Source organism: Capricornis sumatraensis, chromosome 9, assembly GCF_032405125.1.
Source record: "Capricornis sumatraensis isolate serow.1 chromosome 9, serow.2, whole genome shotgun sequence".
NCBI classification, from domain to species: domain Eukaryota; kingdom Metazoa; phylum Chordata; class Mammalia; order Artiodactyla; family Bovidae; genus Capricornis; species Capricornis sumatraensis.
In genome coordinates, this window is record NC_091077.1 from 49,468,633 (window position 1) to 49,540,721 (window position 72,089).

A 72,089-nucleotide genomic window follows, 5' to 3' on the forward strand; every position below is an offset into this window, starting at 1 on the left:
AAACCAGAGATGTTTGCCTAAAGAGCTGATTCTTTGTCCTGGGCTCTTCACTAACCCCAGGGTGAGCTTACCAAGCAGTGTGACTATACCCAAAACAGAGTTCTCAGACATGTTTGGAGTCGAGTGTCAAAGAGTATCCTGGAGATAAACTGTTTCCACATATACTTCTAGTGCCAGTTATCCTCAATAACTCTGGCACCCATTACTTCCACACCTCTTGGTCAGTCAGTTCCTGTGTCCCTGGGAGGCACAGTCCCATCCGGGTGGACTTGGCAGGTAGGCATCCCAGCAGGCACACACTCAAACTGGCAACAAGGGAGAAGCTGGCATGAAGCTTACATTCCATCTTGGCATTCAGCCCTGAATACACTATGTCTGTCTAGGAGCACCATGGCATGAGAACTGGAGCCAGGGAACAAAAGATGGCAAGTGCTGCAGGCCCAGACAGGCAAGCACAACAGCCCACATAACCGGCACTACTGTGCTGCCTTCTAACTTTTGACTTCAGACTGCAACTAGGGGTAGGAAAAACTACCTCTGCCATGCATGAGCATGTCTGCCTCTTCCCATAGGGTGACTGGGTTTCATCAAGGCTATCATCTAAATCAGATGAGAAACTGGACAAAATTATGCTGAAAAAGCAAAGTGACAGAAGAGGTTCCCTTACCGGTCAGTTTTGTTAATACTTCTTAAACCTGGACAAAATCACGTACCACCTTGGTACTTCAGCTAGGCTTCCTAAACTACTAAATAGGAGCTCCACTTTTGGGAAAAGAAACAAGAATCCTCTTTTGTTTTAACACATTCTAGAAGCCCTGTTCCATTGAGCCTGCCTCTGACTTGCCCTTGAATGAGGTTACTGCTCTTCCACAGGTACCAGGTATGCAAGATCAGAACAGGGGAGGCTTAGTTTGCACCTTTCCATCTGGATCCGCTGTTGACTCAAAGGCAACCAAATGTAGAAAGAGAATTTTGGAATTAAGCCTGGCATAAAATTTTTAGTTTTTTCTACCCCTAGTTGCAGTTTGAAGTCAAAAGTTAGAAGGCAGCACAGTAGTGCCGGTTATGTGGGCTGTTGTGCTCACCTGTCTGGGCCTGAGCCACTGAAGAGCTGCTACTTAACCTCTTTTGGTTAAGTATGCCACCTTCCTCCATAGAATGTTAACAAGGGTAACACCCTTTTTTTTTTTTTAAAGGCAAGTTTCCCTTTGGCTTGCATAGGGAAGAGAGTAAGGTACAAATTAATTTGGCCCAGGAACTGGAACCTCTTTCCTCTGCTGTTAACACTGGGATCATGGCCTTTTGCATATACCCTTCCATAGGCAAATGTAGCGTTAGACAACTAAATCTATGGCTGAAGAGTAACTAAGGAAATTGCACGCTTTGGAGAGCTCACTCACACGGTCTCCACGGCTCAGACCTTTCTTAGAACAGTCCTAAAAAATCTCAAGCACACGAAGTATATTCTTAAATATGGTTTAATACTCTTCTCCATTTCTGTACATCACAACACCAAGATTTTGCTGTTTAGGATCTCTCTGTAGAGGCTATAGAGAATGCAAAGGCTACGGTTTTCACCCCCTCTTATGTGTTTGTATTGTGTAAGTGTAATACATATCAGTATATATTGATACACACATCAATATATAATGCAATATATATCACTGAAGAGAACACATTGATTAAAGAAATACAAAAATTTGGCATCATTTCCAAACTTAAATAGTAAAAATAAAAACTACAAAAGGAGCTGCATACCCTAAATGTATCATGTGAAACAACAAGCATATTCAAAAATGTAAATTTACATCCAATTTCTCTGATCTTATCATATATCACATTAGACCCATTTACAATGGCAAAACCCTAAGGTACTGCTATGAAGAGAGCATGTTTGCTCGCTCTTGGGTGTTCTGCAAACAAACAGCAGAGCCCAAAGAAAAAGCCTGTTCTGGTGAAGCCTCCCGCATTGGTGAATACCAAAGATTTGACTCTTCATCCTGGGGGTTGAGACATCAGGTTATACATTGACAGACAGTCATTTGGACCTCAGAGTACAGTGTTGAGAACCAGAAGCTTTACATTTAAGACATACTCCCTTCATTCAAGTGAAACAGGATTACTGGAACGATAGGCAGGTCTGCAACCTGGGAACAAGGAGCTGGTTCAGACCAATAAAGCTACGAGTGACTGAGTCAAGTCAGTGAAGAACAGCAGTCAGGCACTAAAGTGTTAAAAGTACCCAATTTGAAAATCAAACGCACCCCACTATCCTAGCAGTGTGGAGTGATACCAATCGACTTTTGAAACCTTTGGTCCTTCAAAGTCCATTTGGTATACCTTCTTCCATTGCTACCACTGGGCACATCCTATACACTTTGTTCACTGTCACCACCTCAGGCACCCTGTCCGTGACCTTGCATGTTTGCTGGGGTCAAGTCTGCTTTACAACCCAGCTGCGAAGCCTAAGCTTCAGGTTTTCAGGCCCACTTTGGGGTCCAACATAGTTAAGTCCTTGGTGCCAGAAGTTGTGTCCCCATCCCTTCCCACCCCTGCCCTTCCCACCCTCCTCCCATAATTTCTCCTATGAGAGGTGCTTGTAAGTCCTATATTTGAAACAGATGCTCCAACCCCACCAGGAGGTCAGGGGTTTACAATTACATGCACAGTCATACATGTCTCATCTGTCGTTCCTGTGAAAAACCTTGCAGTTCATTTTTTAAAAATCAAAACATTCACATAATCTCATGCCATCCAACACAAGGAAAACACGACCACCTCCCTTTTGCAAGGACAGACCCAAGCAAAATAAAATATTTAAATGTCTTTGCTTCCACTTAAATTGCATGTTTTATTTCTCCCAATTCCAGCAATAGCATAGAAGTCCCATCATATCCATCCCAAACTGGTTTCTGGTATGCAAGATTATGTGAACCCTTGTCAAAAGCAGTTGATGCTAAGGGCTCCCAAACTCTGGGCGCAAATGCACCTGCAAAACAGATGGAAGGAAACAGAGCAGTGGCCCACATGCTTCATGTGTCAGTTTATCTTTGCAATGCAATCTGCATCCTTGAAACTGACAGCCTGGAGGGGACGGGTAGTGTGAGGGAGTGAAGTTGAAATTGCCTATTAGCTCACCCTTTCGACATTAAACAGAGACCGAGCGAGAAATGGTTCCAACATTTCACCACATATATTTCTTCTTATGCAGTCTAAGCTGAGAATGCCATGTAAATGGGTCACTGCGAAATGCAGCAATTTAATTTTTCTCCAATCAAAATAAACAAACCAGTATATCTCATTTCTATTAACTTTTGAAGGTTTACAGCAGTTAAAGTATTTTTGCTTCTATGTATGAAGGTTAAAAAAATCTTTTTTTCCCATAAAATACAAGAGCAACCAATTTCACCATCAAGTAAAAGTAAAAACTGGGATTCTTTTTTAAATTAGTCCAAAGTGGCATTTAGGAACTAGTTGTAGGCTGCTGCGCTGACACCATGACAAACCAAAGTGTAGGGTTGGGTCTGGTTTTGTTTCGGTTTTCTTTTCAATATCCAATGCTCATGGATTAAGTTCTGGAAATGTTCCAATTGTAAGGCAGGGATCTGTTTGGATTCCACCACGGGTATGCTTCCCACGGGTATGCTCCTTGGGTTGGATGCTGGAGGGTGAGGCACGTTTTGCCGGACCCATGTCGACTACCTAGTAGTCATCAAGGTCAAAAAATTCATCATCTCCTCCTTGGTATTCCATTCCCTGGAAATCTACTCGGTACCGCAAGATACCTACGGGAACAAATGAACAAACAATAAATAGCTGTGGCTGACAGAACTGGAGAGTGGGGAGCAATCCCCTTGCAGAATTACAGCACACCTCTCTGGAATAATGATATTTTGGGGATACACAGGAAAGGTGGCTGAGACCCTAGCTTTTAGTTTTCTGATTTGCTACTCACCTCCAATTCCACCAAATCCTTTGACAAACTGTGATCCTTCTTGTGACTTATCTGTGACAATTTCCAATGTAGCTCCAAATTTTTTATAGTTGTTGGCAAACCACTCCAGAAGGGGCATGCTCTCAATCAGCTCATGTTCTTGTCCTGTCTGCAGGGGCAGCCATGAGATACAAAAACAGTAGGATTAGGATATATCAAGACATGGATTTGCTAGACACTGCCTGCCAACATTCTCCCTCTTCCCCTCAGATCTATGGTGTGTTAAACTGTAAGCAAATTATGAGTTATGGCGACAAATGCAACAGCACAGAAATTCTGATTGCTTCAAACAACATTCCTCTCCAGGCTCTAGCATCAGTAATGAAATGTTAACACACCTTGGCAGTTTTTCAATTTATGGTTCCTCCCATTGTCTTGAGAAGTCAGGCTGTTACAAAGTGTAACAGTGTCTCTAGACAATATTCATTCAACAGCTAAGAGACAAGCCACAACTGCTTTTTGGAGGAGCCTTGTTAAAACCAGTTGTCCAACTCAGAATTTTAAGATGCTAACAATTAAAATATTCAAAACCAGAGACATTACTTTGCCGACTAAGGTCCGTCTAGTCAAGGCTATGGTTTTTCCTGTGGTCATGTATGGATGTGAGAGTTGGACTGTGAAGAAGGCTGAGCGCCGAAGAATTGATGCTTTTGAAGTGTGGTATTGGAGAAGACTCTTGAGAGTCCCTTAGACTGCATGGAGATCCAACCAGTCCATTCTGAAGGAGATCAGCCCTGAGATTTCTTTGGAAGTAATGATGCTAAAGCTGAAGCTCTAGTACTTTGGCCACGTCATGCGAAGAGTTGACTCGTTGGAAAAGACTGTGATGCTGGGAGGGATTGGGGGCAGGAGGAGAAGGGGACGACCGAGGATGAGATGGCTGGATGGCATCACTGACTCGATGGACGTGAGTCTGAGTGAATTCCGGGAGTTGGTGATGGACAGGGAGGCCTGGCGTGCTGCGATTCATGGGGTCACAAAGAGTCGGACATGACTCAGCGACTGAACTGAACTGAACTGAACAATTCAAGGGGACCTGTGTTGAGCAGGTAAACTTTTTTATACTTAAGAACCAGGGTAACCATCACCTAGCCTCCTTCCTTGGAATCAGACTATTATGTGGCATATGGGAGTGGACCACCTCCTGGTACTCCCACTGCCAACAAGTAGAGGTCTGGTTTCCTGAGGCTGATGCTACTCTATGCTGCCAGTGGTCTAACATACAGATTTATGTTTCCTTGCATGTATCATCAAAGCATATAAACAATCACATACCTCTTTGTCTGTAAAATGAGACTTATCCTTCTCTTGTTCTGGAGTTAGATAGAGAATTTTCTCCTCTGCAGTATTGGGAAAAAAAAAAGTGTTAAGCTGCTTCTCAGACACTAACAGGTTTAAGTTCCATGAGGTGAAAATTAGGTTAGATGAAAGGACTCCTGAACTGATTCTATCAACCTTCTTTTCATAAGCACATTAGTCAGTATGCAGTGCATGGATGTCTACCAGGTATACTGGTCCTATCATAAAGAAACATCAAAGACATTTAAGATACAGCCCTTGTCCTAAAAAATCTTAGGCAGACATTTATCAGTTCAATAGGGTACAGGCTGGGAATGGGGAAGAAGGTATACATCTGTCTTTTGATTGCTCCTGAAATCAGCCACCTTGTCCAGTATCCACCCCAGGCTTCTTGAATACACAGGTCAGTAACAAATGGAAAACTTATTTACTAATTATCATACCTTCTGTCCCTTGGCAATGAAGAACATATCTCATGATATCCAGATTTTCATAGACTATTAGAATCTCTACAGCTCCCATTTCTAAAGCCTTTAGTGTATCTTCAACTCCGAAACAGTACTTGCCCGTGTCCTGGCTTATTTCATCGAAGTATCGCCCTGTGGTTAGGGACAGGTCAATAAGAATGTATATTAATGTTTCTTTTTGTACATATACACCTGCTTACTCAAAATCAGAGAAAGAGAAAAGGTCAACTTAAAAATAACTGCCAAAAGTTAGTAAAAAATCACACCACTAGTTGAAGCTCCAGAAATTGAGTCTCAAGAGGTACCAGCTGGGCCAAGTACATAATCATTTGGAAATGCGTGTGTGTCAAATTGGAAACACAGCCAAACAATGGCCCTATTAATCTTTAATTTGAGCTTTTGAATTATTTATCACTCTAAAACAAAGGATAATATGGGAAATTTGACTGAAGTTTGGTTCCTACTGCCAAAGGGTAATAACAGTAAGAAAAACAAACAATATTAGACGTGACATCTAAAGGATGATTTAAAATAATGATTCCATTGAGGAGGATTTTAGTAAAAATGCTAAACCTTCCTCTTTTACCCTTCTCAGTGTCTTGTTTTGTACATACACAAATATAAAAACTTTTCACAGTAAAGAAGTTGTATTTCACTGATACCTATTAATTTCTTCTCTTGAATGAACTTCACGTTGGAGAGGACCTCAGTAGATAGTTCAATAGCTTGATTGAATCCATTTTCACCACCATAAGATATATCAACTAATTTTAAAACTTTTGATTGCAACCTCTGACACAAAACAAAATTATAAAAAGAAAAAGCACATCATTAGTACTTCAAAACACCCTTAACCAAGACCTGTTACCTCTTGATGGCATGCAAAACTAACCAGTGAAACCTCAAGAGGAAGGCTATAGGGGAAGGGGCCCACTTACTCACGAACAGGTCTCATGAAGATCGCCACCCCAGCCAACTGTATTGCACATCCTATTAGACTTACAAAACCAGCTCCTAGTTTCTTTGAAATCAAACTTCAATTTAAAGCCAATTATGGCAACCTACTAAAACCAGGGGCCAACATAGGGCCAAGAACGATTCCATCCCCAAATGGCTGATTGCAAAAGAAAGTAAGTCCAGATATGGGGGAATATCTCCTAATATTACTAATAATACACACAAAATTTTGCCAACACAGAGCGAGGTTTTTAACATGGAATTTATCACTGTAAAAGAAAGAAAATGTGCATGTCCCAGCACTCACAGAACTCAACTACTCCCACCTAGAAACTTACATAATGGAACATCTACTTCTCACTTACCTGATCAAACATATCAGATTGACTTAGTTCAGTTTTAAAGTCAGCTGATCCAGCTAAAACGAGACCAGCCACATTCACCTTGTCCCCAGAAATAAACAGCTGCACAGCAGTCTCAGCTACTTTTCGAACATAGTTATGTCGCTTTTCCATTCTTAAACGGGCAAAACGCAAGGCTGATTGACCTCCTCTACCTTTGACAAAAAGTGATGAGAGAAAAAGGCATTTATTAAGTACATGATACCTTGCTAATTAAAAAGTAATTATATAACCATGCTATTTCCCAAGGAAAGGAGAAAATCACTATTCCTTTCAGAATAAAATCGCTTTTAGTGAGTGAACCACTAATTCTGTAGTCAAAAGAGTCACAAGTAACAATGCTTCTCCCATCACCTGAGTTTACTTTCCCCTATTACACAATTTGCTTCCTTAATGCTGGACACAAAGCAAAAGTGTTCATGTTCTCTTCCTAGATTACCATGTTTCTTTGGGAGATCCACAGTGAATTTGTGCAGGACTTCTCTTGTATTTCCTTGGAGTGTGCCAAAAAGTGCACCACTACCATCTATTACAATGAAGCCAAACTTGCTATCATCTGAAAGTAGTGCTGTAAGAGCCTGCAAAGCAAACACAGGTACCACACCATAAATCTCAAGGCTTTGCAAAATTAAGACAAAATTCCAAAAGGTCATATACAAGCCCTTTCCATTCACTCAGAACGGTATGGAGTACTACAGAAAAACCATTTCACGGAGTAATTTAAAGGCTTCAGCTGTAAATATGTAACTCACAGACAAATCTGAACCTGATGCAGGAGAAAACCAACAATATCAACGTGAAGCCTTTTCACAAAGCTGACCTAGGCACAGGAACCCAAAACTAACAGAGTTATAGGGATCAAATTCTTCCTAGGTTGTTTTTAGACTGCCGGTGGTCTAGGGAACATAATATTCAAAGTCTAACCTCCAAAAGTTGACTTGCTGTTACCATTAATAACCCCAGCATTAATAAGCAGTATTCACTATGGCTAATAAGAATCTTTTGCAAATCAATTCTAGAATAGGAGTACTCACTGAGGACAAAACCCAGACACCATCTATAAAAAGATCTAGTTTTGAAATGTTTAATTATGTCTTGAGTAACATTAATGACATCAATATCTAAAATTCAATTTTAAAGGTATTATACATAATACTGAATTTTTATGAGAGAAAATCCTTCTGGGTTAGTATTGTATCATTGTATTTCTGCCTCCTGAAAGAGCAGATCTTTAAATAGATCTGGGACCCATATAGATGGGCAAGAGTTGGCGTCTATAGACATGGTAGATGACTAATTACTAGGTGGCAGCCTCTATAGAGCTAAGAAGTTATTACCCATACCATTTAACTGAGGAAGAAAACAGCTGTTCATGAACTGCCTGGAAAGCAGATTAAGCACTAAGAATCACTCTTTAACCAAAGCATACTTGATAATTAGCAGTAAGACATGAATACTGCATATATTAAAAAATTTGCCTTTAAGACTCTGTCTTCCAATGCAGGGAGGTACACGTTTGATTCCTGGTCAGGGAACTAAGATCCCACATGCCACAGAGTGGGGCCAGAATTTAAATAAATAACTTGTTTAAAAAAATTTTTGCCTTATCCCAATTACCTCTGTTATATAACTTGATTAATTTAGGTTCTCATCAGGGAATAGATTTATCTCTCATAATAAGAATATGTAAATATCCTGGTTAAACACAACTTCAGTTGTGTTGTTCAGTATGCCACATGTGTATGTAGTTTATAACAGTTAGAGCCAAAACAAACAAAGCTAGTTAAGATGAAATGGTATCTTGGAAAAAGAGTTAAGGTTTAGAAAAACCAGTGAAGCTAACTTAGGTAAGTAAAGTAAAACTAGATAACATGAGTATCATGTACTATTTAAATCAAGAAGACTCAAAATCTGCTTTTATCAAAGCAGATACAGTTAATTGGAAGAGGGTGGCAAACTGCCTCCCCAATGAAACTTTTGCCAGAAGGAGGCTGTGACAGCCAAGAGAAAAATCTCCATCTATGCAATCGCTCAAGATCTGACTGGAATTGAACTTCCCATCAAGTTAGCAGAATCATCCATTGTAAACTGTGTCGACAAATGTCAGTTCTAATTCCACTATAGAGGTTTTCCCCTATGTCGATGAAAGGCAAGAGACTGAACTAGAAGCCAGTTGTGAATTCCTGATTGTTCTACTATTGACTGATTTAGGTCACTCTAATGAGGTTTCCTTTCTACCCTTAATGTTCATCATATTATGATAGTTCTGTCACTCAAAAGTTGTTTTTTTCTTTTTAATGGATGGGGAAAAAAAGCTCTTATGGTCCTGACTACTGAAGATTTTTATAATTTGTGAGCTGAAACTAAGAATGCAAGAAATATATTCAAGTATCATGGATACATAGGGAGACCTAGAGATCAGGTAGTCATTTATTTCTTTGCTTCTAATTAGTTCTTCAAACCCAGCTTAGCACTTTCCTCAAATATACTGAATATTCATGTCATTCATTGTCATAATGTATCTTTTTTTTTTTTTTTTAAAGAGCCAGCCTTGTAATATAGAACAGTTATTTGGAAAACAGCCTGTCAATCGTTGAACTGGTTAAACATAATTACTATATGACCCAGAAATTCCACTTCTAGCTTGTATACCTGGCCCCCCAGTGAAAACATATGGACGTACAAAACCTTGTACACGTATGTTCAAAGCAGTATTATTCATAACAGCCAAACAGTGGAAATGACAGTTTCACCAAATGATGTTATTAAGTGAAATGTGGCATATCCATGAATAGATAAAATATGGAAAATAGTATTTGGTAATAAAAAAAGAATGATGGATAATACATACCACAAAATGGATGAACCTTGAAAACACGCTAAGTAAAAGAAACAAGCCACAAAAGGCACAGAAAAACAGATTAAGGGTAGCCTATAGCTGAGAGATCTTGGGGTATGGCGAAAGGGACAGAGGAAGGCCTGGGAGTGACTGCTAAGAGCTATGGTGGATTTCTTTTAGGGTAACGAAAACATTCTGTTTTAACTTCTTACCTCTGTATGGAATTTGTTGTCACACAAATACAATGACGTATTAATTGGTTTGAAAGGTTCAAAGTCAATGTTGACTTTCTTTTCCTTTCCTTCTTCCGTTACAATTGTACCACAGTAAACAACCAGGCCGTTTGGAGGTACTGCAAAGAACAAACAATTTCTCCACTTAAATACACACGTAATTTTCCTCAATTAATAGGAAATGTTCCCACAGCCCATTGTTCTTGCCCCTTTAAATCATAATTTACATGAAGTACAAATATCTGTAAATTTCTCAGGCAGATTTCTCTTCCTAATTTTGAAACTTGAGATGTTTTCAAAAGGATTTATTATTTTAAGTATAGCACATACTACTTAACTTTCAAAAAATAACTTAGGGAAAAAAAAAAGACCGAAGGAACACAGCTCATGGCTGGGTAAAGAAAGCACTTGTGACCAAAAGCATCACAGCAGAATAAGTGGAAATATAACCAAGACCAAGTAGAGGAGGTAAATGATCAAGCTCCAGATTACCTTTGTTATAAAGTTTGAGTCTTTGTTGTACAGATGTAATGGCTCCCAGGACTGAAAGGCGGTTTACTCGTGACTTAATGTTAGATGCAGTTCCAAACTCATCTGCTAACATTTTTGCCACTCGTGAAATCTGGTCTTTGGGAGGAATGATCAATGATATCATGCTTGTGCCATTGCTGTGGAAGAATAGCATTAGAGGTTTAAGTACTACATAAGTAAAGAATTATCATTAGTAAATGGAGTTAAAAGTGAGATGCCCCTAATATGGGAAAAATAAATCACTCTAAAAGTGACCATGAAGGTAGGGGCTATACCTCTGTAATTAAAGTGTACCCAGAGCTAGAAAAGTGTTCAGAATATGGTAGGTATATCAGTCTTCAACAAAGAGGCAAGACTATACAATGGAGAGAAGCCAGTCTCTTCAGCAAGTGGTATTGGGAAAGTTGGACATCACATGTAAATCAATGAAAACACACCCTCACACCATACACAAAAATAAACTCAAAAAGCTTTAAAGACTTTAAGACATGAAACCATAAAACTCCTAGAAGAGAACACAGGCAAAACCTTTTCAGATAACTCGTACCAATGTTTTCTTAGGTCTGTCTCCCAAGGCAACAGAAATGAAAGCAACAATAAACAAATTTATAAACTTTCACACAGCAAAGAAACCATAAACAAAATAAAAAGACAACATACTGAATGGGAGAAAATACCTGCAAATGATGCGACCAACAATGGCTTAATTTCCGAAACATAAAAAAACAAACACTATCAAAAAATAGGCAGAAGACATTTCATGAAAGGACACTCAACACTGCTAATCATCACAGAAATGCACATAAAAATTACAGCAAGGTATCACTTCCTGTCAGCCAGGATGGTCATCGTCAAAAAGTCTACAAATAACAAATGCTGGAGAGGTTGTGGAGAAAAGGGAACCCTTCTACACCATAGGTGGGAGGGTGTTGGTGCAGCCACTGTGGAACAGTATGAAGGTTGCTTAAAAGCTAAATACATACACACACACGCACAGCCATAAAAAGAAATGAGATAATTCCATTTGATGAAAGAGAAAGACATATCCCATCACTTAATGTAGAATCTAAAATATGACACAAATTTATTTACAAAACACTCAGGAAAAAAAACTTATGGTTACCAAAGGAGAAAGGGGTTGGGGGAAGGCATAAATTAGGAGTTTGAGATTAACAGACACAAACTACTATATATAAAGCATCCACAGATAAACAACAAGGTCCTACTGTACAGTACAGGCAACTATATTCAATATCCAGTAATAAACCACAATGCAAAATAATGTGAAGAAGAATGTATACATACACACACAACTATCACTGAACGTATATGCTGCTGCTGCTAAATCGCTTCAGTCATGTCTGACTGTGCAATCCCACAGACGGCAGCCCACCAGGCTCCTCCATCCACAGGACTCCCCAGGCAAGAATACTGGAGTGGGTTGCCATTTCCTTCTCCAGAATGTATATATATTGATTTACAACCAACTATACTTCAATTAAAAAAATATGACAGGTGTTTAATTCTTTGAATGAATACTAGCTTTAGCTATATGTAAAGACAAAAGGCACTTTAAGAGGTACTTGGGAAATGCCTCATTCACCAAGGAATGAAAGGAGAAGCTTTGATAAAGGTGTGACAAGACTGGAATTTAACCGAGTCCATGGCAGAGGCTTAGAATCTGGTGGTTCTTCAGAGGAAGATGCAATAATTAGATGGTGCAACAAGTCTAGATGAAATACCAGTTTAATATCCTGGACCCCTCCTTCAAAATTGCAGGCTCACCACACTAACTCAGAATCACTAATTCAGCACCCCAAGTATCCTGATAATGACAAACAAGAGTCTTGGATTCACATAAAATATCCCAGTTAGGAAATCTCTGTCACACACACACCTTTCTCTCTAAATAAATGTATTTTACATATTAATCACTTTTGAGTTTGATTAAAGAGAGAAATGCAGAGTCTCATTACCTCCGGGTACCCAAGCAAATTAAAATTTCTACAACTAAAAACCAGGACAAAACCCTAACTTACGGAGGATACATCCCCAAGGCTTTATTTATCCCATGAGAACTCCCTTTTGAACAGCTACTAAGCCCTCTAACCTCAATATTGATGCCAACAACATATCTTTTTAACCTAGACATTCTCAAGACTTGCTACTATTAAAAAAATGTTACCAAAAAAAAAAAAAAAAAAAAAGTGTTGGCAGGATGCAGAGATACGGAACCCATATGCATTGCTGGTGATAATGTTAGATGGTATATAGCCATTATGAATAACAACGTGGCAGTTCCTCAGAAGGTTAAACAGTTACCATGACTCAGCCATTCCACTCCTAGGTATATGCTCAAGAGAAGTAAAATTATATGTACACACAAAAACCTGTGTTCACCAAAGGCACTGTTCATAATAGTTAAAAAGTAGGAAAAAACCCCATGTCCAACTAATGAATGGATAAACAAAATGTGGTATATCCAAACAATGGAATTATTCAGTAATAAAAAAAATAGAGTGCCAGTACATTATTTACATTATACCAATAAAAAGCAGTAACAAAAGACCACACTTGCATGGTTCCATTTATATGTCATTTCCAGAATAGGCAATCCAGAGACAGGAGCCAAGGTGGAATGGGGAATGACTGGTAATGGGCACATGGGGGGTTTTTTGGGGGTTGAAAATGTTTTAAAATCATATTGGTGATCATTGCAGAGTAGTGAATAGTGCTTCCACTGCAAGGGGCATGGGTTTGATTCTTGGTTATAGAACTAAGATCTGGCCTGGTCAAAAAGTTTAAAAAAAAAAAAAAAGTGCTATAGGAAAGACTCAAAATAGAACTTAGTAAGATATTTCCTTCAAGGTTTCTTAATCTGCGAGCTTACAAGAAAAACCAAAGGATTTTCCTGAGAGGTGCTAATCTGTGTTTACCATTAGTAAAAATAATAATCTTATGTTAAAAAAACAATATCCAGTTTATTAAAAACAATATGAACTGAATTAGAAGAACAACAAACATATACATGGGATATTACAAGTCCCAGATGTGCCCTGACCAAATCTAATGGCAGCTTTCTTATGAATATCTATCATTATAAATTGATTCAATTTCATATACCCAGACAAAACCCTAACTGAAAAAGATACACACACCCCTATGTTCATAGCAGCATTATTCACAATAGCCAAGACCTGGAAACAACCTAAATGCCCATCAACAGATGATAAAGAAGACATATATATACATGTAGTGAAAGTGAAGTTGCTCAGTCGTGTCCGACTCTTTGCAACCCCATGGACTGTAGCCTACCAGGCTTCTCTGTCCATGGGATTTTCCAGGCAATAATACTGGAGTGGATTGCCATTTCCTTCTCCAGGATACATGAAGAACATATATACAATGAATACTACTCAGCCCCACCCCCCACAAGAGAGAACAAAATAATGCCATCTGCAGCAACCTGGATGCAATGAGAGATTACCATACTAAGTGAATAAGTCAGAAAGACAAATGCCATATATCACACCTTATGTGATAGTGTGGAATCTTAAATATGACACAAATGCACCTACTGACTAGACAGAAACAGATTCACAGAGAACAGACCTGTGGCTGCCAAGGAGCGTACGGGAGGGATGGAATAGGAGGTTGGAGTTAACAGATATAAGCTATTATATACAGAAAAGAATATTAAAGAAAAAAATTAACATATATACATATATATAACTTTGCTGTAGAGAAATCAAATTGTAAACCAACTATGTCAATAAAAAATAAATTGAGCCAATCTATATTTTGAAGGCAAAAGCTGATCTGACATGAGCCAAAGTATGTTAAGAAATGTGACTGTTGTTTTACAAACTGTTTCTACTTGATACTTAATGAGTCTATAGGAAAGTTACTTCCTGAGATTCTTCAAGATCATGATCCTAAAGGCTATGATAAGTTTAATCATTACAAGTTTTAGTGTCAAAATGAAACAGGTGGGGGCTTTCTTTAGATAAACTGGATAGACTGCCAGAAACACCTAAGACTTTTTCCTAATTGCTGAGTGTGTTAACTTCACATATATCCAATGTCTGGTGTAAGTCTGCAAGAAAAAGAAATTAGAAAGATAGCTACAGTGTCAAGTCAAATAGGCTTATGTGAACAACATCAAAGAGTAGAGAAAACCCCTAATATTAGCTTTGTAACCATAAGTGTTTGAAATCTGTAAGCGTCTGGAAACTATCTTCCTAGAATAAAATAATCTTCACAAATGTGCGTCTTGGTACCAGCATTGGAAAAGAACCTCATAGTTTTCTCCTAGTGGCAAAATTCACAAGTCCCCTAGTCAGACAAGTTTTCTTTAGAAGGAGACAAGATGGCTAGCAAGCCCTTCCACAATCAGGATAGTTGTTCTCAGTCTGTCAGCTAATGTTGGCTTCAAACCCAGCATTGTTTCTGCTGGGCTATCTACTCAAAACTTAGAAGGCTGGTTCACAACCTTTGTGATACTTTCCTCAATAAACTACAAGTAAATTTATGAATTATGAACTACAAATACGTGGTAAAGCATGGTGTGTGCTCTGCTGCCACCCCTTGGACAGGGGAGCAGATATTCTAGTCAAAGCAGAGAATCAAACAAATTCATAATAAGCAGCTTTAGTTGTACAAATACAAGCAATGATCGTGAAATTAAAAAATCAGACATATATACAATTGTAGTGGCCATGTTCCAGATAATGAATTAGATGGAAAAAGAATCGCCAAATGAAACAATTTGTTATATTCTATTACAAAAAAGAAAACGCTCTTTACAATCAGTGGGTGTTCTTTTAGCAATCAACCGTAACAAACTGCTGTACTCCCAATATGTATCCTGCTAGGGACCTAAATTTCTTAAACACTTTTTGATCATTCCTTCTGGAGGCCAAAGAGGAGAAAAGGAGTTTGCTCGAGGAGGGGCTGGAAAAATTAGGCAAGTAAATTTAACTTCAAATTTGTTTCAATTGTAGGTGTCACCTTATGATATGAAACTATACAAGACAGGGAAAAGTTGCAATCTGAGTAAGATAGGTAAATTGCAATCTGAGCTTTACTGACTTGTATTTGTTTTCAGATGAACAATTCTCAAAAGAGAATTTCTTTACCCTGGGGCTTTTGGACTCTTTAGGGACCAAAAGAGTTTAGCTACTTCTCAAAAGGGCTCAGTTGTAGGAAATGTAATGAGAAGAGGCTAAAAGGATAGCAGGGCAGAGGCTCAGAGATCAGAAAGCTAACAGGCAACAAACCCAAAGGAGGTAAAGTTTGAGGCTAAACAGAATGCTGGGATAAATTAACTGAGGGGCTGAAATGCCTAAAGGAAGTCCCTGAAGCAGGATAATCAAGTGGAGGACAAAGCAATGACCTTAAGATAAGCAGCTATTTACTTTTCACTGTGGACAGGTTAAGAAGATAAGCATCCATTAAGCAACTTTCCTGTATAGCACCAGAGTTGGGCAACCTTAAACTCACATCCATTTAACATCCTAGAAAGGAGTATAGTAGTAGAGATACCTAAGAACATAATCTTGTTATGGAATTCCACTTAAAAAATTGGTAGATTTCTACTAAGTTGTTAAATATGAAGCTACTTAACAGTTAGTCTTGGCTTCTTACTCATTTTGAATTCTGACTAATGTTAAAGAAAAAGTGGGCTTCCCTGGTGGCTCAGACAGTAAAGAATGTGCCTGCAATGAGGGAGACTCAGGTTGGATCCCTAGGTCAGGAAAATCCCCTGAAGGGAATGGCTACTCCAGTATTCTTGCCTGGAGAATCCTATGAACAGAGGAGCCTGGTGGGTTACAGTCCATGTGGTCACAGAGTGTCACACATGACTGAGTGACTTTCACTAGTTTCCCTTTGTGCCTCTCTCTAACCAGTCTTGAGGACTTCCCTGGTGGCTCAGACGGTAAAACGTCTGCCTATAATACAGGAGACCTGGGTTCAATCCCTGGGTCAGGAAGATCTCCTGGAGAAGGAAATGGCAACCCACTCCAGTATTCTTGCCTGGAAAATCCCACGGGCGGAGAAGCCTGGTAGGCTACAGTCCATGGGGTCACAAAGAGTCGGACAAGACTGAGCGACTTCAAGTTCACATTCTACCCAGTCCGGGGGAAACCTTAAGTTTCTGAATTCATCTGACACCACTGGGGATGAGGATACAAGGATTATTTACATAGATGGCCTCTACTTTACAAGTTTAAAGCCTTCATGATTTGTATGTTGGGTTTGATAACAGCAAATTAAAAGCTTTTCCAGGAATTTTATGGCTGTCCAAGTGGTTAAGACTCTAGTTTCCACTGCAGGTGGCACAGGTTCAACCCCTGTTTGGGGAACTAAGATCCCACATGCCTCACAGAACAGCCAAAAGAATACAACTTAAAAAAAAAAAAAGGGAAGCTTCTGGTTTTTAAAAATTAAAAACAGTTTTTCCAGGAAAAGTTTCCAAACAAAATAAACACTTCTTTACCCCTCACCCGCCCCTCAGGCAAGCCAATCAAAGTTGCTAGACCAGTTTGTGTAAACACCAAAATAAAACCAAGAAAGCTGAGTATTTCATTTGAAGTAGAGCAAAGAGCCCTCAGGGGAGAATGAGAAATAAAGCTCTCACTAAGGAGTTGCTGGCAGTGTAAGCAAACTACACCTTTTAATTTTAATAGTTTTCATCCATGCCTCTGCTTTGTCACCATGTCCTTTTCCCCAAATCAGAAGGCTCTTCTCATTCAAGTCAGTGGATTATGAGGCACACAGCAATGATTCACAGGCAGGCTGTAAAAAAGACACAGCATACAATGTGCTGTGTAAGGTGTCTAGGGGCCTCTGTTCTCAGACCCCTTCCTTGCTGTCATCATTTTAGGGGCACATTCCCTTTTCAAAGAAGAGGTCAGCAGTGCTTCCACTCAGAGGACTAACTACTGAGAAATAAAACAGCTGGGAGACAGAAGGAGTAGTTGTAAAGAGACTAAATACGGACAGTTGAACAAACTAGACAAAACTTAGGAAAAGCAAGAGAATTTAAAGAGACAGCTGACAGCTTCTCTTCCTGCATTCTAAAGGTGACTGTTGGGTTTCATGGCCCTTAAAACACTACAGGGAAACATTAAGGTGCAGATTACCAGGACTGTAAGGACTCCAAAGAAGAAAACTCAAGGTAATCAGAGCAAAGGTTGTATTATGGAGTGTATGTAGCTTTACAGTTTAGCAGTGTTCCAGCCTTTGGATTCAGGAAGCCTGCTCATGAAGTTAGTCATAAGAATGACAAAATGAAAATCTCAGTAGTCTTTGACTTGTAAAGATCTTATCAGTGCTTATCATTTAAGAACACTTTGGAGAAGGCAGTGGCACCCCACTCCAGTACTCCTGCCTGGAAAATCCCATGGACGGAGGGAGCCTGGGTCCATGGGGTCGCTAAGAGTCGGACACAACTGAGTGACTTCACTTGCACGCACTGGAGAAGGAAATGGCAACCCACTCCAGTGTTCTTGCCTGGAAAATTCCAGGGACGGCGGAGCCTGGTGGGCTGCTGTCTATGGGGTCACACAGAGTTGGACACAACTGAAGTGACTTAGCAGCAGCAGTAGCAAGAACACTTTAGAAAGGAGATGTGGCACCCACAAGCTTATCCACTGGCCAATTTGCATGAGAGCCCAGAACCCTTGAAGAGCTTTCTGAAAAAGCAAAACAAAAATGCTTAGATACAAAAAGATCTCGTCTTCCTTTATGTTCTGATTCAATAGCTCTTGAATAGGAGTGAGGCTGGTAGTGATTATGGTTGAGAGAGTCTCAATTTCAAATGGATTGATTTAAATAGAATCAGACTTTAATGCATAACTAGGGTTAAGAATCACTGTGTTTGGCTTCTTTTCTATGCTTTTAAGAAGGACCTCTCAGCCAGCTGAAGTCAAGGAGATTGCATGATCTCACCCCTACTTAAAAGAAACTCAGAGCTCATCTCCTGCAGGTAAGCTGCTGTCATGTATCCTAGCAATTACATAACTACAATGAATCGTGATGGCTCAGATGTGTCCAACTTTTCCCAGCCAGAACACTCTCAAGTCACTGCCATCCATATTATCACTCTTACTTTCCGATTAGGGCAAGGAGCATTTTAGAGACTGCCTACTATCCTTTCTAGTTGGGATTTAAGAGTATATGCTCCCCAGGAAGCTATCATCTCAATGTTTGACCAAGATAAGCCTAGGATACGGATGGTCAAGGTTTCCCCTATCCCCTTTTCAAGCTCACAAAGCTCAACTTAAATTTCAGACACAGCATTTCTGGGATTCACTAGCCAACTACATGGTAGGGATCCCAGCTGAAAATCAGTTCGTTCCTCTCCAATTTCTACAACTTCTGTTATTTTATTCACTATGGGTTTTCCATTTTTCTTCTTTAACCAAATGCACAAAAATTTAAACTCTTGAAACTAAAGCAATTTTTACGTGGGTTTAATATGGGAACATAATAGGATGGTGGTTATGAGCACAGGTTTATGATTATCCTACTGCCACAACCTGGACAAATTAAGAGTCTGTTTCTCCCTACTTCACAAAGTCATGAGGATTCTATAAAAGAATATATATCAAGTGCCTAGCATGGATAGCAGATAGATTGATAAATGGTAACTAGATGGAACCTGATAGCTTCTTTCGCCCCACCCCCCTGTCCTTAAGAGAACCCAGAAAGAATTAAGGGCACAGCACAGTTGGAGGGCAGGGGAGAGTAGCAACACTGTTAAGTGATGCTATAGACTTATTTGAATCTGAGTAAGCATAAAGAGAGAGATATAATAGTTAACTTTGTGGTAGGTGATAATCACCTTTACTGGGTTACAGGACCTGCCAAATCTTCCAACAGAACAAAAGAACCAAGCCAAAACTCAGTTCAAATAATATGGTCAGAACACTATAAGCTGTTTTGGAATTCATCACAAGGGAGAAATATAGAAATTCCTCTCTACTCCTATCTGGTTATCAGTCACGTCAAAGATTTGACCTGTTTTTCACCCAAAGAAAGTGTGTTAGTCGCTCAGTCGTATCCAACTCTTTTGTGACCCCATGGACTGTATCCCGCCAGGCTCCACTGTCCACAGAATTCTCCAGGCATGAATACTGGAGTGGGTAGCCATTCCCTTAACCAGGGGATCTTCCCCACCGAGGGATCGAACCTGGATCTCCAGCATTATGGGCAGATTCTTTACCATCTGAGCCACCAGGAGTCATTTCTACCAAATAACTGTGAAATAACACTTCTTGATGGCAGAATTCATTTCAGCACTGAGTGCACACTTAAACATTTGAGAATGAATAAATGGTTAATTGCTAACATAAGAAGCAGGGTCTTCTTTATACAGTCTCTTTCTAAGCAGACACCAAGGATTTTATTCTAAACTATTAAATAAAATATCAATTAAGAGTTTGCCAATCTTTGGAGAAGAACTAACATGTGCCTGGAAATGACTAATCATCTCTGCTTTAGCTTCACTAAAATGCTCAAACCGTCAGTCTTTTACCATAACAAAAATGACACTTTCAGTATCTTCTTTTGCCACCTTTAAACTGGTTCAACCGCACCTCAAACCTGCTCCCAAATATTACCTATGATGCAGGTAGGAGGTGGGTGGGGCTGCTTTCTATAGAGAGTTTACAGAATACCGAGAGGATTCTGTTACTGTTCCAAGTGGCTAGACAGAGTTACTGGAAACTGGTTTTGTGCTACTGACCTCAGGGTCAGATGCCATTACCAGATGGACAAGGACCAAGATATTAACACACCAAGACATCAAAAGCAGCCTCTAACCTAGAAGACACAGTAACTCAAAATGTCCCAATATTTTGCAGAAAGTAAAGTTTACAAAAGGCTCATTTTAGTGTTTTATCCTCAAAAGCATTAAGATTACTACTGTACTCTAAAACAAAACTGTATTTATCTGGTGTATTTTTTTCTACAATTACAGGAATTTACTTTGTCATAAAAGGGAAACTAAAAACAAACAAATCGACACAGTGGAATATTCCACTAGGGAGCAGCAGAAGCTGGAAAATTTCTCTAGCATTCCCACATCAGTGAGAAGCCAGGAGATAGCAATCACAGCCAACATTAGGGACCAACTAACCATCAAGGTTCTACACAGGGCGAGGAAGTCCACTTCTTATCTTTCTTGGCCACTATGCAAGTACTTTTCAAATAAAACAAAACCCATAGCCTTCCTGTTAATCTTCTCTCTAATACACACATAAGCTTCTAGGCAAGGATTTAGAAGTAAGTTATTTCCCTCACCAATGATGCTCATTAAGAACAAACATGTTCAGTACCCAAGTTCTTCCTAGGGTAGATTTGCAAACAGTATGCCTGTTCCCTTTATCTTTGCTCTAGAGTCTCTGCACATCTGCTCTCTCTAGTAAATTGAAAATCTCCTTGGACAAGAATCCTCCTTTCAGAAGAGAAGAGGAGATGTTTCTATTCAGCAAAATCAAAGAGCAAGGTAGTGTGGTATAATAGTTAGGACCAGAGGCTCTGGAATCAGTAAAGTGGGGACAGAATCTAGCATTGCCCCTTGTTAAGACTGTTATATTAGCAAAGCTAATAAATCTCTCAGCACTGCAAAATTTTTTCATCCATGAAATGGCAGTAATAGCTTTTTTCATAGACCTGTTGTGAGGAGTCAAAATATATGCTCTTCAACCCATCTTCAGGAAACTACTTTCATTGCTTGATTAAAACTCAGTCTTTCTTGTCCATGAACTTCTAACCCTGTCTTTCCTGAGGATCCTTCTTGCTTTGAGTCATAAAAGCCAGAAGAGGCCAGAGAATGGGATGGCCAGAAAGAAGGAAAACTTTTTTTCTTCAGTAAAAAGCTAAAAATATCCAGAGGTATTCAGAAATTAATGTTTGGGGATCAGTACATCTTCACTACTTGCAAACTAGTGTTGGGACTGTCACACTTTGTTAAGCCAACTTTACCAGTGAGGCACATATATGCAAATACTCTGCACTGTTTCAATACCCTGACAGCTCACCAACTATCAACCAACACAAAGCTTTTCAGTCTAATTTTAGGCTAACTGGCTTTTAATCAAGAATGAATGTCAATGACCATTGCAAAGTTGCAGATCAGTTACAGCTCCACTACATCAGTGTATCAAAGACACTGTATCAGTCAAACAATGCCCAAAGTAACATTCTCTGACAACATTCACCTGCCTTGTTTAGGAAATCTGCCCAAGTAGTTAAACAATCTCTCCATTTTTGACCATGTCTAATACCTCATTTAAGCCCCAAATAATCTGCTTACACTACACCCCCATCAACATGTACCGTTATTCTGAGACCGGAAATGGTTCATATCATCACTCCAAGGTTGTGTGTCAGACTATTTTCTCATGGTGTTGCACAATGCTTCCCTAAATATATAAATATCCAACCTAGAGCAGACGTTTGATGGAGCTTGTAAGCTAACTAGTTAATAGTAAAAATGCATCTGTGGGCTTCATTTTTTACATACTTAGATGTGAAATTGGCGAACAAAGTTAGAAGGCCACAGACATCAAGAAAAGGACAATCTTCTATTTTGACTAGGATCATTCTTCTAAAGGAAACCTTAAAGGATAAAATGAAAAAACAACTTCAAGGGTTAAAATAAGGACAAAGTGAACATGCAAATACTTATAGGATGGGTATTACATACAAATTCAGTAGATAAAAGAGAAACAGCACTGGATTACAGCACAGAAAGCTTGACCAATCTATCAATGTGAAAGAATCAAGTCTGTTTTTATCCTTGTATCCACAAGAAAAACAATGAAATTATGGCTCTTAATCAAACTCAATTATGTTTTGGAAGAGGTGAGAAAAAGAGCAACCACACTTTATCTTGATTCACTTAGAGTCAAAGAAAAAGATACCTGTTCAGGAAGGGGTGGGGAGGGGGGGACTTTCATTACTACCTAATAGGCAGTATTAAGAGGAAGCTGTTATGAAAGGGAACTTCATTCATCATGTTCTCTGAGGACAGCTGCCCACAGAAAAACCTTGTAATTTCCAACCTGGTGGGAAGCATCTTGAACCCCCTCTAAATCCTTTCTCTTCCTCACTAAAAGAGCAGCCTGCTGCAGACACTCCTATAGAATGTATCCTAGAAGAAGGTTCTATTCTGAGATCCCTGGAGAACAGGGTGGACTCAAAAAATTTCCGCTGCCCAAGTTCAGAGATAGATGGTTGGTTCCAGCAGTAGGCCTAGGGAAAAAAGGCAAATTTTTCCTGACTCTTTAAATAGGGCCTGAAGCCATTTAACCCTGCTGCAAAACCCACATTTTAAGTTTTCCCACAACCAAACTCAAAAAAAGGGCCCTTTGCTAAAAGGGGGGCAGGCAGGTAGGGAGGACACTGGAGACCTACACTGCATTCTGGCTAAAACGGTATTCTAATTATGTACTCTTGCTTACCTAGGAATGTGTCCAGAGCAAACCTTCCTTTCCTGGAAGGATAAGTGTATCTGCCATTACAATAAGAAGTCTGTCAGGAGTTGAAATTCAAAGAGAGTAATTGTCCATTAGGTTCACAGTGCACAGAACACCATGCCAGAATACAGCGGCTGTTAGGACTAGTTCTGAGTCGAGGCCGGCAGCCTAATACCCTTGGAGTAGACTGAGGAACACCACCGCACCCTATCAACACACTCTTCTCTGCCCCTCTTCCCCTTACCTCAACAGGCCCAGACATGTTGGTGGCATCTGTATTTTGACCACTTTGTGGGAAGTCACTGTAGTTTGTGTTCTACACTCATCTCTTCCCAGGAAATTAAAAATATTCTAATTCTCGACTTTTCTCTAGTGGGGTCTTTTACCTGTGTAACTATCAGAGACAGGAAAGGCAGGGAAAGCCAGAAGAGGATGAAAACCACCATCTTTAAGAGCCTGAATATCCTGGTATCACTATGAAAAACTACAAAGTATCATTCTTGTTACAGCCACCTGTAACTAGGATGTGGAGAACTAAAAAACAAAACCACCTGAAATTCATCGCTTTGAGACCATTCCAAGAATCCTTTAGGTCAGTGTTCTACTAATCAACAACTTCCACTTAGGGAAGGAACCCGAACACATTTTACACACTTTAATTTATTCAAATCATATAAACAACCTATCTATATTCTATTTTAAAAACCCATTCATTGATCTCATAAAAATACTAACTTTTAATTCAATATAATACGAGGAATTTTCTGGAGATTTTGGTCTGTCCCTGGCTTTTAGAAAGCTCTTAAAAACCTTAGAATTTCCTGAGATGGGGAGTGTTTTTGTCATTATTCATAAGGAGTCCCCAAGGAGCATACCTGAGTTTATGCCAATGAAATGACTAGGGTGGGGCCCCTAAGCACAATTAGGATGGACCAGTCACCAGAAAGACCAAGTTTTTTGAGGGCTGAACTTCCAGCTCCATTCCCAGACCTACAGGAAGGGGTAGTTGCAGAGTAATCTATGTGAAATTCCTGAACAAGATTTAATGAACTTCTGGGTTGGTAAACTCAGGTGGCATACTCCAGTTTCACAAGGACAGAAGCTTCTGCACTTGGACCCTTACAGACCTTGCCCCATCTACCACTTCATCTGGCTATTCATTTATATCCTTCATAACATCCTTTGTAATAAATCAGTTAACATAAATAGTTTCCCTGAGTTTTTTGGACCCTTCTAACATATCATTGAACCCAAGAAGTCACAGGAAACCCCAAGGCCTAGGCTTGCTTTGGCATCACATGTGTGGGCAGTCTTGTGGGACAGCCTTGTGGGATCCGATAGTAACTCTGGGTAGTGTGAGAATTGAATCCAACTGTAGGAGTACCTTGTTGGTGTCCAGTGAGACTTGAAGAACTGCTTGGTGTGGGGGAAAAAACCCCACACATCTAGTATCAGAACTTCTCAGAGGAGAAAAATTGTCCCATCCTGCTGTGCATCCTGTGTCCCCACCCCTACCCCTGCCCATATATATACCTGGGGGCAAGAAAGACAGTCATATAAAGTCAGGCAATTTATTTCCTTCAAGGTATCTACAAGTTATTTTTAACAAAAGCTTTAAAAATGTCCCCAAACCACAGAAGACTCAAATGAAGCTTAGAAACTGCCCTGATCTTTAAACATGGGTTATCTGACTGAGACCTGATTATATAGGAAATGTATGATTCCCTGAGGAAGATGAGTGAAGGGGAAAAAAAAATTCTAATACTCACAGACATAATTTAGCCCAGATTCACCTTGTCCATTCCTTGGTTATATTCACCACTGTCCTTGATATAGCAAGCTCTAGTTATGATTTTATTACCTGAAAACTACAAAGCTTCCAACACTATTTCTGGGGCTACCTCTCGCAGGCTCAGAAACATTAAACAACCTAAATCTGCCACTTACCTTTCTTCTACATATCTTCACCTGATTTAGTTCCTTACTGAAATCTACAATCATGGTTTCCATCCACATGGCTCTAGGTTGAGTTCTGGCTTACGTACACATCTGTCCTCATTTAAGCCAACTATGGAGAATACACCAAGAGCAATCATAAACCAGGAAGAACTACAATTAATTTTAAGTGGGACCTATGTATAGGAAAAGCATTAGCTGGTGTTTTTTTTTTACTACCATACACAGAAACCAACATTTCACCAAGCTTATACAAAGCTAAATATGTTATGTTCCATCCAACATAAATTCAAATTATATGTATAACACTGCTTTTAATTCAGAAAGTATGACAAAAAGACAATACCTCTTGTGAAGATTAAATGAAATAATGTATTGCTTAATACAGTGTCTATAATATGCTAAGTGCTTAATAAACTAATGTGCTTGGAAACTTCACTCTGTTCAGATTTACTTAATCAGTGAGTCTATTTTGCAGGTGGTTTTCCTTTAAAGCTACATTACCTTGGGATCATATATCAAGATAATCACATATTGGCTATCTCAGTTTCAAGATTACTCTTATCCCAGCATACCTGAAGAGCCAGTGTTAAAAAAACAAACCAATCTCTGATTCTCATGCCCAGAATTGATGGGGGGCAGGGTGGAGAAGAAATCTTCATTTCCAAAACAATTCTACTAATCTACCACTGTTTCACTATCTGGTACTAATAACCATGCTTGAACACAACCTGTTTTCTCCTGAAACCCACAACTTGCCCCTGCGCCTTAAACATCACCACAAATAGATTCATTGTACCATCCAGTTTGTGCTTAAAATTAAAAGTCCACGATGTTTCTCAATGACTATTTTAGCATTAGGGAAAGAAGGAAAAACAATTCTCACTGCACATTATGATAATCTAATGAGTCTGACTAATATAACTCAGCCATACAATCTTGCTATTCTCAAAAAGAAACTGGTATATACTAAGAAACTTCTGAGTCAAACAGAATATACATATGACTCCCTTACTGATACCTAGCAATGGTCAAGAATGTAAATTTTCATGGGATCAGGATATAACCAAATCCTGAAAAAAAGCAAAGTAGGACATGATTATCAACCACATTGTTCATAGGACAGCTTAACCTTGTATAAATCTTCAAACTTAACTACCACTTGCAAGAAAAATTGTGCATAAGAACCTCATTTTTAGCATGCTTTTAACTTTACCTAAGTTTGTTAATCAAAGAACTAAAGCCTTTAAAAGCTTCAAAGAGGAGCTTAAAAGTTTCAAGTGGCTAGGTAACATGGCTAGGAACAAATTTAAGAATTAGCTCCCTCCATTAAACAGTAGAAAGGAATGCAATCTAGAAAAGTCATACTCAGGTGAAGGATTCAAGCAAAACAACAGAAGATGCTAATGAAACAAAAGAATCTGGCTAATTCCTGGTGGTGCATCATAATGGGTCATGATCTATTATATTATCCCTCCTGTACAGTATTCTCACACTTGAGGAATAATTATTCTACCACGTGGCATAGAATCATCTGTGTTCAAGTTCTGGTAAGACTGTATTAACTATGTCTGAATAATTCTATGAAATACAAAGAAAAACAAACCTAAGGAATGAAAAATAAGCTGCTACCTTCAATTTGTACCAGAGAAAGTGAGCAAAAACTCCAGTAACTGAAGAGAACCAAACTTCCAGAAGTTTCACCCCAAACAGAACTGTCACTAATTATTAAGAACAAAGCACAATGGCAAAACTGTTAGCCTTGGGCTTCAATGGAACTAAGCATACTTACTTCATAAAACAGTAACTACTACGAGTTTGATGAATCTCATCACTGCAAATCTGCCCACCAAGGACAAACCTGGGTCAGAAACCAGAATGTTCAATTCTTGTACTGAAAACAACTTTAAACACGGTCCCAGACAAGCCACTCTGCTATTCTAAGAATGCTCAGACATACAAATATGTAATGTTCCAAAAACTTTTTCCCTGCCACATAACATAAAGTTTCTATGACCGGGAAAAGAACAAAATAAAGTAATAAAGTGAGAGAACAGATATACCCCTGACACACTCTCCCCTAAAGAGTAATTTTTTTAAAATTTTAAAAGAGCATATAAAGTTAGTTTTAAACTAGTTCACCCTTCCCACAATGGACACACCTAACAGCTGCTTCTCAAAATTTACCAAAGAACACTCAAAGCCCACCGATTCCAGTTCTGAATTTCAACAAGCACTAATACACTAGGCACTTCTACCCCAGGAGTTCCAGAGAGAGGCCAACAGGGAGCCTGTTCATATCACCAACCCCGTAAGTCGGATTTCTCCTGTACATACAGATACACAGCTGTCAGCCAAAACCTCCCCTCCGGCGCACACATTCTCAGTTTATAGGTGGATCCTGTAACAGCTAAAACCAGGAAGCTAAAGGGTAATTAGAGGACTAAGAGGAAGTCATCTTGGGAGAACTGTAAAACCCAGAGAAATCAGAGGAAGTCAGAAAAAGGTTGTCCTTGACTACCTCTCCTTCCCGCCCCATCCAGACTTAATCCCACCCGGGTCTCAGAAGCCCGGGAGGGAGAGGCCATTTTAATGAGGCTTGGCTGAAGAATGTAAAGGAAGGGAAAGAGGAAATCAGGGAAGGGCCTTTGGAAAGGAAGGCCTGGCCCTTTCCCCCAACAGCACCCGAGTTGGGTGGAAGCATCTGGAGCTCAAAAAGGGAGGTGCTGGATTCAAGCGCCTGAGAGAGGTACAAAAGTAGTAGTGGTCCTACCACGAGAGGGTCGAGTGGTCCGAGTACCGGGAGCAGGACCCCCTGGCCCCAAGAGGGAGAACTGCTCCTTCTGGGGCCAACGGCGTAGACCCTCGCCCCTGGGACTGAAGCTACTACCCAGAGGTCCAGAAGGCGGGAGTTGGCTAGTGCCTGGTTCTCCTCATCCGGCCATGCGGCGCGGGGGCGGCCATCCTGAGGGGTCCCGGAACCGAGAGGGCATGGGGGGGCCCAGACGCGGCGCTCACCCGCGGGCCGCCTCCAAGCTCTTGATGAGCTTTTTGATCTTCCAGATCTCCACGTTCCTGTCGGCAGCACTGGGGTCGTCCGCCATCTTCTCGCCTCCTCCTCCCTAGAGCGGCCCGGCGGGGCCCGGAGACACCAAGACCACAGAGTTAGCGCCGTCGCTGGGGCAGAGCGGCCCCCTTCCTTGCCACCCCCGAGAGTCCCTCCTCTTCCCGCCCCGCGCGGCCCGCCGCAGTGGTAGCTGGCCTTTCCCTCTCCCTGGCTCACCTAAGGGCCCAGTCCTGGGCGGCAGCGGCTGCTCCTCCCCGGCGGCGGCTCCGCGGCGGCGGCTCTGACGTAGGACACCGGCTCCCTCTCTCCAGGCAGCTGCATGTGTTGCAATCCGCTCACATGGGGCCTGTGACATCACTTCCTCCGCCAGGGGCTGAGTGGTAGTCGGCGGGCGGAAGGGAGGGGGCCAGCGAGGAAGAGGGGGAGCTCTGCGCGCGCCGCGACTTTCCATTGGCTGTTTGGGCCGTGGCCTACAATGAACCCGCTGATTGGTCTCATCTGGAGCCGCGCTGCCTTGTGAGGTAGAAGCCGGGGGCGGGGAAATACCTCCTTCCTTCCGGTTCGGAGAGCAAAGAGCAAGGAAGCGGGCGGAAGTAGGTGAATCTCGCGAGGATTTACTCTAGTCCTGCCTGCCTAAACCGGGGGTGTTTCTTAAAGGGCAAGGCGCGTGGGTCGTTGTCTTCTCTCCCACCTTCTTGAATGGAATGGACTTCTGAGGGTCTGCGACGCATTTTTACTTTCAAGCTGGGACGCGCGTTTTGAATTGCGTCTGAGAAGTCTCAAAGAAGCGCCTCACTCTTTGCTACTTCACAGCTGACGAAGCACTTGGGCCTGCGTGCGTCACGGCTCCGCGGACTAGTGTTCAGACGCTCGGCCAGGGTGTCAGGATTAGGAAATTTCTCCAGGGTAGTCCAGCACCCCGACACCCGCACGGGCAAGAGAAGCACGTTCCTTCCCGGTCCAGGGCTAAGAGGGGTTCTCTTTGAACCTGGAACTTTATGGGGAAGGGGAGAAAGCAGGGGCTGCCTGAGGTTGAAGACATGAGGTATCTGATACCTTGAATGGTTTGATTTGAGCTGTGGAGAGTGAAGGTGGAGAGAATGTTGAAGGAACGTGGGCAGCTGTCTTTTTGACTTTGGAGTTGTTCTTGGCTACTTTATGTCTCCACCTCAGCTGGAGTCATTCAGGTATTTGGGCCCAAGCTGTGTGGCAGGCCCGGTTTTCCTGAGAAGAGCCAGACAGATTAACAGTGCCTACTTTCGTGGTGCTCTCAGTTTAGTTGGATTTATAGCCGTCTGTGATTTTATTCGTTTGTGTCGTGAAATAAATTGCACAAATACATAATCACTTCAGAGGGGTGTGAGTGTGTAATGAAAGAGGAGTGAGTGAAAACTAGAATGAAACCCAAAGGGTGAATAGGAGTTTGTCAAGAGGGAGCATAACACATTTCAGGAATTGCAAAAGCTCGTGTGGTGGAGCAAGGTTAGTAATTTATGTGAGAGAGAATTTGTAGCTTAGACTAGAGTGGTGACAGTACAGTGAATGATATTTGAGGGTTAGAATGGTTAGGGCTGGATGATAGGTTGGATGAGGAGGAAGAGCAAGAATGACTCCCAGAATATTGAAATGGTTAGCTTTATTTAGATGGGGAAGATGAGCAGGTTGTGGGAGATTTTTGAAAATTTCTTCTGCTTACTAAATCCGAGATTGTTTATGAAACATGCCAGCGGTGGGTGCTCAGGTGGTTGCATTTGTGTGAGCTTTGAATCCTTTTCGCTGGTTATCTCGATTTTATCCACACCTTGGAAATGGGGTTTTTACTCCCATTTAGTAGATTGGGAAACTCATGCAACGAAAAGTGGAAGGAAGTTGGCTGAGAGTGAGAACATTGACTCAGGGCAAGTCTCTCCCCCAGCAAATGAATTCCCAGAATGGAATCGCTTCCATTTTGTAATTTTTACCATATGTTCACTCATAATATAATAGTTATTGTACTTCTACTGTGTGCCATTGACTGTGCTTGGTAGTGGCCCTTCTTAAATAGTCATAAATACTACTTTACTGACTGGGTGTCTGCTGTGTCCCTCCATTTTCCTTACTTCATTCTCTTTACCCCAATTCCTTGTTTTCATACTAGTTTGCCTTGATTTTCTTTTCTTGCTCATTTTTATGTTTATAGTGTTTTAGGCCCATGTGTGATGGCTTTACAGGTGTTCTAGACTAGCTCACAGGCTTGGTTTTCTGTTTTATGCTGAGGTAAGCATGGTGACGGAGAAGGCAATGGCACTCCACTCCAGTACTCTTGCCTGGAAAATCCCATGGACTGAGGAGCCTGAAAGGCTCCTCAGTCCATGGAGTCACTGAGGGTCGGACACGACTGAGCGACTTCACTTTCACTTTTCACTTTCATGCATTGGAGAAGGAAATGGCAACCCACTCCAGTGTTCTTTGCCTGGAGAATCCCAGGGACGGGGGAACCTGCTGGGCTGCCGTCTATGGGGTCGCACAGAGTCGGACACGACTGAAGTGACTTAGCAGCAGCAGCAGCAAACATGGTGACATCCCAGATAGAATTGCTCATTTTTTAAAATTAATGTTTATTGGAGTATAGTTGATTTACAGCGTTGTGTTTAGTTTCTGCTATACAGCAAAGCAAATCAGTTACACACATACATTAATCCACTCCTTTTAAGATTCTGTTCCCATATAGGTTATTACAGAGTATCGAGTAGAGTTCCCTACACTATACAGCAGGTTCTTATTAGTCACCTATTTTATATAGGTGCTCAATTGTGTCTTACCTCTTTGCGACCCCATGGACTATAGCCCACTAGGCTCCTTTGTCCATGAGATTATTCTGGAAAAATACTGGAGGGGGTTGCCATTTCCTCCTCCAGGGGATCTTCCCGACCCAGGGATTGAACCCATGTCTCTTTCAGCTCCTGCATTGACAGGGATTCTTTACCACTGAGCCACCTGAGAAACTCCATTCTATATATACAGCAGTGTATGTATCTCCATCCCAATCTCCCAATTTATCCCTCCCCTCTCCTTTCCCCTTAGCAACCGTAAGTTTGTTTTTACACCTGTAACTGCATTTCTGCTTTGTAAATAGGTTCATTTGTACCTTTTTCTTTTTTTAGATTTCCACATATAAGTGATACCATGATATTTGTCTTTCTCTGACTTCACTCAGTATGACAATCTCTAGGTCCATCCATGTAGCTGCAGATGGCATTATTTCATTCTTTTGTGTGGCTCAGTAATCCTGCAGCTTATTTCTTTGAATATTTTAAATCCAGGCAGTTTAACTGTAGCCCTAAAAGCTTTTTGCTGAGTTGCTGCAGATTCACTATCTCTGTACTTAAGAGTTGGAAATAGAGCATTAGAGACAAGCTGACATGGATCTCTAGTAGACGAGATTTGAGAGGGACAGAGATGCTCTTTCCTTTGGCAAGGAGGAGTCTGACCATTCATTGTCCAGGAGACCCTCCTGTAATATCAGTGATAAAGATTTTTCTTCAAAATCCAGAATATATACCCTCTCTAGGCATGGGTTGTCCTCTGGAAAATGAAAGATGTTTTTGATGACCTCGGAACTCCCCCCCCCCCACCCCACCGCCAGATCTAACATTAGGTAGTAATTTTAAATATGGGGTATAGGTGACATTCCTACTAACTAGGTGCAGATTCAGGGGAAAAGAAAAAGATGGATTTTGATGTTGAAAACACCTGTAGCAACTTGAGACTAAAGTGCTTTTAGGTAGAGAATGAGAATTGGTTGCCAGTGTAAAGGCCAGTTTAGGAGTAGCAAAGGTGGAAAAGGTAAGGAAGGGATGGTTCAGGAAAGGTTTGCTCAGGCAAACCTATGACTCTTCTAGAAGTCAGTGGGTTTGTTAAAGAGAAGTCTGGAGCTAGGAAGTCTTAGGGCTGAGCCTTGACTCTCCTTGCCTTGAGCAAGTCAACTTCTTAAAGCTTGAAGAGTCTCAGTTTGTTTAAAATGGAAATTCCATCTGTTTTGTTGGGAGTATTATTATCTTGAATAATTTGTGTGAAGCTCCTAATACCATTTACAGGAAGCATGTGTCACCAGTGAATTTTAGTTCTCTTTGTAGTTTCTGCTAATTTGTTCTGTCCTCTTCCACTATTTTCTGTACTCTTTCTATTGAGGATCTGTGACAGTACTTGCTTCATCAGCAAATAAGTTCAAGAAACTAAGAACAGATCCAAGTACAGTTCTTAGGGATTCTTTCCTTCTGATGGAAAGAGGGGGCCAATAAAATAGATTTGTGGTATATTTCCCCCGACTTGCATGGCTGATGTGTTTATAATTGTTACAGATTTTCAGAGTTGCAGTGTAAAATCCTGAATATTTATAACCTTAACTGTATTAGTAGAATGAATGATTTTTTTCCCCTAGGTATCTTAGTATATGTTTTCCCTGCTTCATCCACCCATCCATCCATGCAAGAGTTACAGGTAGTATTTTCTTTAAAAAGAAAAAGTGTTTCTGTGCCTAGAAGAATAAAAAATAGAAAATTCTCTGGATTAGACCATCTCTAAAGTGCTTACAAGTTATGAAGTAGAGATCCATAAAGGAATGTGTAGTCTGCCCTCAATTCTTGGTGTGCTTAAGCATAGTGCATTTGAGGAATGCGATTCTGTAGATTCCATTCTCAAATTAAAAAAAGTCTTACAGTAAGTAAAAGTCACTGGAGAAGACCTAAACTATATGGTATAATACAAAAGACATGAGATTTTTTGTAAATTGACATAAGGCACAGTGGCTTAACTATGGAGTGCAGATGTGTGTGAAAGTGACTTGAAATGGGCCAGTGTAAGGTATCATTTCCTCCCCTGTGGACCCCTAGTGTTGAAACATAACCTTTCAGTGGGAAGAGGAACTACAACTAAGGAATGACAGGAGTTTCCTCAGTAGATAACAAAACATCTTTACACTAATTCAAGATTGTTACGTTAATCAGATATTGACCATTAATTGCTTTACCTTAGAATGATTTCTAACTTTAATAATATGTATAGAGAACTCTTTTTCTCATTCTTTGAGCTCTAGAAAAAATTTTTTCTCTTTCTTAGAATTGTTTTAGGGAGTACTCACTAGCTGTTGTAGGTCTTCCCATAACATGAAAGAATAATTAGCAGAGTGAGATTGAGTCAGTGCCATTGAATCACCTGAGGAGGAGGTAAGTAATTGCTTAACATTTCCAGTGCTGCCTGTTTTGACTCCGTAGAGATCCTTGTAGAATTGCTAGACAGAGGCTAATCTTTTAGTCCAATTCCATAAATATTAATCACATACTAGTTTTCTGTATAGCAGAGTGCTGGGGTGAGTACTAAACATTTTTAGATGTAGTGCAATGCTTAAATTTATGGTGGTGGTCAGGGGAAAAATGATACAAGAATGCTAAATAAATAGGCAATAGTGTAAGAGGAGAGGTAACTATAGGACTGAGGCAGAAAAGAACAAATTGAATCTGAAGCACTTTGCCATATCATTTAGAAAGCAAAGGAATAAAGACTACTGGGGTCTTTTTTTTTATGAGTACTTTTAATATCTAGATAGACATTTTTTTATTGAGGTACAATTGACATATTAGTTTCAGATGTACAACCTGATTCAATATTTTTATATATTGTAAAAAGATCACAGTAAGTCTAGCTAAAATCCATCACCACACATAATAAAATAATTTTTTTCTTTTTGTTGAGAAAACTTAAGATTTACTCTCCTAGCAACTTTCAAATAATCAATATGTTCAGTTCTGTTGCTCAGTCATGTCTGACTCATGTTGTGACCCCGTGGACTGTAGCACACCAGGCTTCCCTGTCCATCACCAACTCCCGGAGCCTAGTCAAACTCCTGTCCATTGAGTTGGTGATGCCATCCAACCATCTCATCCTCTGTCATCCCCTTCTCCTCCCACTTTCAATCTTTCCCAGCATCAAGGTGTTTTAAAATGAGTCAGTTCTTTGCATCAGGTGGCCAAAGTATTGGAGTTTCAGCTTCAACATCAGTCCCCCCAATGAATATTCAGGACTGATTTCCTTTAGGATAGACTGGTTGGATCTCCTTGCTGTCCAAGGGACTCTCAGGAGTCTTCTCCAACACCACAGTTCAAAAGCATCAATTCTTCAGTGCTCAGCTTTATAGTCCAACCCTCACACCCATACATGACTACTGGAAAAACCATAGCTTTGACTAAACAGACCTTTGTTAGCAAAGTAATGTCTCTGCTTTTTAATATGCTGTCCAGGTTGGTCATAACTTTTCTTCCAAGGAGCAAGCATCTTTTAATTTCATGGCTGCAGTCACCATCTGCAGTGGTTTTGGAGCCCCCCAAAGTACAGTCTGTCACTGTTTCCATTGTTTCCCCATCTATTTGCCATGAAGTGATGGGACCAGATGCCACGATCATAGTTTTCTGAATGTTGAGTTTGAAGCCAACTTTTTCACTCTCTTCTTTCACTTTTATCAAGAGACTCTTTAGTTCTTCACTTTCTGACACACCATAAGGGTGGTGTCATCTGCATATCTGAGGTTATTGATATTTCTCCTGGCATTCTTGACTCCAGCTTGTGCTTCTTCCAGCCCAGCATTTCTCATGATGTACTCTGCATATAAGTTAAATAAGCAGGGTGACAAAATACAGCCTTGACGTACTCCTTTCCTTTGGAACCAGTCTGTTGTAATAGAGTATAATTAATTACAGGGATTCCCTGATGGCTCAGATGTAAAGACTCCACCTGCCAATGCAGGAGACGTGGGTTCGTACCCTGGGTCAGGAACATCCCTTGGAGAAGGAAATGGCAACCCACTCCAATATTCTTGCCTGGAAAATTCCGTGACAGAGGAGCTCAGCAGGCCACAGTCCACAGGATCGCAAAGAGTCAGGCACTACTTAGCAACTAAACAACAATATAATTACAATCACCATACTATACGGTACATCCCCAAGACTGACTTATTTTATTTTTTAATTTTTAAAAAATTTGGTTTGGCTTTGCTGGGTCTTCATTGCTGTGCACTGTCTTTCTCTAGTTCCAATGTACAGGTTTCTTACTGTGGTGGCTTCTTTTGTTGCAGCGCACAGGCTTTAGTGTGCATGGGCCTCAGTAGTTGCGGTTAAGGGCTCCAGAGCACTGGCTCAGTAGTTGTGGCACATAGGTTTAGTGGCTGTGTGGCATATGAAATCTTCCAGGTCCAGGGATTGAACCTGTGTTTCCTGCATTGCAAGGCACATTATTAACCACTAGACCACCAGGGAATCCTGATTTCTTTTATAACTAGAAGTTATATAAAATAACACTCCTTATCACTCCCACCCTACCCCTAACCTTACCCCTGGCAACCACCTATGTGTTCTCTATGAACATGAGCATAAGTGAGATCATACATTATTTGTCTTTTCTGACATTTCATTTAGCATAATGCCCTCAAGTTATCATAGATAGCAAGAATTCATTATTTATGGCTGAATAGTATTCCATTGTATATATACACCACATTATTTTTATCCATTCATTCATCAATGAATACATATCTTGGCTACTATAAATAAAGCTGCTGTGAATATCTGGGTGCATACATCTTTAAAAAATGTTTGTTCTTTGGATAAATACCCAGAAGCAGAATTTCTAGATCCTACAGTAGTTCTACCTTTAATTTTTTAAAGTATAAATTTATTTAATTGGAGGCTAATTACTTTGCAATATTGTATTGGTTTTGCAATACATTGACATGAATCCACCACAGGTGTACATGTGTTCCCCATCCTGAACCCCCCTTCCACCTCTCTCCCCATCCCATCCCTCTGGGTCATCCCAGTGCACCAGCCCCAAGCATCCTGTATCATGCATCGAACCTGGACTGGTGATTCGTTTCACATATGATAATATACATGTTTCAATGCCATTCTCCCAAATCATCCCACCCTCGCCCTCTCCCACAGAGTCCAAAAGACTGTTCTATACATCTGTGTCTCTTTTGCTGTCTTGCATACAGAGTTATCGTTACCATCTTTATAAATTCCAAATATATGCATTAGCATACTGTATTGGTGTTCTTTCTGTTATGCCAACACTTGTTATTTGTCTTTTGACAATAGCCATTCTAAGGTGTGAGGTGATACCTCATTGTGGTTTTGATTTATATTTCCCTGATAATTAGTGATGATTAGCACCTTTTCATGTACCTTTTGCCCATCTGTGTGTCTATGAAAAAATGTCTATTCATGTCTTCTGCCCATTTTTGCTTGGATTTTTTGCTATTGGTTTGTGTTAATGTATTTTGGGGACTAACTTATCAGATACATGATTTGCAGATATTTTCTCTGATTCAGTGGGTTGCTTTTTCATTTTGTTAATGGTTTCCTTTGCTGTGCAGAAGCAGCTTTTTAGTTTGGTGTACTCCCCCCTTGTTTATTTTTGTTTTTGGTGTCAAATCCAGTAAGTCCAAAATTGATGTCAAGGAGCTCACTGTCTCTAAGTGTTTGGTTTTGGGTCTTACATTCAGGTCTTTAACTCACTTTGAGTTATTTAATTTTTGTATGTGGTGTAATATAGTGATCCATTTTCATTCATTTGTTTGTGGTTGTCCAGTTTTCCTAGCAGTGTTTATTGAAGACACTGTCCTTTACCAATGAGGTCTTGTTAAAATTAAGCCAGTATAAAGCGCAATGCATGCATGTGTCCTTGTGTGCTCCTTCACTTCAGTCATGTCCAACTCTTTGTGACCCCATGGACCACCCACAAGGTGGCTCTATGCATGCAATTCTCCAGGCCAGAGTACTGGAGTGGGTTGCCATGCTTTCCTCCAAGGGATCTTCCTGACTCAAGGATCGAGCCCTCCTCTCCTGGGTCTCCTGCATTGCAGGCTTGATTCTTTACCCACTCAGCCAGCTGGGAAGCCCCTTGAAGCATATTAAGCAAGTTAAAACGAATGCGTTCACAAAGACACCCAAGAAATTTCACTGGTCTCACCTTTGATTAATACTACAAAACTAACTCACCTTAAAAACCAGTTCTTTCTCATCAGAAATGTACTTCAGGTTAACTAGTTACTTGATATGAGGGGAAGTGTCTCACTGTAGAGGTATTCCATATAGAAAATGAAGAAAAAATAGCATAGTATACCTTTAATGAAATTAGAGAACTAGGTAATATAATGATCATCAGTGGCTGCTGACATCACAAAAGCGCCAACCAGAGTTGTATACCCTCTGATGAAAGTACATACCACTCAATCTTGTCAAAAAGCTTAGCCTGAATCAGATCCATAGGGGATGAACATGTTGATGACATCACAGGAATGCAATCAGTGAAACGTAGGATGTCAGAGGTTGCAGGACAAATACATTACAGAGTGGAGAAAAAAGAAGCAGGGAAACCTATAGTTCAGAAGAGACTTATGGGACGTATCAACCAACACAAGGTGTGGGCTTTACTGGCTCCTGACTCGTTAACAGTTGGAAAAGTAACGGAACTTCCCTGGTGGTCCAGTGGTTAAGACTGTGCTTCCACTGCAGGGGGCACAGGTTCAATCCCTTGTCAGAAAATTAAGATCTTGCATGCACTGTGGTGCAGCCAAAAAAAAAGTTATGAAACTATTGGGAAAATTTGAACATTCACACTTTTGCTATTAAGGGATTAATTTTTTGATGTGATCATGATATTGTTAATTTTATAGAATAATCCTTTTGGAGGTACATACTGAAATGTTAAAATTATGATTTCTGGAATTTGCTTCAAAATAATCCAGGGGAAGATAGAAAATATTAAAAGCTCTAAGTTCCTGAACTGAACATTAAAAATTTGAAAAATAGAGTGTAAGAATTTGAGTGAAACAGCCAGTGTGGGCTGAATGGGGAAGGCTTCATGAAAGAGGGTAGATCAGGGATACCTAAGAAATGGAAAGGCAAGACAGATGGCTAAAGGCAAGGGGGACATGGATCAAGGGCTATGGCTTGAATTCAGCAATTAGACTAGTAAGGTAGATTGATTTCCCATTTAGGAAAAATTTATGGTTTTTAACCCCTTTTTGGTCACAGATTCCTTCAAGAAATCATTCTTCGAGAAATCAAGAGCAGCTGCCCATTTCCCCAGAAAAAAATAGTATTTGCAATCTTGCATTCTATATCAGTGGTTTCTGGGTCCCTCAAGTCAACTCATGTGGACTCTCCATTTCCCAGCCATTGCCCCAAATATCTACCTTTTGGGTCAGGGGCTACAAGAACCTGTTTAGGAGCTTATGGTTTAAGTGGAACATTTCCTGTTTCCTGAGATCTCCTGTGAGTTGAAACTTGTAATTATTAAAGGTTGGTTCAGTTGCAGTATTCTCTCTAGTGTGAAAATTGAGTTTCCTACCCTAATGCAGCAGAAATGGGATTGATGGTGGTACACTGTAATTAGGTTTAACCATATGAGATTGGTACTTGACTGGTTTTGACCTACTTAAATGGCTGTTTCAGTGTTTCTTTCTGTAACTGCTACATTGTCTGCTTCACTGATTGATTGAATAATATAGGTTGCTTTGTAGTTCCTGTATCCAGGGCTTTCACTCATTGCATTGTTCTTCTGATACCAGAGGAAAGTGAAGACGACGTAGCCTTACAAAACAGCCTTAGGACTGGAGTATGGAGTCGCAGTGGTATCTGAAATACTGAAGGGTGTTTGAAGCAGTTTATTTTCAAATTTTGTTTTCACGCCCAGTCTTCTCATGTACCATCTGCCAAGAACTTTTTTCTTTACTGCTCCTTCTTGCTACAGAATCTCTAGTATAAATGTTATGCTTAAAATTAAGCCACCCTTACAAATTACTTATTAACGGTAACTTAATGGTGAAGAAATGTGGAACAAAGCACAGACGTTATATTGTTCTCCCTGGTAACTGAGGCACACTGATAAAGACAAAGTATTCCTACCGATAATGTGTACATGACTGAGCAAGAGGAAATCACCAGGTGAATCCAAAGGGCTCTTCTGTAAAACAAATGGCCTATACCCTTCAAAACAACAAAATCAACATCGTGAAAAGACAAAAAGGCAAAGCAACTATTCATCATTGCTAAATTTCCTGATTATCAGCTGTAGGGAGAATGTTTTGCTCTTAAGTGTGCTATGTAGGTTGCAATGTCATGATCTTCAGAAAACATGTAGAGAGCGAGCACTGTTAAAAAGTACAAATGTGGCAAAATGCTAACTGAATCCATGTGAATGCTGTTTTTATGTGTTCATGACAGCATTCTTCTAGATTTCCTAATAGGTTTAATTAAAAGTTAAGAAAAAACTTGGGTAAATTTTGTTCAAGTCAGCAACAGAATTGTACTTAATACTTAGAAAGTGTAAGGGGTTTCAGATTTATTCTGGTCATTCTTACTCCCCCTTTGCTGGCCTAGGAGTACCTCAGGCCACACTTTTAGTTCTATAAACATTATTAATTTCTCCTTGAATTCCTTTTCTAAATAAGACTTTCTGATCTTTCACCAATTAAATTTTAGTTTCTGGGTGTGGTTTGTTACCCCTAGAACTCTTGACAGATGGAGTATAATTTATATGTAAACTTTAAAAGTAAGGCTTTTCTCTCAAACGGAGAAAGCAAACAACCCACAAGTTTTGGACAGTGGGAGAGATTGTTTTGACGAGATTTGAGTGCTGAAGTGACAGGCATTGTTCTAATGTTGGGAAGTAACAGTGAACAGTTTCTGGCTTCTTGAAATTTGCAAAAAAAAGGGTGGGCCTTAGTTCATTCAGGCTGCCAGAATAAAATAATAGACTGTGTAGCTTATAAACAGAATTTATTTCTCAAAATTAAGGCTAGAAGTCAGAGATCAGGGTGCCAGCATGATCAGGTCAGGGCCCTCTGGGCATCTGGAACCGAGAATGATCTACCTCCCAGAGGCCCCACCATGTAATACCACTACCTTAGCAGTTAGTATTTAAAAGCAGGGATTTGGAGGACCAAAAAAACTCATAGCAATGGAGGAAAGACAAATTAGGTGGTGGTAATTGCTGTGGATAAGGACAGGAAATGACAGGGACTTGAAGGCTATTTATGACAATTTCAAAGCCTTACTTAAAAAAGTGAGGGGAGGAGTCAATTGGAAATATAGAAGACATTCTGAGCAAGGTCAAAGTATAGGAGAAGGGGTCCGACCACATGTGTTGTTCTGTTGTATAGCAGGGGTGCATTTTAAGTGGGGAAGACTACTTGGAATAATCCCAGTTTTCCTTTCGGGACCTTTAATGCATGTGTTGCCACAAGATGAAGACTGTATCTGAATTTAAATTTCTTTTTGCCTTTCAAGGCTGCTTGTGCTGATGTTAGCTTTACTAGTGGGTAACTGAACCACCATCATAAATACGGCAGTTTGAGTTCATAAAGAAATACTGCACGTCCCCCAAGTTTCCCATTAAGTGTTCATGTGGCTGAAAACTTGAGCCTATTCTCATAGCAACCTCAAGAAGCTTTTAAAAGGGTGTTAAAGTCTCCTTAATTTTTAAAAATAAATTAATTCCTAAAACTTGAGTTACAGATGTAGTCACCTTCCTGGATCTTAAGTTGGTAGCATGTGATATTTAGAACTACATTTTAAAAAGTAGGACATGACAACTTGCTGAGGGTAAAAAAGCAGAACTATAGAAATTACCTGGTTTCTGATGTATAAGCCACTGAAATCTCACCTTAGGACTGAATGTTTCATTATCGTGAGCCAAGTCTGAAGTCTTTATTTAGAGCAGAAAGCAGCCTGAAAAGTATGAGGCCTATTTTCATGTTAAAGATCTAACATTCAACACTCCAAACCTCAGACGGGCTAGAGAGAAACTCCTGAATCAGACTCGTCTTTGCTCATAATGATTATCGTATCAGTCTTCTCAAGTTTTCAGTTTGTTAGAAATTGAAACTGGCTAGTGTTAGGAAATCCCATACAGGTTAGGGAACTGGGAAATGTAATTCATGTCATATATTTCTGAAGCTAAATTTCAGGTCCTCAGACAAAAAGATCAAGATGGTTTTCCTATTTATTTTTTTAAAAAAAGTCCAGAATGGATCAAAAAGAACAGTCATCAAGGACACAGGTGCCAGACATAAGGCCAAAGCGTAGCTAGGAAAGTATGCCTTCAGAAAATCTGGGCGACTTGTGTTTTAAAAGCTGGATCTAACAAATAATTAGCTCAGTTTTCTGTTGATCTAGCGTTCCCTGCCCTTCCTCCCAACATGGCACAGCTGGCTTGCTTTGCAAGGCCTCAGTTGATGAATTCCACATACACACAGGCTGGTACAGCAGTACTCAGATCACTAGAAGGATCTCATCACCTTATGGTTTCATTCCAGACCCAACTGTCTTCACTGTGTGAGATTTCACCCCTTGAAAATATGGCTACTTCAACACAAAAACAATGTTACATCTTTAGAATGATCAATAAGTCATCTTTCCAGCTTTACATGCACCTGAAATGAAAAAGAATGACAGGCTAGGGACAGAATACTGTGAATTTTGTACTGCTGGACTTGTCACTCATGAAATGATCATTAGCTAATGGTCACTAAATTTACATATTCAGGAAATTATATATAGAATACTGCAAAAACACAGTAGAAGACTGAAGTTTGCCCGTTTCAGCTCAGGAAATCCCTTCACTCCCAAGCATGTTGTCCTTTCAACTCCAAAGTTTACTGCTGTTACTGTTTCTCCTCCTTTTGATTGTCCTTTTGCTCCCCAGTGCCAGAGCTTCCAGAACCTTCTCGCTCTGATGCCATCTGTAAGAAAGCATTTGAGTCACTCGTTTAATGTTAAGGGTGACAGTTTGTTCTCTGATTCTCTAAAACTGAAGGAGCTATATCCTACATGTTCCACTCTCCCAGTTTTAGTGATTTCTTCCCTTTGGGTTCACTACCTCTCCCTCCCAAAGTATTCAAGAAGACCAGGAAGTTTACTTCCAAGTCCAATACTCTCAGTTCCATAACTGGCTGTGTAGCAGTCATCAGTGAAAGTGATCAAGAGCAGTTACACTGAGTTAGGAGCAAAATACCTTTTTGTATGCCATTTCGAAAAGCTTCAACGATGCTTGCTGAAGGGAAGATGCCGCCTGCCTTATGTTTTCGCCCGTTTCACTGTCTTTCCGAGCAAGGAGCTCCCTCATTTTGGAGATCTCTTCTTTTAGCTTGTTGCACTTAAAACCAAAACAAAGCCAGACCCTCACTTTTTCTGGTTTTCTTAGCCCAGAACATATAGCAGAATATTTAGAGAGACACTTTTAAAAAGAAATTGCTGTCAAGATCCAGAGAAAAATGACTGTCACTGACATTAGTGACAATACACCCCAAACTTATTGAGCTGTTTTAAAAGAGGACTTACTTCATCAGCAGGCAGTTGGTCCTTGAATTCTTCCATCTTGGTCTCTGTGTCATGGATGATTCCTTCAGCCATATTAACTGCTTCAACTCGTTCCTAAGAGAAATTTTAAAATGCAGTATGAACGAAGACTTACCAATCAATCTGCTAATGGCTACACACAGTTAAAGAGTATAAACAGTTAAGAGGGAGAAATCACTGTGGTCTGACATGTCTTTAAGAGATTTTAGCTGGATTCTATGACAATTTTTATATGAGAATAAATAAGAAAGGCACTTCACATAAGTTATGAGTGAAGTAATCACCTTCTTTCGCCGGTCTTCCTCAGCATACTTCTCTGCATTTTTAACCATATTTTCAATATCATCTTTGCTTAATCCACCAGAAGACTGAATCACAACTATAATGAAAAGAAGGAAATGCATTATTTCCCAGGAAAATGATATGCTTCATATGCTTCTTTCTCTACTGTATTAAGAAAAAGAATCCTCCTGTTCAGAGTAGCTAATATTGATATGAATTACGGAGAAGAGGAATAGCCTACTGGCCTATAATAAGCAGAGGGAAACCAAGGGTCTAATATACAAAGATCAACTAACTGCCCTACCTACCAAAAACTTAAGCAATCCAGAGGCTCAGTGCTTGTTTGTTTTGGGAAATAAACACCATACCTGATAACGAGACACTGATAACTAAAGAGAATGAGGGCAAGAACTCACCATCCTCCCCTGAGGCTGAGGGGGAAGATACACACGAAAAGTCTATAGAGTGTAGTTCCTAACAGAGAGGAACTTCAAAGTCTCTTTACCTCACCCCTTTTTATTTTAGTCACTAAGTCGAGTCTGACTTTTGTGATTCCATGGACTGTAGCCCACCAGGCTCTTCTGTCCATGGGATTTCCCAGGCAAGCACACTGGACTGGGTTGCCATTTCCTTCTCCAGGGGATCTTCCTGACCCAGGGATCAAACCCACATCTCCTGCATTGCAGATGGATTCTTTACCACTGAGCCACTAGGGAAGCCCTTACCTCACTCTTACAATCTAATAAATAAGAGAACTTACTCTGCTGCTCGCGTCCTGTACCCTTATCTTTGGCAGAAACATGTACAATCCCATTGGCATCAATGTCAAATGTAACTTCAATCTGAGGGACTCCACGAGGGGCTGGGGGAATTCCAATCTAGAATAAATGAATACCAGAGTAAGCTCCTCTCACCAACAGGCCCAGTGCTCTATCTCCAAAACCTATATAATCTTCTGGGGAATAAGTTACCTGTTTTCTGGGAGAAACAAGTGAAACTTACACTTTAAATGTACAAAAACAGGAGTTTGTAGGTTAGAGTAGTATTTTCATTGCTGCCTGAAATAAACAAGACTCATACCAGTGAAGGCTGGCTGCAGCAAGTAACTGTAATGGCTTTATGTACCTAAGAGCAGTGAGAGCAAAGTTCTCTGTTGCTCATGTCAGTAAGAAACAATAAGCAATGCTGACTAGAAGCTAGTAACAAGTGATTTCCCTAGCAGTTCACTGGTTAAGACTCTGCTTCCACTGCAGGGGACACAGGCTAAATCCCTGGTCAGGGAACTAAGATCCCACATGCCGTGCAGTGTGGCCAGAAAACCAGCAACAGTATCAAATGTCTTTAAAAGTAGTAATGAGAAATTTCTTCTAATCACTGTTTATGAACATTTCCCTGAAGCTTATAAACTTCTTGACTTAGTTCCCAGGCACAAAAAGCAAGGCAAGGCTTTCAAGTAAAAACTGAAGCTCTGGTTATCTGGCTGCAGCATTCACTTGAATACTACACAAAAATAACAAAAACTGTGTCAGCAGTTGATGATATAGGAGTCAGAATAGTGTAACTTCATCATAAAAAGAATGATCATGAGCATGAAATTCAGGATTCCTAATACCTACCAAAGTAAACTGTCCAAGAAGTTTGTTGTCTCCAGCCATCTCTCTCTCACCCTGACACACTTTAATCTCCACTTGAGTCTGTCCATCAGCAGCTGTAGAAAACACCTAGGGAAAAGAAGGAAACTTGCTGGGTTGGCAGCCTGATTACAAACTGCTAACCAAAGGAAGAAATTCACATCCCAGCATTGGAAGAATCCTAATGTACACTATGTTCAGAACAAAGGCCCATGTCTTTACAGAGAACAGGAGTAGGATTAGCACAGCAGAAGGGCATACAATAGCTATTGTTTCAGCTAAGCAAACGCACTGTACAAAGATGCAGCGCTAGCACATAAGGCCTCGAGAGAAGGAGCTATAAAAAGTGAGATGTTGAAACATGCTCATCCAGAGAAATGGGTCAGAGAAAGGACAGTTATGTTCACAGTCACAGGAAATCATCACTTCTCTTCAGAATGATGTTGTGCCAATATATCACTGCAAGCATAGCAACAGTCATAGTTCTTTCATAAAAACATCAAAACTCAGAAAGTTAGAAAGTAATTCTAAATCTAAGACCCACTGTCCAAATAACCCTTGGCTTGGTATCTCAGAACTATCATTTACTGGGAAGAGAAGCACACTCCCCTAAACATTTTATTTACTGCCTCTGAGAATAAAGTAGGAATTTTCAAATAATGAGGCTCCTTCTGGCACATTATTGTCCTGTGAAGGAAGACACTTCATGACTTCCCTAAAATCACCAACACTCCTTACAGGTAAAGAGAACTCCAGGAATATAAGAGAATAAATGACAAGATTCTTACCACCCACCCACATTCAACTAGTGTGAACTGCAAAACAAAAAAAAAAGTGTTCTAGAAAGAGCTCACAGAAGTGGCTCCAATCACATCCCCCACAGAATCCAGCATCTGTGAGAAAGTAAGGAGGGGGTGGCTTGTACCTGGCTCTTCTTGGTTGGAATAGTGGTGTTCCTGTTAATAAGCTTGGTGAAGACACCTCCCAGGGTCTCAATACCCAGAGACAGGGGAGTGACGTCCAGCAGCAGCACATCTGTTACATCACCAGCCAGCACACCTCCCTGAATGGCAGCCCCTATGGCCACAGCCTCGTCAGGGTTGACAGCTTTACTTGGGGCTCGGCCAAAGAGATCCTGCACAGTCTGCTGAACCTGAGTGCCAAGAAAAAAGAACCTTGTCACTGCTACTCAGGGCAGTTGCCTGAGAATGAGTGAAGCGTATGTATCCACAGACCCCACCAGATCCGGGATAGGTTGCTTCAGATCTAAGAATGTTTACACAAATCATCATTTTGCAGTTGAGTTCTTAGTAAACAGTTAAGTATATTATCTGGTAACACATACTTTACTCAGAATATCTCACTTATAGCCTTTTTAAATTTGGAAACAATTTGCCTAAATTTTGTCATCTGATTTCCCAAGCAACACACTAGGAATAGAAGCCGGAAGGCAAGGGGACTTAAATCGATATTGTCCAAGTCCTCTTATATGTATCAACTAAAACTCAGCATAAAAGCAGCAGTAGTAATTCAGTAATTCAATACCGGTGCTGATGTGAGGTATGTTTTTTACTAATGCTAGGAAAAAGTTCTATTTGAACATAACATCTGAGAATAAGGATATAACATCTGAGGTAACTTGTTAATAAAGATATCTGCCTGATTCAAAGCCTCTCTCTTTCACCCCCAGTTTATTGTTTGCATTATTTACTTAAGCATAAGTACTAAAAAGAAAAAATTAAGAAAATCAAAGCCCAAGATCATTCTATTGAAGCTATAAAGAATTATACCTTCAATATGTTCTGTGCTCAGTCATTAGTTTTCCACACACCTGTCTTATCAGAATGATGGGTTGATACAATGCACCACTGCACAAATCTCTGTTGAAGATGGTATTAGAAACGCAAACACTATACTGCAAAACACATATCCAAAACTGCCTATAGAAGCTAGGTAGTTAACCTGTATGTTTAGGTGTCTTGGACCTCATACTGTTTCATTCTGAAAAATTCTATAAAACTGAAGTTCAGGGTCCTCCTTGCTAGTACTCCAAAGACATTCCCCCACTTCTAATCCTTTTTAAAAATACTCTTTAAGACTAGAACTCTAGCGTGTACACAAATTCATACCCCTTTCAGGCCAAGGTGGTAGAAAGGTCACGTACACATGTCCCTATACAACATAAGCCATATGGTGTGCATATGCTGTGTCCTAAGAAATCATATGTTGGCCCTCTCTGCTCTCCATGCCAAGAATTCCATGGGTACTTACCTTGGGCATCCTAGTCATGCCACCAACCAGAATCACTTCTCCTATGTCACTCTTGCTGACTTCCGCATCTTGCATGGCTTTTTGGCATGGGGCAATGGTCCTTCTGATTAGATCAGTAACAATCCCTTCAAACTGAGCCCGGGTCAGCTTCATATTCAAATGCTTGGGTCCAGAAGCATCCATTGTAAGGTATGGCAAATTGATGTCAGTCTGCAAGGGAAGCAGGAAGACCAGTTGTGAAGTCTCTATTACTTCAATTAAAGACTACACACTAGAAAATATTTCAAAAATCACAGGGAGGATCAGACACACTTTAAACGAACAGCTACCAAAGACAGACTCTTAAAGATTTAACCTCTTATCTTCTCAGAAATAACACTACAAACCTACTAATGATAATGAAGGATGGAATAGAGAAGCAGAAAAAAAAACCCATTCAGAAGGTGAAGAATTGTCCTGCCATCAAAACATGCATTAAGAAATCACACTACTTTGTTTTTACCAAGTTTTTTTAAAAAATTCAGTGTACTTTAAGAAAAAAGTCACATGTATGCTCTGAACCAAATAATCTGTCACCAAACCAGGGCTTTACAAGTCTAAGATGGTTAAAAAAGCTACAACAAAAATGCCTAAAGGACTGACTACTGCTATGATAGTCACAGAGAGCAGCAAACACTGCTACAGTCACACTGTGTAACATATAGTATCAGTAAATGTAAAATCCTAATAAGGCATGGATTAAGAATATTTAGACTAACAAAACTCACTATTAAACATGCAGAAAGAGGTGTCTCAGGGTGAACTCCCAGAAGAGAGTTAAATTTATGCTGCACCTCCAATTTCACATCAAAGCAAGCCCAAAAAGCAATAAAGACTGAGGGGAGCAAATCCTTAACCACTTTTCTTCAGGAGAGTACCCTGGACAGCTAAAGGCTTAGTAAGAATTAATACACCTTCTGTAAAAACAGTGATACTGGATATAGTTTTAAGAACACCAATAACAATTTCCTCTTTGCACAATGTTAAACCGAATCAGAAAAAAAATTATCTAAGTTAATGCAATCCAACAGAACTTTCTGTGGCAATGGAAATGCTACCTGTGCTTCTCAATCCAGCAGCCACTAGTCACACATGGCTGAAAAGCTGACATTCACCTAGTGCAACTGAGAAATGGAATTCTTAAAAATTGTATTTTGGGACTTCCTGGCCCAAGTCCTTTCCTCTCTCACCACCTGGTGTAGTTTTAACAGCCCCCTACATTTTTTCACACCCACTCAGGCTGCCACAGCTCCCCCGCATTTTCCACTCCACCTCAGGGTGCTTTTCCCAAACCTGACCATGTCACTGCCCCATCTCAAAATTTTTCAGTGATTTGTAGTCATTATCTGAGGAAAGACACCAAATCCTCCAATCTGTAAAGCCTCTAGACTTATCTTCTATGCTCCTCCTGCCCCTCTAGTCTGTACTTCAGCCACATTGACCCTTTCTAAGGTCTTACCCCACCACCTCATACTTATCTGGCACTTTATGTTTTCCTGATCAACTCACCTTGCAGGAGCTCTAATTATGTCAAATATCTGTCAAGTTCCTCTATTATTAGTCTAAGTTTGCCTTTTTTTGAAAATATAATTAACATATACTTTTACAGTACCACTTGCTACTTCTTACACATTGTCCTAAGCATGTTATACCTATTAATTTACAAATCCTCACAACTCTAAGGGGAAATGGAGTGCTAATTATCCTCATTTTATTGACAAGAAAATAAACATTAGTAATTCATCCAAAGTCATATAGCAAATAATGAAATAGAAACTTAATCTCCACCAGTCTATCTACAGAGTAACTGTTAACCTCTACATTACTTCTGACATTTATTGATATAATGTTTAATTAATGTCAACCTTTCCCTGGTGGCTCAGATGGTAAAGTGTTTGCCCACGGAGGCAAACTTGCACAGGTACATATTCCCCAGCCTTCAGCCACATTTCATTAACTCACTGTCTAGACTGGTGATCCAAATAAAACAATTAGAGACTTACATAAAAAAGGTGTCTGAAATAAAAACAGAAGTAGCTCTGAGAGTCTCCTGGTATTTCCAGGATAGTAATTCTAATTTTGCACACTGTTCAGTCTAGATTTTCCCAGGTGGTACAGGTGGTAAAGAATCCACCTGCCAATGCAGGAGACATAAGAGACTTGGGTTTGATTCCTGGGTCAGGAAGATCCCCTGGAGGAGGAAATGGTGACCCACTCCAATATTCTTGCATGGAGAATCTTGTGGACATAGAAGCCTGGCAGGCTATGGCCCACAGGGTCACAAAAAATCCGAAAAGTCGGATAAGACTGAAGTGACTTAGCATAATGGTACAGTCTAGATTTTAAAAATACTATCTTTAACACAAATAAGTATATTCAATGTCATTCAGCTCTCAATTAAACCATTATTTGGCTCCTGTAACATAACCTGATTTGGTGCGTAACAAATTTCAGCTTACTCATTAAAAACACAATGATTCTGTTAATGGAAAAGTTTTTCTACCACCAACCAGAAAATGGTTAAAAAAAAAAAAAAATCTCACTAATATCATGCCAATTAAATATGCTATTCAAGTAAACTCCAGCTAAAAAGATCCATCAAGGCTGCTGGAATTTGTCCATGTCTCACCTGCACAGATGAAGAGAGTTCACACTTGGCCTTCTCAGCAGCTTCCCGAACTCTCTGAAGCGCCATGTTGTCTTTGGTCAAATCAACCCCCGTCTAACAAAGACATAATATAACTAGTGTAAATGAGAAAATGAATACTACTTACATCACAGTGGTAAGGTGTAGACAAGACAAAATAAAGCCATACCTTTATAAACAAGCAAAAATTAATTATTGCCTTTAAAAACCTACAGGAAAAAGACCTAGTCTGAAAAAGATATATTATGTCTGGAGTTAAAGGGATGAACTGTTCTCACTTCTTTCCAGCTGTAGGATTCGAGTTCAAAAAAGGAATTCTCAAAATTCCTTTTCCAATACAGTTATTCTCCCACTTTTCCAAAGCTTGCTTTAAACCACACCTCACTTTTATAAAAGATCTATATTAACACCGGTTTTTGCCAACCGAATGAAATCTGAAAAGGATTTTCACATTTACAAAATAGGCAAAAACGACAACTAATATTCGGCATTTGCTTTGCAGCAAGCCATTATAGAGGCAGTGTGCACCCCAAGCTCCTTGCCCACCAACTGCACGTATCTGAGCATCAAGCCACCATAGCTTTGAACTATCTGGGAGCATATGAACATTTTGTTTTGTGCATCCGTTAGTAAAATGTGCCCTAAGGTAATTGCCTCTTTGCTTCACAACATTTCAGCTTATCATAGGTCTCAAAGGAAGACATTTTCAGATAGTGGAGGGAACCTACATAGTTGTCCAGCAGTATCTGTGAGGATTGGTTCTAGCACTTCTCTCCAAAAACATGGATACCCCAACCCAAAGACATTCAGGTTTCCTATATAAAATGCCGCAGTACTATTATACACCAGGTACTGTACCCTGTTCATTGTTGTCTGTTCACAATCTGAAGTTATAATAACCCGGACAGTTCAGAGCACCCATGAAACTGAAATGCAATTTCAGTGGACTATGCAACAATCTATTAACGGGAGGAAAAATCATAAAGCAAACTGCAGTCCAAAGAAATTCTCAATATTTCAATGTCTACATATTAACCACACTGGTAACTAACCTCTCTCTTGAACTCCTTCACAATGTGACGCAGCAAGGCCTGGTCAAAGTCTTCACCACCTAAGAAAGTGTCTCCATTGGTGGATTTCACCTCAAATACTCCTTTCTGAATTTCCAGTATGGAAATATCAAAAGTTCCACCACCTAAATCATATACAGCAATGCTAGAAAGAAAAAAGAAAGACTTCAAGAACAAAATTCATCACAGGTAGAGTTCAGTCACCAAACTAACATAAATCTGGTTATTTACCCCCACCCAGGTATAATTATGAAAGTTGATGACTGTCTAAGCATCATATGTCTTAACATATGGTCCTTATAGCAACATGTAAAACACATAAGAGTTAAAATGAAATGCTAAACTTCTGGATGAATACTTGCCAACAGGCATACCAAGGGAGTAAAATAACCGTGAAAGTGAAGTCGCTCGGTCGTGTACGACTCTTTGCAACCCCATGGACTGTAGCCTACCAGGCTCCTCCCTCCATGGGATTCTCCAGGCAAGAGTACTGGAGTGGGTTGCCAAATAACCATAGCCAGTACTTTTAAAAAGAAAAGAAAGAAAAGAGAAAAAGTAATCAAAGGAATAGTCCTGAAATGAATGAAAAACACAGACCATAGAAACCTGGGGAAAAGGTCAAGGCAGTACATTTTTAGTCTAAGGTGCAACACTGAATCAAGATGACGACTGAGGATAGATTTCAAGATTCTACGAACTTAGTCTCACACATCTAAGTGGAAATTAATTACACAAACTTACATTTTGTCTTCTGATTTGTCCAGACCGTAAGCCAGAGCAGCAGCTGTGGGTTCATTAATTACCCGAAGCACATTTAGTCCAGATATCTGGCCAGCATCCTTAGTAGCCTATAGAAAAAGAAAAAAAGCATTTTTCACCCTTATGTCCCAAGTACCATTTATTTCGTGACTAAAAATGCTAATTGAACTCACCTGTCTCTGAGAGTCATTGAAATAAGCTGGGACTGTGATCACAGCATTTTTTGCTGTATGCCCCAAGTAATTTTCTGGAAAAGAAATCAGTGAAAATCAACCATGAGAATCCTATCAGATAAAATAAGCTACAATTAATAATGTAGCCTGACAACTCATGTCATCCTCTTCACAAACAGTACCCATTAGTTTTTTAGCATATGACCTAACATGTAGAGATCTTATTGAAAAACACTCTGATTTAAAACACACAAGATCTCACCTTTAACACATTAGTGAAGGCTCACCAACTACAATGACCTAGACTTAAAAGAGCCACTGTTTCTCTAACAGGAAGTTATAAGTTTTACCTAACAGACACAAAAACTTAACATGTAGTCTTTTGGTTTCCCTTCTGGGAAAAAGAAACATGCAAACCACCATTAGGAAAACTTGGAAGAGAAATTCAATTTGTATAGAAAGAGTAATGAAGTTTTGCCTTCTCTAGGTATTCTGTGCAAAAGCCACTGCAAACTTATTCAAAGGTCAATGAGATACGGAAGCCAGTGATCTCAGAGTAATCATGCAGTTTTCTGAATTTTCCCAGATATGAACTAAGCTTTCTCACCTGCAGTCTCTTTCATCTTCATCAACACAAATGCTCCAATCTGACTTGGGGAATAGAGTTTTCCATGGGCTTCAACCCAGGCATCGCCATTAGAGGCACGGACAATTTTAAAAGGAACATTTTTACTGAAAGACACAAATATTTGAGAAAACATGTCAGCACAATCTACCATGAAGTTACCATACACCATTAAAGCCCATCTTCCACCCCACAAGATCCATGCCAACAAATGAGAACTTTAGGAATTCACTTAATGAAATCCTTTAGAAAGTAAATATTAACATGTAAAAACATCCTGATGAAACCTGAACATTCTTCTCACCAAAAAGTTATGCAGCTGCTTTGGATAACACAGAGATACATACGACCCGGAAACTTCATTACTAGATGTCTACCCAAGAGAAATGAAAACGTACCTCCACACACAAACCTACAAATGTTTATGGTAGCATTACTCATTAACAGCCAAAAAGTGGAACAACCGAAATGTCATCAACAAATAAACATTAAATTATGTGTGGAATGCAGTATTATTTGGCCATAAAAACAAAATACTGATAACATGTGACAGCAAGGATAAACCTGGAAAACATATCGAACTATCTGATCAGCACAAGATGGAGCCTATGTCATTATCTGTCTCGTGTTTAACACCAATTTACATGGTCCAGATACGACTAGCCAAATCTTCATATATCATGTCACACATAGCAAAGTCCTAATCTGTGAAGGCAGAATTGAATATTTTGAAGAAGACACCCTCTGGGCAGGGGCAGGGCCTGTCCCCAGGGATCCTGCTAGGAAGACTGTTCTATACAGCCTTTGCAAATAAAGTCTTATATTACTCACATGTCTTTCTGAACTTCTGGGTCATCATATCGCCGACCAATAAGACGCTTGGTAGCATAGAATGTGTTGTTTGGGTTGGTGACAGCCTGTCGCTTGGCCGGCATGCCAACAAGTCGCTCACCATCTGCTGTAAAGGCTACAACTGAAGGGGTGGTTCTGGCACCTTCAGCGTTCTCTAGCACCTAAAACTCCCAAAGTAGGAGAGACAGTAAGACTCCAGTCACCACCAGTGTCTTTGTATCAATTATTTGAGACACAAAGCAAACATTAAAAAATAGTACTAGTGAGGATATTCTTCTGCCCTGTAAATATTGATATAGTAAGCAACTACTATTTGAGATTGAAACAGTTTTCAACTAAGAACATCCAAAAAAACAGGAATATATAAATCAGGTCTTTCTTACTGTCGTCATACCATTAAATGTACTTTTGTTTTGGTGATGGCTAAAAATTTCAGGCATTAAAAAAAATTTGCAGATTCCCCTGGTGGTCCCCTGGTTAAGAATCCACCTGCCAATGCAGAGGATACAAGCTGGATCCCTGGTCTGGGCAGATTCCACGTGGTGTGGGGCAACTAAGCCCGTGTGCCACAACTACTGATGGCTGAGCACCCTAGAGATCCTGGTACACAATAAGAGAAGCCACTGCAACAAGACAGTAGCCCCCAGTGGCGGCCAACTAGAAGAAGCCTGCATGTAGCAACGAAGACCCACCGCAATAAAGAAAAAAAATTTTTTTAATCGCCAAAAAAGGAATTAAAAGATCCAGGTGCTTCAAATACTACTGAGGAGAACCAAGTGGGAATAAAGATTTTAAGAACAGAACAGGTAGGATTCAGGAGGAAGAGCCTCTACCACAGCAGGAAATAAAGAACATTATTTACTTATGACCCAGCCTTTGCATTATTTGGAGCTCCACTTGCTTCTAGACTGTTTCTGCACCTTTAACTTTTGTTTAACTGATTTATAAAAAGGTAAAATTTTATTATTTCTGTACTAGGACACACTTAAATCCTGGGAAGTTAAATCAATTTGATTATTACCAGCATAAATTAAGCAAAGATGCACCTCAAGAGAGTCTTAAGAATTTAAACGCAACCTTTAAAATGTCCCTTATCTAAGCCAAAGGACACAGAATTCTGAATTGTCTACTAGCTACCACTACATGGTCCAGAGCCTCCAATTATGCTCACCTTTGCTTGTTTACCTTCCATAACTGCCACACAGGAGTTGGTAGTACCCAAATCAATACCAACAACTGCTCCCTTGATTGCTTCTGATCTGTAAGACATTTAAAACAATGCTACGGTCAGTTAACAGTGGTCTCCAAAATGGTGGTAAAAAAGACATATTTTACAATATGAAGGTAAACCTTGAAGAAGGTTTGCTAGAAAACAATTATTTGCTAGTGTGGTGAAATAAACACTCTATTAATAAATATAACAGTGTTTTTTTTCCTGAACAAAATAATAAATTTAGAGACCATTAGTCTGGGACTTAATATTTATCATCATACTATTAAAGAAAATGAAATTATACTTACGCATAGTCCCGCCTTGAAACAATTCTAAAAGCCTCATGACTAAGGCCATTCCAGCCATCCTTAAAAAAAAAAAATTGCATCAGCCATCAGCTACATATGAAAACTTGGGCTTGTTTTAACTATTCTTCTGAAGAATATGTGAACGTTTGAGATTTTCATTCTGAGTGGCTACCATGCATAAAGTTCATCGAAATTGTAAAATATTTTATATATAACAGGCATAACGGTACTGACACAGCAATCAAGTCCAATAAAGTATAAATTTTCCAAATAAGTCAAACAAACAAGTACATGTAAAACTGTCCTGAATTACATTAACAAAAGGTTTCTCAATTTCAGCATTATTGATTTTGAACAAAACTTTTGTTGGGAGCTGGGCTGTTCACTGCAGGATGTTCAGCAACAACTTGGACCTTTACAACTAGAACCTAGTAGTAGCACGGTTACCCAGACTGTAACAACCAAAGTCTTTTTCAAACACTGCCAAACATCCCCTGGAGAAGCAAAAATACATTACAAAATAACTACTCAATCTCACTGTCACAGCAATGCCCACTTAAGATCCACACATGTGTGTGTTGCAAATATAGATTTAACTTAATCTGAGCCATTTCCCGTGATGTTGCCAAGCTAATGCTTTAAGGGGAATAGAATTAGCCACCTTCTTAAGTCAGTTTGGGGTGGGGGCGGAATGTGGAGTAGGGGGGAAAAAAATGTCAGGAGTGGCTTCTGATCAGGATCAAAGACCTCTGTTACATTCTCACCTCAGGCTATTGCAAGTTGTCCTTTACTCAACCTGAGCGCAAAGAAACAATTACAAAAGATGTGTTTCTACTCTTACACGATAATGAGCAATCACTCCATGGCCTTTTCCTGATTTGCTTATTTTTTTCTGAAATAACGGAGATAAAGATTCTGGGAAAACCACTATTACATGTTCGCAAACGAGAAAATCAGAGCTTGACTTTTAATTTATTGCTCGGATGCTCTTTCTTCCTTCGTCATATCATAGTAACGGGGTCCTTGCACACTCCGGATTTTAGAAGACTCCTTCTTCTACCCGTAAGCGAAAACAAAAACTATAATAGCTATTCCTTCCCTATAGACTACGACCTCAAGGCCCAAACTGCGTAATCCGTATCAAAAAGCCTATCAGAACGACTACCAGCTACTTGGTGAAATGTAACAGTGAAATAAAACTCGACGCTCCCAAGGAGTGTGACTCAGCAAAGAGAGAAAGGCAAACTCCTGAATTAATCCTTGAATCAGCAACACTGAATACTGTATTTTCCATCTCTCCTCTTTCCCGGAGGATTCTGACCCCGAAGGCCGCGCGCGGCCTGCCGCACTGAGTCCCAAGACCGTGAGCCCCTCAGGGAGGGCCCGGCAGTCCCTTACCTGGTGGCGGGCGGCTGTGGGGCCCCGGGAGGCTGCGGTGCCGACGAGACGGGATACTGCGGCTCGGCTGGCGCTTATCATGGCTGCTAGACGGTGGAAGTACGAGACAGCAAAGAGGCGCTCGGATGGTCGAGGGTAGCGCGGCGCAGAGGTGCTAGCGATTCTGGAAACCTCCTACCACGTGGGGTGGGGGGCGGGGGTTGACCGCTGAGGCCTGGAAGCCCGCTCATCGTCTGGGGCGCCGCCCGTGCTGCCTGATCAGAGAATACCTGGTATGCCGCGCCCGGAGGCAGGGCCTATGGCTAATACGCTTCGAAGCCTGATAGTTGGGAACAGTATGTCCTTCTGCGCCTGCGGCAGAAGGTCAGGGCTTCATGAGAGACGGGAGGTCTAAGAGCGGTATAAGGCAGAACTATGGACAACCCCGGTCCTCGGAAGCAGGAAGGACTCAAGGTCACACGGGATAAACTGCGAACAGATTACAGTCTCCTTGCGTCAGTTACGCGAGAGGAGGGGTCTGTTGCGCTTGCGCAACTGGCTGCCCGCCGAGGGCTGGAGCGCATGTGCACAGGGAGTAGTGAAAAACGGGGTGGAGCCTGACTACCGCTGTCATAGGATGCTCCAGCTCACGTGAGTTTCGTCCTCCCCACCCCCGTTTCCCTGGGAGATCCTGGCGGCCGCAGGGTCTGCTTGAGTTGACTTTTCCTTCTGGAGGAGGGCGCCATTTTGTCCTGCGTTTTTGTTCAATGTAAACCTGGGATTTAAAACCTTTGTTGCTCACCCTTGTCCTTTGTCTTTTGACTGCCTGTTGCTGTTGCAGTAACTTGAAGTACACCTGCATATGGAGACGTTAGGCGAATTTTTTCTGTGTTTTAGCACAGGGACCTTGGGTTTTGAACTACTGAAGAAGACTTTCATTCATACAAAGCATTGGGTTACCTTAGGCTAGTTATCGTGCAGACCATCAAGAGAAAAACATATCTGAGCTCAAGATCCTACTGCTGGGCCTCTCTGAGACTCAGAAAGCAAGCGGGCCCCTGTGGGGCCCACCTGGGCAGGAAAGCCCTTCTTTTCCCCCTGTTGCTTGTTTATTGACTTCTTTTAGCTTCTTTGGAATTCGACTGAATTCCAAAAGGCAGATTTCAGCAGTTGCTTATTAGGGGACGGAAACAAAAGAGGCATAGTCAAGTAAGAATAGCACAGCACTGGGGCACGGTCTTGGTTCCTCCTCAGGGAGTGTGTGGTCAGCTGTGTCTTGGTGACTCCACAGACTGTAGCCCACCAGGCTTCTCTGGAATTTTACCAGGCAAGAATACTGGAGTGGGTTACCATTTCCTTCTCTGGAGGATCTTCCTGACCCAGGGATTGAACCCCTGTTGCTTGCTTTGGCAAGCTTGGTCTTTACCACTAACATCACCTGAATATACGTAGTATTTATGAGTTCTATGGGAATTAGGCCCTCCCTAGATAGAGAATGGTAACTTAAACTTGAGGGCAAGATTCCTCACTACCAACCTACCAGAAGGAAGTCACATGCTTTGCAGCCCTCAACCCAAATTTTTCCTATAAAAACTTACTCTCTACACGCTCTCAGTTCAGGGATTTACTTAGAGCATGAGCCACCCTTTCTCCTTGCTTAACCCTGCAATAAAACCTTTCTCTGCTCCAAACTCCTGTTTTGGTTGGTTTGGCTTCACTGTGTGTCAGGCACACAAACTTGTATTCTGTAACACGTCCGCAGGCCCATCTCGGAAACCTAGTTGTATGGGACAGCGGAGGTCGGTTGTGTAATCAGATGCCAGTGACTTCTTAAGTCTCAAAGTCCGATTTCAAGAGAGAAAGATGCTCCGCTATTCCAATGTGAGGACTTGTGAAGGAAATTTTGAGGCAGTTTGGGAGGGAAAGAAGACAGCTGAAGAGTTTACCTTGTAAGAGAGAGGGGAAGTGGGAGTAAGAAAATAAAGCTCCAACACTATTGTTTATAGGTTACACAGGTCCTTTTAAGAAGTACCGTCACACTCTTATTTATTATTCTTACTTGTCTACCTAGTGCTTTCATTTCTCTTGTTTTGTTAATTCCCTCAAAAGTAGATTTTTCTGCAGTCATCAAAGCGACAGTCTAATGACCCCTATTTTTAGGATATTTGTATACTAAAACAATACATTGATGCTGAAGAACGTTGAGGGGAGGGATAAATTGGGAGCTTGTGGTTGAGGTATGCACACTATTATATATAAAATAGGTAACCAATAAGGACCTACTGTGTAGCACAGGGAATGCTGCTGGATACACTGTAATGACCTATATGAGAAAAGAATCTAAAAAAGAGTGGATATATGTATTTGTGGAGAAGGCAATGGCACCCCACTCCAGTACTCTTGCCTGGAGAATCCCATGGACGGAGGAGCCTGGTAGGCTGCAGTCCATGGGGTCGCTTAGAGTCGGATACAACTGAGGGACTTCACTTCCACTTTTCACTTTCATGCGTTGGAGAAGGACATGGCAGCCCACTCCAGTGTTCTTGCCTGGAGAATCCCAGGAGTGGGGGAGCCTGGTGGGCTGCCGTCTGTGGAGCCACACAGAGTCGGACTCGACCGCAGTGACTTAGCAGCAGCAGCATATGTATTAGTATAGCTGATTCATTTGGTTGTACACCTGAAACTAGCACAACGTTGTAAATCAACTATGCTCCAATAAAAATTTTCAAAAAAGAACATAGAAACATAGGGAGGAATGATAAATAATATTAAACATGGAAGCAAAGTAGAAATTGAAAATTTCACATCCTTACCTTGCATATGACACGGAGGAGGGCAAGTGAGATAATTGGTATTAACTGCATCCTCTTCACATCTCTCTTTTATCTACTAATTCTCCTAAGAATTTGCTCTTTTTCCTTCTTGTTGCATACACTTAAAAACCACTAAGTGTTAGAAGAATTCTGGAATCAAATAGTGTTAACTATTTGATTAAAGGCTGTGTGAGAGGATGATTCTGGGGATACACATATCGCTGAGGTTTTTGTTGGTTTCCCCAAGAGCCTGGTAAATACTCAATATGACCACAAGGGGGATTATTGTAGCTCTAGACATTATTCAAAGCAGTATCCTGAGAATGAGGCTGCATGGATCCTGTTATTTGCCTAAGTGAAGGACAAGCTTTGCGGTTGGTTTGTAAATTAACATAGCCTGCAGCCTGAAGGCTGGCAGAAATGAGCCTGAGTCTAAAAAGAAATAGGATGCAAATGAATAAGACTGGACAATTAGATCCATGGTTGGCTGGTACAATTCTTCATCATATAACACAGCGCTGTATTCCATTTCTCTGTTATCATTTCAGTGTCATACTGAAAAGTGAAAGGAGTTGGTACATAATTTTCATGTGGGTAATTGTTTACCAGGTATAACAGATAGCTGTCTAATACCTGTGCATACTATGTTTTAAATTATAACTTTTAAACATTTAATTCCCAATCATTAATAGGAATTGTCTTTAAATAGTAATCACTTAATAGTTGTCAAGTGTTACTTAAGTACTCCACTGTCCTAAATGCTTTCTAACATTCTTTAATGGAATGTGCAAAAAAAAAAAAATGGTCTCAAGGGAATAATACTATTGGTATTCCCATTTTGCAGAGGTGGAAACTGAGGCTTAAAGTGATCTAGTATGTTATATAGGTCACATGGCAATTGAACGGTAAGGCCATATTTGAAGCCAGACTGTCTGACTAAAGAACCTATACTGCTAACCACTAGGCATTGCTGTCTTGTAACAAAACTGGATCTGATCATTTATCTCTATGTATACAGAAGAAGAGTTTTGTAACATTGGCCTAGTCCATTATTAACAGCAGTTATTTTAGGCAATTGAGTTAAAGCTATAAAAATATTTTTATGTAGTTTAGGTTCCAGGACAACTATAAAGGAAGTTCAATCTGTAATAGAACACATAAGATCAAGTTTATATTTTTAAAGGAGTCTCTTTAAACTGGTGGCTCAGATGACATTTTATTCAGTCTTCCCAAAGATGAATATCATGCTGTGGCACTTTCGTCTTCATGAAATAAAAATGTGACATACTGCAGGGATTTGTCATTTTTATTCTCCTTGGAATTTTTCATGTACCTGCAGCAGATTTCAGGAGACAGTTCCCACTTTTCTGTTTGGGTATTAGCTACACTATATTGGAGTACATTACACAGTGTCACTTCACTCAAGTCTAATTCAACAGAACTTGCCCCAGTGAAATGTAGGAAGTATTGTGTCAGTGATATTTCTGTCCCCAAGTATCGTGACAATTAGTAGGTTTCTTTCTGTATGGAATGCCCAGTAACCCACCAACCTGCCTTCCTTCTGAAAGGACAAGAGAGAAATAGAATATGACCCTGAAAGAAAACTAAGGCAGCAATAAATTAAGATAATCACTTTGATTAGATTTGATATTTACATTCTAGTTATAATGCAGTCTCATTGCACAGGGTAAAAAATCAGTCAGTTAACCTCACTTGGATTTTCATTCAGGTTTGAAAAACAGGTGGCTATTAGACAGGTCCAAGAATCTGTGTGAAGTCCCTATTTGGGGAGGCTGTAGGACTGACAAAAAGCAGAGATTTGCTCTTTATGAAGACCCATTTAATAATTCTTAAGGATGTATGAGTACTGAATACTTTCATTTATTCTTAATCAGAATGATTTAGCAAGAGGAAACCTGAACTAGAAGTTGAGCCTGAACTTAGGTTCTAGAAACATAAAAATGTATTTAGATATCATTTAAAATCTAACCTTTGCAGGCAGGGATAAATTGGGAGATTGGGATTGACATATATACACTACTATATATAGGATAGATAACTAAAAGGAACCTACTACTATAGCACAGGGACCTCTACTCAATACTCTGTAATGGCCCATATAGGAAAAATGAAGGTCACTCAGTCGTGTCTGACTCTTTGCGACTCCATGGACTGTACAGTCCATAGTACTCTCCAGGCCAGAATACTGGAGTGGGTAGCCTATCCCTTCTCCAGGGGATCTTCCCAACCCAGGGACTGAACCCAGGTCTCCCACATTGCAGGCAGTTTCTTTACTAGCTGAGCCACCAGGGAAGCCCAGCCTATATGGGAAAAGAATCTAAAAACAAGTGGATATATGTACATGTGGTGGCTCAGAGCTTCCCAGGTGACTCAGTTCAGTTCAGTGGCTCAGTCACATCCAACTTTTTGTGACTCCATGGACTGCAGCACACCAGGCTTCCCTATCCATCACCAACTCCCAGAGCTTGCTCAAACTCATGTCCATCGAGTTGGTGATGCCATCCAACCATCTCATCTTCTGTCATCCCCTTCTCCTCCTGCCTTTAGTTTTTCGTGGCATGAGAGTCTTTTCTAAGAAGTCAGTTCTTTGTATCAGCTGGCCAAAGTATTGGAGTTTCAGCTTCAGCATCAGTCCTTCCAATGAATATTCAGGACTGATTTCCTTTAGGATTGACTGGTTGGATCTCCTTGCTGTCCAAGGGACTCTCAGGGGTCTTCTCCAACCCCACAGTTCAAATGCATCAGTTCTTCAGTACTCAGTTTTCTTTATGGTCCAACTCTCACATCCATACATGACCACTGGAAAAACTATAGCTTTGACTAGATGGACCTTTGTTGGCAAAGTAATGTCTCTGTTTTTGAATATGCTGTCTAGGTTGGTCATAGCTTTTCTTCCAAGGAGCAAGCGTCTTTTAATTTCATGGCTGCAGTCACCACCTGCAGTGATTTTGGAGCCCAAGAAAATAAAGTCTGAAACTGTTTCCATTGTTTTCCCATCTATTTGCCATGAAGTGATGGGACCAGATGCCACGATCTTAGTTTTCTGAATGTTGAGCTTTAAGCCAACTTTTTCACTCTCCTCTTTCACTTACATCCAGAGGCTCTTTAGTTCTTCTTTGCTTTCTGCCATAAGGGTGGTGTCATCTGCATATCTGAGGTTATTGATATTTCACCCAGCTATCTTGATTCCAGCTTGTGTTTCATCCAGCCCAGCATTTTGCATGATGTACTCTGCACATAACTTAAATAAGCAGAATGACAATCTATAGGCTTCACGTACTCCTTTCCCAATATCTACTCCTTCCCCAATATGGAACCAGTCCGTTGTTCCATGTCCAGTTCTAACTGTGTTGCTTCTTGACCTGCATAAAGATTTCTCAGGTGGCAGGTAAGGTGGTCAGGTATTCCCATCTCTTGAAGAATTTTCCACAGTTTGTTGTGATCCATGCAGTCAAAGACTTTGGCGGAGTCAATAAAGCAGATGTTTTTCTGTGACTCTCTTGCTTTTTCAATGATCCAACAGATGTTGGCAATTTGATCTCTGGTTCCTCTTTTCTAAACCCAGCTTGAAGATGTGGAAGTTCTCAGTTCATGTACTGTTGAAACCTGGCTTGGAGAATTTTGAGCATTACTTTGCTAGTGTGTGAGATGAGTGCAGTTGTGCGGTAGTTTGAACATTCTTTGGCATTGCCTTTCTTTGGGATTGGAATGAAAACTAACCTTTTCCAGTTTTGTGGCCACTGCTGAGTTTTCCAAATTTGCTGGCATATTGCATGCACCACTTTCACAGCATCATTTTTTAGGATTTTTAAATAGTTCAGTTGGAATTCCATCGTCTCTACTAGCTTTATTCATAAGTGATGCTTCCTAAGGCCCACTTGACTTCGCATTCCAGGATGTCTGGCTCTAGGTGATTGGTGTGGTTATCTGGGTCATGAAGATCTTTTTTGTACAGTTCTTCTGTGTATTCATGAAGATCTTTTTTGTACAGTTCTTCTGTGTATTCTTGCCACCTCTTCTTAATATCTTCTGCTTCTTTTAGGTCCATACCATTTCTGTCCTTTTTTGGGCCCATTTTTGCATGAAATGTTCCCTTGGTATCTCTAATGTTCTTGAAGAGTTATCTAGTCTTTCCCATTCTATTGTTTTCCTCTATTTGCATTGATCACTGAGGAAGACTTTCTTGTCTCCTTGCTATTCTTTTGAACTCTGCATTCAAATGGGTATATCTTTCCTTTGCCTTTAGCTTCTCTTCTTTTCTCAGCTACTTGTAAGGCCTCCTCAGACAACCATTTTGCTTTTTTGCATTTCTTTTTCTTGGGGATGGTCTTGCTCACTGCCTGCTGTGTAATGTCATGAACCTCTGTCCATAGTTCTTCAGGCACTCTGTCTATCAGATCTAATCCCTTGAATCTATTTGTCACTTCCACTGTAGTGGTTTTCCCTGCTTTCTTCAGTTTAAGTCTGAATTTGGCAATAAGGAGTTCATGATCTGAGCCACAGTCAGCTCCCAGTTTTGTTTTTGCTGACTGTATAGAGCTTCTCCAATTTTGGGTGCAAAGAATATAATCAGTCTGATTTTGGTGTTGACTATCTGGTAATGTCCATGTATAGAGTCGTCTTTTATGTTGTTGGGAGAGACTGTTTGCTATGACCAGTGCCTTCTCTTGGCAAAACTCTGTCAGCCTTTGCTTTGCTTCAGTTTTAACTCCAAGGCCAAACTTGCCTGTTACTCCAAGTATCTCTTGACTTCCCACTTTTGCATTCCAGTCCCCTATGATGAAAAGGACATTTTTTAAAAATGTTAGTTCTAGAAGGTCTTATAGGTCTTAATAGAACCTTTCAACTTCAGCTTCATTGACATCTGTGGTTGGGACATAGACTTGGGTTACTGTGATACTGAATGGTTTGCCTTGGAAACGAACAGAGGTCATGCTGTCATTTTTGAGACTGCACCTAAGTACTGCATTTCAGACTCTTGTTGACTATAAGGGCTACTCCATTTCTTCTAAGGGATTTTTGCCCACAGTAGTAGATACAGTGGTCATCTGAGTTAAATTTGCCCATTCCATGTCATTGTAGTTCACTGATTCCTAAAACGTCAATGTTTACTCTTGCCATCACCTGTTTGCCCACTTCCTATATTCCTTGATTCAAGGACCTAACATTCCAGGTTCCTATACAATATTGTTCTTTACAGCATCGGACTTTAGTTTCTTTAGGTGATAAGGATTTATTTGAAGGCTAGTTGGAAAAGTACAGGTATTGTCTCAGTAGCCACAGAACCAGAGTTCAGGAAGAACGAGGGGTAGCCTCCGCTTTGGTCAGGCCCCAGCAGGATCAGTCATCTGTATGGTGCTTCTGCACTGACTCTGCCCTTTCCACAGCTCACTTCTTTGTGTTTGCTTCCCTAATTCTTCCATGACAGTAGTTCCCATGTTTCAGTAGGCATCAGAATTACTAGGAAGCTCTTTAAGCATACCAACCCAAGCGATTTAGTCCTGTAGGTCTGAGGTATTTCAAGTAATCTGCATGCTTAACAAGTTTGACCGGAGGTTCTGGTAGGGGTGGCAATTAAGGATCTCACCTTGCTTAGAAACACCCCAAGTATCGTGGTATCTTCTGGTCACCACATTTTTTCACTACACATTCTATTAGAAGAATATATGAGGGACTTCCCTGACCGTCCATTGGTTAAAACTCCCCTCTTCTACTGCAGGAGGCACGAGTTCCATCCCTAGTTGGGGTACTAAGATTCTGCATGCTGCATGGCATAGCCAAAAAATTAAAAACAAAAAATTTGAGCACATACCTCCATTATGAATATTTATATATTTAGAAGCTTTGCATGTAGTACTATTATTAAAATGTATAAAATAGAAAAGATAAAAAATAAATGTAAACACATTGGAATACTTTTTTTCCTGTACTCTCATGTATCCCAGGGCTGCCTGCACTACCCCTGCTATCCTTCTGCATGCTTGAAGTACACCGTCATTACGGAGTGCCTTTATTGGGCAGAGTAAAGGTACAGAAAAGTGGCACATTGTTTCAGGGCTCACTGGGTCAGCTCATAGGCCTTTCGTTTAGGTGCCAGGTCTTTGTTTTATTGAGCTAGTGATTGGGGTGGGGTGGGAGTAGTGATTGTGTGTGTGGCATCATGTAAAGCAGGCTGGTTCCTATAGGGAGGCTGTGATCCCCTTCTTCAGGGGCAAGGGGGAATCTGTGAGTGTGATAGCTGCCGGGGGTCTCATGAACATCTCTCTTCCACCATAGACTAATGATCTGTCTCTAAGCCTGTTTAGTTGTTAAGTCATGTCCGGCTCTTTTTTGACCCCATGGACTGTAGTCTGCCAGACTCCTCTGTCCATGGGATTTTCCAGGCAAGAATACCCATTTCCTCCTCCCGACCCAGGGATTGAACCCTTGTCTCTTATGTCTCCTGCACTGTCAGACGGGTTCTTTATCACTAGCGTCACCTGGGGAGCCTGGCAAAGTGCAAACTCTCTGTGGAGAGAGACTCCACAGAGGCTGTGGATGAGGCCCCCTTTGTGTGCTCTTTCAGCTTTCCGTGACTTCCCAAAAAGAAGTCTGTTTTACCCTGGGCTGTGCCAGGAGATGGGTGTGTGTGTGTGTGTGTGTGTGTGTGGTGTGGTGTGGTGTGGTGTGTGTGTGTGTGTGGTGTGGTGTGTGTGGTGTGGTGTGTGTGTGTGTGTGTGTGTGGTGTGTGTGTGTGTTTGCTCTCAGGATTAAAGGCAGCCAGTAGAACACCAGCACCAAAGCCCTGGAGAACAACACTTGTGTTTGAGTGATCAAGTGTCTACAAGTAACTTAATGTGAAGTAGTAACTGAGTCACTGAACTCAAATACAAGTCTTCTCTGTGTATCTACTCTGGTCTTGGATATATACACACTCCCAGTAGCCAAAGAGGCTTCACTTTTCCGGATTTGCCCAATTTGTAGCTCTCTGATACTACTTTCTTGCTCGTGTGCACTGTTTTGTGAGTGGAGCATCATTTCCATGAGATAGAGTAACCATGTTGGGACAAGCAGACCTAAGGCATTGTCAGAGCCCAGAGTCAGAGCTGGACAAATCCCAAGCACATTTCAGAAATCAAATGACATTTAATAAGTCATTAAAGTTGAAAATGGGTTTTCCACAATCTTCTTTCCCAAATACTTTTCCTACCCCTACTTTGAGCCTTTTTGTATTTTAGTTTTCTTCTGTCATCTTGGGTGTTTATTTGAGTGCAGGTGTTCTATACTCTCAAAGGCCTTGGAGAGTGGCCCACTGTTTTGAGCTCTGCAGAGGAGAGAGAAATGGGTTTCTTGGATTTAGGGTAGCTGGAGAAGGCAATGGCACCCCACTCCAGGACTCTTGCCTGGAAAATCCCACGGACGGAGGAGCCTAGTGGGCTGCAGTCCATGGGGTTACAAAGAGTTGGACATGACTGAGCGACTTCTTTCACTTTTCACTTTCATGCATTGGAGAAGGAAATGGCAGCCCACTCCAGTGTTCTTGCCTGGAGAATCCCAGGGATGGCGGAGCCTGGTGGGCTGCCATCTCTGGGGTCGCACAGGGTCGGACACGACTAAAGCGACTTAGCAGCAGCAGCAGCAGTCATACATATGTGTCTATATCCTGAGTGATAGGGATATTTGAAAATAAATTATTTAGAATTTCATTTATTTTATTTCATTTAAATTATTTATATTTTCATTATTTTCTGCTTAATTTATGTTATTGAAAATCTCTAGGCTAGAAACACCATTAAAAAATTATTTTAAAAATATTAAATCTTTTTAAAATCTAAAAGACCAGCTGCGCTGGGTCTTTACTGCTGCATCAGGCTTTCTCTGGTTGTGGTGGACAGTGTGTGGGCTTCTCTTGTGGAGGCTCCTGGGCACTAGAGCATGCAGGCGTGGTGTTGTGACACATGGGCTCAGAAGCTCCCCTGCAAGTGGAATCTTCCAAGACTAGGGACCCCTGTTCCCTGCTTTGGCAGGCAGATTCTTAACCACTGGACAACCGGGGAGGTCCACACCATTTATTCTGTCATTTTGTTTTTTTTTTCCAGTCAGTGTATGTGCTTGCCATTTTTGTGTTCTGCTTTTTATACCTTTCCTAAAAATATTTTCTTGTCAACCTGGTCACATATACTTGTCATTTTTAATGGTTGTCTATATAATCTTATTCTTCCCTGGGATTCATAACTTTATTCCACTTAATCCTCTTTGCTTCTACTATTTTGCAGGGTGTGTGGAAAGATTTGCTGCATTTCTAAAGAATTTCAGAAAACAAGCTGCATTTCAGAACCTAAACCAGCATTTGCTTTTCTTCACTCTGAGGGAGCACACAAGTATTGAAATTCTCTGCCACTGGGCACGCCAAGGTATTGAATTCTCTTCTCTGGAGTCCATTGTCTGTGGGTCTGACTGGGCCACTTGATCAGCAAGAGGTCTCAGACACCAAACTGGGGAAAAAATTAAACTAACAGAATGGTCGATATTTCCAAAGAGTCACTTTAGGTTCTGTCTATTGCTGCAGTGTTCAAAACATAGACATAGTTCATTGCCGTGATTAAAGTGACTTTCACCATTAGCCTCTTTGCTCCTGTAAGATATAGTGGTAGGCTATAGCTGGTTCATCATTTGGAGGTATAATGGTTAGCTAAAGCTATTTTTCTACAAAGGGCCAGTTATTTCCTTAGTTTTTCTCCAAAACTTCAGCTTTAACGGGAAAGAGCCATGAATTTTGTGATATAGCTGCCTCCTTATCTGTCTTGGGAGTTATAGACTGCACATATAAGACAGTTCATGTACCTCTGCATAATGAGGTGAGTTTTAGAAATCATAAATCTTCACTTAACATGCAGGTGGTGTTGGGTGCCAGCTTTAGAAAAACTGATGTAGTTGCCAAGTGCATGAATGTCATAAATCATTCATGCTAAGGTATCCCAGAATTGTGCTGTCCTCTGAGGCAGACCAATTTCAAGGTGGTTGTTAAACACAAAAATGTGAGTTTGGATGATTGTTTTTAAAAATCAAACACACTTTTTATTTGAAAAGTAAAACCAAATTATCTTCCTTTTCTTAGTTGAAGTCAGTGTTTTAAGACCCTCCCTTCAACCCTCAAAGACTCTATCAATGATAATATCTTTCCATCCCTGATCCCTGAATTCCATCAGAAATACATCACAAAATATATAACCTGTACATTTGCAATCCAGGCCATTAATGTGCTGAAAATAAGATTTTGATGTCTCAATAAATCTTGAGGCACATTAGTAGGGAAAAATTCTATTAGAGTTTTTTGAGGTATTTTCTTCTTGTGTCATATTTTACATGAAGTTGTAACTGCACAACTCAGATGGGACTCAAACCCAGCCAAAACCCAGACTGGGACTTGAACCCATAGGCTGGGACTCAAACCCAATGTCTTTTCATTAAGATCACACACCTGGTTTCAGAGCTTAATGAAGGTCAGGTTCTTTATGTCTCAGGATAGAAGCCATTCAGCTAGAGACAAAGTGAAAAGAAGTGGATTTATTTAGAGACATACACATTTCATAGACAGAATGTGATCTGCCTCAAAAAGCAAAAGCAGCCCTGGGAGAAACTCAGTCCACAGACAGAGAGATGAGAGGTGCCAAAATTATGGATTGGGTACTTTTTATGAATCTGATCATTTCATAGGCTAATGAGTGGAAGGATTATTCCAGCTATTTTGGAGAAGGGGCAGAGATTTCCAGGAACTGGACCCCTGCACATTTTTTGGCCTTTCATGGTGGTCTTGGAATTGCCATGGCACCTGTGAGTATGTCATGTAGCTGATGTATTACAGTGAACATATAATGAGGCTCAAGGTCTACTAGAAGTCAAATTTTCCACCATCTTAGACCTAACCAGTTATAACCAGTCTTTGTCATATCCTCAATGTCTGTGTCATTCGGTAAAATTTGTTCCCTGCCGTCTTCCCTCGTTTTAATGTTACAGTGGATAATAGGCAAACATAGCCCTCTTCCCAGAGAAGGCAATGACCCCCCACTCCAGTACTCTTGCATGGAAACTCCCATGGACAGAGGAGCCTGGTAGGCAGCGGTCCATGGGGTCTTGAAGAGTCGGACACGACTGAGTGACTTCACTTTCACTTTTCACTTTCATGCATTGGAGAAGGAAATGGCAACCCACTCCAGTGTCCTTGCCTGGAGAATCCCAGGGACGGGGGAGCCTGGTGGGCTGCCGTCTATGGGGTCGCACAGAGTCGGACATGACTGAAGTGACTTAGCAGCAGCAGCAGCAGCCCTCTTCCACAGTGCCTGTTTATTTAGGGCTAAAAAGGGGGAAGAAGTAGGGCTTAGAGGGAGGTGACCCCTGGGACAGAAAACTGAGCACTACGATGAGCCGAACAGTCTCTGAGTCACCAGACTTTATCTAGACTCCTGGAATATGGATTTAAAACTAAAGTATTTCACCTGAAAGTTGCTTATTTGGTAGATGAAGACGATGAGGTTAGATAGTATCTTTTTTTAATTAAAGCTATTTTATTGGGGGATACATTGATGTAGTCCAGGTTGGATAGTATTGAGGAAGGAAAATATGCTAGTATTTTCAGTTAGGAGTCTTCAGAGAGAAAAATGAAGTTTTGCCTGAGGCTGTTAGGTACTCAGTGAGTAGTTAGGTTCTCAGTGGGTAGTTAAGTGTCTGTATCCTTTTGTGTAGTCTCCAGCACAGAGCGACATATTGGTGACACTTGGCTTCTCTTTCGTGTATCTTAGAAGCTCTTTTGAGGTGAATGTGTTGATTATATGGGTAGCCTCGGTTAAAGATTTTAAGGGACGATTCCAGGCAGAACATCTTTTTGGCTGAATGTAATCTCCCACTCCTCCACTGCAGGCTTACTACTACATTATGCTTCAATGCCTTGTATATACCTTTCCCACTATTTGAGATGCTCTTCCATTTCTTATCCAGATGTTGAGCTCTTACTTATCCTGTAAAGTGAAGTCGCTCAGTCGTGTCTGACTCTTTGCGACCCCATGGACTCCTCCGTCCATGGGATTTTCCAAGCAATAGTACTGGACAGGATTGCCATTTTCTTCTCCAGGGGATCTTCCCAACCCAGGGATTGAACCCGGGTCTCCCACATTGTAGACAGACACTTTACCGTCTGAGCTACCAGGGAAGTCTACTTATCCTGTAAAACCCTCTTAAATCTCATCTTCTCTGTAAATCCTTTTCAAGCTTCCTGAGACAACTTCTCACTTGATCTTCTGTGCTTCTAGAACATTTATTCACGGTTTTTTTATGACACACACCTGGCAGCTTAATTATTTGTCAGCATGTCCATCCCTCCCACTAGATTGTGAGCATCTTAAGGACACGAACAGAATTTTATTAATATGGGTATTGCTTGTACGTCATGGGCTTCCTCAGTGGCTCAGATGGCAAAGAATTGGCCCACAACGCAGGAGACCTGGGTTTGATCCCTGGGTCGGGAAGATACCCTGGGAAAGGGAATGGCTATCTCCTCCAGTGTTCTTGCCTGGAGATTTCCATATACAGAGGAGCCTGGCAGGCTACTGTCCATGGGGTTGCAAACAGTTGGACACCGCTGAGCCACTAAAGCTTCATTAATATGGCATATCTGACACCAAGTGGAAACTCAACGATGAAATCTCATCCTTTTGCTTTTTTTAAAAAAAAGATTTATTTATTTATTTAACTTATTTTTTGACTGTGGCGGGTCTTTGTTGCTGTACGCAGGCTTTCTCTAATTGTCCTGAGCAGGGGCTACTCTCTGTTGTGGAGCATGGGCTATAGGTGCGCACACTTCAGTAGTTGCAGCGCATGGACTCAGTAGTTGTGGTGCATGGGCTTAGTTGCTCCGGGGCCTGTGAGACCTTCCTGGATCAAGGATGGAAGCAGTGTCTCTTGCATTGCAAGGCATATTATTCTTAACCACTGAGCCACCAGAGAAGCCCAAGAAGAAAGCTTTTTAAAGTTACATCTCATCATAATTTATGAATGCTAAGACTAAACATAAAGCATTTACTTGAGTCCCCTATTAAGGATGCCTGAGAGTGACAGTGGAGAAAGCAATGGCACCCCACTCCAGTACTTTTGCCTGGAAAATCCCATGGACGGAGGAGCCTGGTGGGCTGCAGTCCATGGGGTCGCTGAGGGTCGGACATGACTGAGCAACTTCATTTTCACTTTTCACTTTCATGCATTGGAGAAGGAAATGGCAACCCACTCCAGTGTTCTTGCCTGGAGAATCCCAGGGACAGAGGTGCCTGGTGGGCTGCCGTCTATGGGGTCACACAGAGTCAGACATGACTGAAGTGACTTAGCAGAGAGTGACAGAGGCAAGGAGATATTTCCTGCATTCTCACTGTGACCTGGGATTTTCTGTAGATTCTCGGCAGAGGAAGTCCTTTTCTTTCTTCCTGTACAATATCTCTGGGGCTTCTATGTCTTTGTCTTCTCACTTCAGTCATTCTGATATAAGTGACATTTTCTCACACGTGAACTGCAACAATTATAGCAGGTATGACTCTCAGCTTATAAATTCAGATGTGGGGAAAGTATCACATTTATTTATAAGCTTAAATAAAGATAAGCTCCAATTATATGCTCCTACCCTGTCTGATTGGTTGGAAATTTAACCTCACTTATGTTTCATCTTCAGACTTGAATTGTGGTTCCAGGATCCTATATATTTGCCATGAGATTGAAAGGGGCTTTAAGTTGCTGGTTATTGCTGAGACACCTGGTGTCCCATTATTTGCACCAACCCTTCATGTCCAGTGCCTGAGTGTCTGATCTTCATCCTTGACTTACAGAAACCTTTTGTGAGGCTGTGAATCCTGCAGCCTAGAGTCCTATCTCCTGGTTGTTACATGGGGCCAATCTTCTCTGGGTTGTTCCTTCCTCTGGTGCTGCCAAGGAGCAAGGCCTGGGTCCCCAGGTTATAGGTCCTACAAACTCATCTTCATCTACAACCCAGGGGAATCTCTTTCTAGTCTGCCTGGAGCACTTGCCTGCATTATGCTCCTCTGAGGCTGGTTTATCTTGCTTGTTTATAGCAATCTTAATGGTCTTTTAAATACCAATCCCCTGTCACTACAACCAAAACTTTCATTTCCTTTTCCTTAAATTTCCATGGAAGGTTAAGGGAGACATCTGTTATCCAGTTCTTTCAGCAAAAAAAGAGAAGAAAAAATTTAAATCCTGCCATATGCTGATCTCCTAACTGACATCCTTGCCTTTTTTTTCTCTTCTCTGTTCCAATTATTTTGTACATTCCAGTCTGAATAGCTGTTCTAAAACTCCTGCCCAGAAACTCAGTGGCTTCTCATTGTCTCTAGAATAAGATCAAAG

The 72,089-nt window shown here is 40.7% G+C and overlaps 2 protein-coding genes and 1 non-coding gene across 3 annotated transcripts; all 3 read right to left on the reverse strand.

Moving 5' to 3' along the window:
* Nucleotides 1-2,575: 2,575 nt before the first annotated feature.
* Nucleotides 2,576-28,564, reverse strand: ETF1 (eukaryotic translation termination factor 1). The gene is made up of 11 exons (XM_068979438.1): nucleotides 28,449-28,564; nucleotides 28,184-28,287; nucleotides 10,683-10,858; nucleotides 10,170-10,309; nucleotides 7,558-7,696; nucleotides 7,083-7,273; nucleotides 6,423-6,552; nucleotides 5,737-5,892; nucleotides 5,270-5,334; nucleotides 3,956-4,103; nucleotides 2,576-3,785 (listed from the first exon to the last, which is right to left on the reverse strand). The coding sequence occupies exons 2-11, from the start codon at nucleotides 28,267-28,269 to the stop codon at nucleotides 3,703-3,705; spliced, it is 1,314 nt and encodes a 437-aa protein (XP_068835539.1). The 5' UTR covers nucleotides 28,270-28,287; nucleotides 28,449-28,564; the 3' UTR covers nucleotides 2,576-3,702.
* Nucleotides 28,565-37,619: 9,055 nt separating this feature from the next.
* Nucleotides 37,620-56,049, reverse strand: HSPA9 (heat shock protein family A (Hsp70) member 9). The gene is made up of 17 exons (XM_068979314.1): nucleotides 55,894-56,049; nucleotides 54,496-54,554; nucleotides 54,146-54,233; nucleotides 52,954-53,135; nucleotides 52,105-52,229; nucleotides 51,498-51,571; nucleotides 51,307-51,413; nucleotides 50,548-50,710; nucleotides 49,478-49,570; nucleotides 46,810-47,019; nucleotides 45,464-45,691; nucleotides 44,524-44,628; nucleotides 43,668-43,785; nucleotides 42,910-43,004; nucleotides 42,608-42,700; nucleotides 42,282-42,422; nucleotides 37,620-42,009 (listed from the first exon to the last, which is right to left on the reverse strand). The coding sequence occupies exons 1-17, from the start codon at nucleotides 55,972-55,974 to the stop codon at nucleotides 41,932-41,934; spliced, it is 2,040 nt and encodes a 679-aa protein (XP_068835415.1). The 5' UTR covers nucleotides 55,975-56,049; the 3' UTR covers nucleotides 37,620-41,931.
* LOC138086702 (small nucleolar RNA SNORD63) lies at nucleotides 46,342-46,412 on the reverse strand. The gene has a single exon (XR_011145411.1). It is a non-coding gene; the product is annotated as a small nucleolar RNA SNORD63 (small nucleolar RNA).
* Nucleotides 56,050-72,089: the final 16,040 nt, after the last annotated feature.

Coding starts and splice junctions, on each gene's coding strand:
- HSPA9 (XM_068979314.1), bottom strand. CDS start 55,974: ATGATAAGCGCCAGCCGAGCCGCAGTATCCCGTCTCGTCGGCACCGCA. Junction 49,571..50,547: donor TGAAGGAGTTCAAGAGAGAG/GTTAGTTACCAG, acceptor TGTCTTTGTTAG/ACGGGGGTTGATTTGACCAA. Junction 45,692..46,809: donor GCATGACTAGGATGCCCAAG/GTAAGTACCCAT, acceptor CTTGGCACTCAG/GTTCAGCAGACTGTGCAGGA.
- ETF1 (XM_068979438.1), bottom strand. CDS start 28,269: ATGGCGGACGACCCCAGTGCTGCCGACAGGAACGTGGAGATCTGGAAG. Junction 6,553..7,082: donor AATCTGATATGTTTGATCAG/GTAAGTGAGAAG, acceptor GTTTTGTGTCAG/AGGTTGCAATCAAAAGTTTT. Junction 5,335..5,736: donor TCATTGCCAAGGGACAGAAG/GTATGATAATTA, acceptor CCAATACTGCAG/AGGAGAAAATTCTCTATCTA.